Below are 72,089 nucleotides of genomic sequence, written 5' to 3' on the forward strand. Positions count from 1 at the left end.
ATATTACCTATTAAAAGCCCTCTTAACTTCCAAAGAGACAAAAAAAAAAAAAAATTACTAGTCATTAAATGAATGTTATATGTATGACTAATGTCTATTTTACCCAATGTATTAGTTTAGAACCAAACTTGGTGTAGTTGTAACTTTTATGTGCTACATGTATAATTCAGCATAGGCCAATGCCCTTTTTATAATCAATAGGATCATTTATGGAATTGTTACAAGATAAGCAGAGTGGAACAGTGGGAAAATATTTGATTAGGGATCCCAAGTCTCAATTTTTGAGTTGTCTATCAGCAATGGCTCAGTCATAAATATGGAGCTCTACAGTGTTCTGCTTCCTTAGTTAAGAAGATAGGAAATAAGTCATACATTTTTTAGAGGGAATCCATTCAGCTCTAGGAGATTTCATAACCAGATGACCTCTAAGGTTTCTTCTAGCTCAGAAAATACATGTACTTGGAAAATAATTTTTCCATTTTAAATTGTTAGATAGGTTACTAGTATATTTTTGCTGGTGATGTCTATTATTTTTGCTGGTGATATCTATTATTTGCCTGATGTCAAGTCTTTGGTCAGAAATGTAACCTAACTACCATGCTGTTCTGAGAACACATTTCACTTTATAAGCAGTACACTGCAATAAAAAGCAGAGGCCATCCAGACATTCAAATATAGTGGTCCTATTAGAAGTAACATTACCAACTAAACTCTGGTGTTATTCACCAGAGTGAATTTAGAGTTACACTTTAGGATAGCTGATGCTATTTTAATTCTCAAATCCAACAACAACAACAAAATCCAAAAGTACATTTTTATTTGCAGCAAACTTATAAGACGGTTGGTACTTTTAAAGTAGGCATTTCAACTCAACATCTAAAAAACCGAAATGTGATATTTAATTACATCCAAAGTTTAAAAAATGTATTTAAAAATCAAATATGGCATTGTAATTACCTTAAGCTACTTCTTTTATTTCAAATTGTCAAAAAAAGAGATGTTCTTGTACACACACATACACTATGTGTCAAAGAATTCAGAACTATACAAATAATTTTTCAGTATGACTAAAAATGAAATATTTACACACTTTAATGTAGTGCTCAATACTTATTTTTGAAACCTATTGCTGATGCTTCTTCTAAAGAACAATGACTCAGCCAGAAAAATAGTAAAGGCTGCCTCTTCTTTTTTAAAGTGCTTATTAGCAAACATATCCAAAAGCAATGGTTTTTAGAAATACATAATATTCAAAAGTGCTCAGAGTCACTACTTACAGAATCAAATATGCCATTCTGTACCTTTGCACATGTAAACTGGTTTTATCTGCATTAATTAAAGATTGCTTTCAATGGCCCTCAACTATATGCTTCAAATCAAGATAGTGCTATTAGTATCAGACACAGGAACAGTATTAACAAAAGAAATCCCAGCACATTTTCTTAAGAGATCAAAGCAAACTAGGAAAACTAACCACTTATGGCTATGTTTATATCCAAGAATAAGCCTTCTCTTTCACTCTGCCTATATATATGGTAAACATTTAAAAAATAATAATACTTTCTTGTCTCTCTATAGAGCATTTCATATTATACAAAGGTATTCAAATTCTTGTACCATTCAACCAAACTCTTATTTCTATATAGAGTAGCCTTCATATTCTCATCAGTTAAAACAAAGCCTATTTCCACCAAGAAAGCAAGAAGGAATGAAATACCTACCAATAAAATCCTGAGGGAAAAAAAACTGTAAACGATTCTGAAATGAAGCTGTTTTTAAAGAGTGATACAAATATTCCAAAGTAGAATGTTTTCTGAAAGTGAAATATTTGACTTCATATCAATCATATCCCTTTTATCTGATATAATTAATTTAGAAAAAATAAGCTTCATCTTAACCTAATTGCTTTCTGTATCAGGCTCTCATTCTGACTCATGCCCCTAATAAGAACCATTTAACAGTCATATTGTCAGTATTCCCTCAGGTCCCTGTCTATTTTCTGAACCTTCTATTTTTACTCCTTTCTCTTCCCTCCAAAAATCTCCATATAACTCAAGAGAAAATTTCCATTTAAAAAAATCTCAATTTAAATAATGTGATAATGCTACATCTGATTTAAAGTAGTAATAAATTATAAATCGCCAAATAACTTAATGTAATTTGCAATGCAAATCCCTGGTATAAAAAGAATCCATCTTGCCCTGAATATAATAAAGCAGTCCAGTGATTTCAAATTACTTATGAAATAAAGGCAAAAATAAGGTGTAAAATACTATTTATAAAAGTCAAGTAAGAAACCAGTTACCATAAATCTTTTTACAAAGATAAATGTAATGTGCCATCCCACTTCTAAAAAAGGTTTATAATTAGTGGTTTCAAAAATGACTTTAAGGAAACTAGAGACTGAATTACATATTATTTATGCCATATGACATATTAAATATATACGTAACAATAATACTGCAATGGTAATTTAAATTAATCTTTGGACCTGCTACTTTTCGGGAAGTACATTTCTTTTTCAAAGACTTTGTTATAAGTGATTAAATTTTAAATGTTAGTTTTCAAAAACTTTGCTACTTGAGATTCTAAGTTAATGAGATACCAGAAGTCTCAAGTAGTAATAATATGCCATTGAAATAAAACATTGTTCTTGTATCTTTTGTTATTGTAACAAATAACTTGAAAATAGACAACACTGCTATGCCTATAAACTAAAAATACCCAAATTCTTAAAAAGGGGATGAAAAGGAAAGAAAAATTAAAAATTCTTATTTAAAAATAAATCTGAAGTCCTTGCATTTCTTAAGAACTCTCTCTTCTTTTGGACCAAGCTGTGTCTTCCACCATCCAACCATGTGATGTGATGTTAATTTTCCACTTTGCAGGTTTCAGTTTGAATTTTCTTGAATGTTTGCAAAGCTGGTACTGGACTTGAGACGTTTGGCTATATAAATCGAAAGATCAATTTTTAACTTAAATTTAATTCTCTAAGCATGATTATTCATTATTTTAATTTAAACTATAGTATTCATCTAGTAATTCTATGTTTAAATCAGAATAGAAGACTCAATCTTCTAAAAATTAAAACTTACGTCTATTTTTTCCTACCATCCTCAAAAGAGCAACTTTGCTAGAAGCTGCACATTACTTTGTTAGATGCAGTACCAAATAAAACAGACATAATTTACATCATATTGAACATAACAATCTTAAATATGTAATATAGGTAGAAGTATTAAAAAAAAATGGAAGTACTCTAAGGTATAGTAATAAAATTACATATTCAAAAGTGTAAGTTAGAAATCCTAAATTTCTCTTAAAAGAATTTAGTAAAAGAACTCTTTAATGTTAAATATATATACATTTAAATGGATTACAAAGAAAAGTGAGTTGTATATTACATGCACACATACAAATACGTACACGAACATAATATGGCTGCTAATAAAATATGTACAATCAATTTTGAGTAAGATGCTAATGGGACTGACTCAGTAGGGTTAATAAAAAACATAGAGCTATTTGGCTTGGTAATGTTTTATACTTACAGTTAAAGATGAATGTTTCTCATATTCCTCATATTCCAGAAATGAAAAACAATCGTGCCATGAGGAAAGTACTCTACATGGATAAGTAGGAATCTCCCTACTTTAGAGGCTCTCAACAGTAAAATAGAGGTTATGATTTAGAAGGTCTGCATTGGGACCCATACATCTGAGTTTTTGTTTGTTTATGTTTGTTTTTGTTTTAAATCTGCAGACAACTCTGTGGTCCAACCACACGGGATATACCTCTACTACATTTGTTGTCAGTGTGTTCTTTGAGGGCACATACACTAAGTCCTCACTTAACATCATCCACAGGTTCTGTGACTTTAAGAGAAACAACATATAACAAAACCAATTTTACCATAGATTAACCAACATAAACAAAAGTTGACCTCCAATAGCATCTCGTTAACAGCATCTCATTGATGTTATAATGAAATGGTAATGTTATTCGAGGACTTTCTGTACTGTGCCTTGTTTCTTTAATCCCTAAGTCCTACCTTAGGACTTGATGAATGGAGGCATATAAAATGGTAGCATAAAGAAAATAAAAATGTCCATGAGGTAACAACACAAGAAGTGTTTGCTTACATTAGCATTTCTTTAAATTCATAATTTAATTCAGAAACAACCCTTCTATTGAAACATTAATAGGTATCATGCAAAAGTTCTACTGTTAAATTTTGGGAATATAATCTCAGTCTTTAATTTATACTCAGCTACATTATGAAGCTCATAAGAATAATTAATAGGACTAGTATTTTGAGAAACATACTCTAGGAAATGCTAACAATATGTTTTTGTCAACAAATATTTTTGAGTACATCCTATGGGCCAGATACTTTCTAGATGTTTGATAGAGTGGTGAACAAGACAAAATCCTTGTTCTAATGGAGCTTACAGTTGAGTCAGGGAGACAAATAAGGTAGAAAATAAATGAAAAAGTTAATTTAAATAGTGATTAAATACCATTATAAAAAGATGTTACAGAAGAATTAAAAGAAGGGTATATTCTTGGCAGGGGTGGGGGGAGAGGGTTGACATAAAAAGTCTCTGAGTAACCTTTGACCTAAGACCTGAATGACAAGGTGCTAGTCAAGGAAAGTGGGGAAGGCAAGTACAAGAGCTCTGGAAAAGGGAAGTGTAAATGAGTTTGGTATTTGAGAGGCACAGAAAGGCCAGACTGTCTACATACGGCCTCATAAACAAGGAGAGGAGTAAAGGCAATAGTTTAGAAAGGTCGAATGGGGGCCAGGTCACATACAGCTTAGAGAGCAAAACCTAGAACTAGGTTTGGATTTTATTCCAGGTGCAACAAGGACACATGAAGGGTCAAGTAGGAGAGGAGCATAGTAAAATTTGTGTTTGAAAAAGTACTCTAGGCACTATGTGGAGAATGGATTGTGATGGGTCAAGAAATGAAAGCAGAGATACCCGTTAAGAGACTCTTGCATTAGTGCAGATAAGAGACGATGATGGCCTGGGCTAGGGTATTACGGTTGCAGGGAGAAAAAAGACAATTTAGTACTTGTGGATGAACTGAAAAGGGGTGGGGAAGGGAATGTGGGAATGGGGAAATAAAAAAAATAATTAAGAAATTAAAAGAGAATAAGGTCTGTGGCTTCACAAGTAGACAGATGGTGATAATTTTTACTGTGAAAACAAACAAAAACCCTGACCAGAAGCAGGAAATGTCTTTGTGGAGTTAAATCAATGTGCAAGGCAAATAAGATGCTAAACTTTAAAAGTGCAACGAGCTCTGAAACATAAAGTTTCTTGACAGTGAGGTCCCTGCAATATTTGTTATTATTCAAAATAAGTGCTTTTAGGACTGAGCTATTACATATTTACAAAATGCTGGCAATCTTTAAAAAGCTTTACTAAATACACCTAAGATAAAAGCTCTCCTCTCCAGTAACTAGTTTTTTAAGGTGATAAAACATTACGAATTTTGCTTAAACTGATCTACAAGTAACCTTTTTTGTTGTTAGATATAGCAGAAACAAAGTTAGATAAACCATGAAGAAGTGCTAGAAAGAAATATATAAGTGGAAGAGTTTTTATATCACAGGTTTCTAGACTAGGAATAAGATTTAAGCCAAAACAAACAAACAACGACAACAACAATAAGCTTAACATTTTTCCCAAAAGACATTTTCTTTTTTAAAGACTTAACTTCCTAAAAGGTAGGCCCATACTTTCGTTTTGAAAATAAACGAGAAACCCTTAAGACTTAGAAGCCACTCTTCCTTAGCTAGACGGAATCTTCTAATTAGTGCTTTTTCTGCTCTACCCTATGTGGTGAGGAGAAAGTAAAGCAACTAATATGTATTGAGCATGTGCTATACGTTGAGTAATGTTCTTGTAATGCAATTTCAATTTGTTCATAAACAAATTGTCTATAAGCTATGGTTTCTCCTTCCCTTCCACACTTTTTGGTGGTTCTGCCATGGCTCCAATGGGCCTTCCTAAGAGCTATCTCTATCTCCCTACTGTGGCTGCTGCAGGTCTGCAAAGTGTTGCTGTTCCTCCACTGTCGCCAACCTTATTCTAGGGAATCCATTTTAATCTTTCGATTAAAGCACCTGAAAGATGCTATATGTGGACCTTTGATTATCTGCACTTATAAACTTCTTATATGTCTTATGTAAAGTTCTTAAGCATAATTGTAATATTTGAGGCAGAGAACTGTTTTAGGCTAATATAGTTTGAGTTGTCAAAGTTTATCACAGAACTAAATTTCTAAAAGAAGACTAAAATTTTAAAAAACAGGTTTTTATCTAAATAAACAATTGTATAAAGAAACTTACGTAGAATGAGTTTGCGTTTCTTTTGCTCCGAGTGAAGAAAGCTACTAAGGTAGAAGACAACAGGCAGAAAAAGGATGAACACAGAAACAGCAATTACAGGCACAGTGTCACTACAAGGGACTGAACAGTTGAAAGTTCGACTCCAAAGTTTTCGAGTAATGTTCATCTAGAACAATAACAAATAATGTTACTTTGTTTTATATTTGTCTTCAATTTCATAATTATTTTGTTAATAACTTAACAAGCATACAACATTTAGGCTAAATATATATCCCTAAAAAAAAAAAAAAAAAACCTATTGACAGTTGAGAAAAATTACTTCTGCCAGAGAAATAAGCTGGTTCACAATTACTCATTGTTTAAATTTATATCCATACAGAAATTTCATATTATAAATTCTTAATATTGTCCAAAAAACATCAACTTTTCACAGATTTCAAACAAACCTTCTATCAATAGGAATACAGTTAGACCATGCTTCATTCATTAAAAAACATTTAAAAGGAAAAAAGATTTAAAAGATTAACTATGTGAGGTGGTGGATTAATTAACTGTGGAAATCCTTTCACAATGTATATGTATATCGGATCATCACATTATACACTTTAAATAGATTACAATTTTATTTTTCAATTATATCTCAATAAACTGGAGGAAAAAGGCTCATGAAAACAAGATATTTTTTCATATGCTATATATGTAATCTCTGAGCTTGTTGCAATATTTTTAGAATAAAAATAACAATATCAACTTTATAGGGCCTCTATGAAATGCTTAATATCTGAGCTATTTTGAAAGATTCATACTCATGGCAAATAATTTTTAAGTACATAATACCTACTTAGTCATGGAAACTTTATTAGACAATATTAATAATCTTATTTATCAGATACATTTAGATACAATAAAAACATACATTTAAGGGTAGCTGTACCTTGAGTTTCTGGTTTTTGTAAAACAGGCTAAAGAATAAGGAAACTATAAAATTTAATGTAGAAAACTCTTGTTGTCTAGATTTTGTTTGCAATATGCTTTACAAATAGTGCACTGTATATTTAAGTTTTTCTTATTGTAAGAAATTTCTAAAATAGGTGGCCATGTTGATTTTCTGTGTAATCCCATTTCTGTCATAGCACCAACATTCATTTTTCTCTTTATTTTAAAAACAATGAAATAGACTATTACTTTAAAAATATGTATTTATTATTTATTGAGAGCCTACTAGAAGCCAAATACTTAGATTCTAGACATTAGGAATAAAGCAGAAAAAACAAAAATCCCACGGAGCATCTATTTTAAGTGTTTTTTGCTATCCTGAATATTATTGGTCTACTACAGTTCACTCTGAGCTGCTCTGATAATTCAAACTCATCACTCTCAAACATTAATTTTTATTAATTTTGACCTTAAGTTCTCTACTTTTACCTAATAATTTCTTCTTTTCCTCAATACTCAGGCACCATATTCCCATAAAAAGGCATGATCGCCATCTCGTGGTGCCCCATGTAAAGGCAGGCTATACAGTGGAGAAAAAAGCTTTTTTGTTGACCACGCAATTAATATACATATTAAAGGATCTGCTATATGCCAAACAGTGTTCCAAATACTGAATACTGAACAAAAAAGGACATGGCGCCCTTGTCCTTATATGACTTATATTTTAGGAGAGGCAGATTATAAATAAGTAAACAAATAAATTTCAGATAGCAATAGATTAAAGATATAAACAAAGCAATGAGATGGAAAGTAATTGAGAGATGGCTTCAGAAACACATGGCAGCAAAACCTAGAGAATTCTTGAATTAGCAACATACACATAAAAAATTGAAATGTAAACATATAATGCCCACATCTCAGGAAATGACACACATCATCAAACTTAAGAAAGCAAAATATACCAATTTATCAACTCGCTTATGAAGTATCTGATTAGTTTCCACTTTAGTTTGACACATAAGGATGTTCTAAAAACTTACTACTTTATAACTAGCTATTTCTGTTTGAACACAGCATATTCAGATTCTAATATACCTCTGAAAGGGATAATAATACTGAAGGCACATTCGACAACACTGCAAAATACGTATCATATCAAAAGCATAGTACTTACTGCATCTTCCACATCAATGCATAAATGTGTTCCAGGTTCAGCCTTATTCTCACGTTCATTCATTTTTTGCATTTCATTGTACAGACTACTCAAAGTTTTATATGCTTCACGACAGTTTTTGCATACTTCTGAATAATTTCTTAATTGTAGAAGACTGTGTATGCTCCCCTAAAACGTCAAAGGCATATGTAATACACACAATAAACATTACGTCTCTTTCATGTAAGCTATTCGCCCTCCTAGAAGACAGTAAGCAATACATCATATTAAAGTGCTGTGATACTCGGCAAGTTGCTAAATCACTCTGAGCCTCGATTTCATTATCTAGAAAATAGGGCTACCTCTACCTGTATTACAGGTCCCAAAGATTAGAATCCTGGTACATAAAGCACATTGCAAAACATTTGGCACTTTCTAGTTGCCCCTAAATTTTGAAAACCACTGTACTAGCCATCGTTAAGTGATAACACTAGCTCATATGCCAAATTACTGATATCTAAATACTGAAAATTTCCTAAATTATCTTTTCATTTATATATCTGCTCTCATTTACCCTACTTTCCCCAAATAAATAAAATATGCCCTTTCCTGTGCTAATTTCAATACTGAAGTCAACCTTATTGAGACAGAGAGGACTTTATTAAAGGGAAAGGAAAAGGCACTAAAACTGTATCCCCCACAACCCTCTTACACCAAGGCTTGTAATCCAGGCCTTTCTAGTCTGCAAAAAAGGACTAATACCAAAGAACAGTGTAACCTAAAATGAAGGTAATGAATATAATAACATAAAATATTATGTTAGCAAATCTGTCTTTTCCACTTCCAGGACTGACACTTATCTTTTCAAAAACAAGTTTTCTGAAGAGTCAGTTCACACCTTTGCTTTTTATTCACTTTATTCTTCACCTTGTAGCCTGAAGAAAATCTATTAACTGAGCATTAGAATGAAAGAGAATGGAAAAATTAAAGGAATTAAACTGATGTAGCCCCTACAATGTTACCCTCATCACCTATTTGAGAAACTAAGTGTTCCTTCAGTTTTGCCACAAGAAATAGCCCATTGCCTGTTTCTCACAGAACAATTCTGCATTCAGCTAAATATATTCAAACAAAATTGACCACAGAATTTTGATGGGGGAGTGTAATTTAGCCATTTATATTAAAGTTTGAAATGCATTTGTATTTTAACATAGCAATAAAAACCATAACAGTACTGCAAAAAAAAAAAAAAAAAAAAAGTGGGAAAAGGCCTTCTAATGTGACACAAAATCCTCAAGCTATTGAAAAACTGATAAATCTAACAACATAAAAATTAAATTTTTCTTCATAACAAAAAGAAAAGCACAATAAAGACAAACCATAAACTAGGAAAAAAATATTGGCAACTAACATCCCAAGAAAATGCTAATTTCCCTAAAATACTTTCATCAAAACATTAATCTCTTAAACCAAATAGTTTCTTGTCAAATAGGTTTGGTAAACACTGTACACAAAAATTACCATTTGGAATTTTACAACATATGGAAGTCCACTAAAATTCTGAAATCCTGTAGTAAAGCATTTCCCAACCTTGTTAACACTAAACCTTTTTTTTATGAGCCATCTATTAATATCTCACAGAATATATTTTGGGAAATATTCATCTAATAGTTTTTATTATTCTCAGAGAAATTCATAATTCTGTGCTATCACATTTAGTGGAGAGGAAATCATACATACATATATCCTGCATTATATTTACATGTTTACATCTATTTGGGGGCATTACTGACTTATTAAGCAAATTTCAAAACTATGATTTTTACCGGAGTCCCAATCTCTCCCTTCACCACCACTAGGAAAGTTGCAATGCCAACATTCAAGAATTTGAGGTGGAGAAAACAAAAATCAATAAGGTATGTCTTTTAAAGCCCCTTTTATATTATAATTCAATACTCAAAATTGTCTCAATAAACAGTGACTTTTAAAGTAGGTGAAATATATTTAAGCAAATATTGATGCAAAGAATAAGCTTCCTGTACATAGTCAGAATCATACAGCATTGCAAAATACCTTATTATATAAGCAAAATCAAGGTAAATTACTGTCAGAATAACATTGTGTTTTAATTAAATAATCACATGACTCAGTTAATGTGTTCATACTCATTATCTCATTGAATCCTCACTACAAAATACTTGAAGGTAGGCCAGGTAGATCTTACTGTCCTATCCCCACCTGAGAAAAAAAAAAAACAAGTCTTGGTGATTTACCTAAGGGCTAGTAATGGAAGAAGAACTTAGCAGAAATCCAGGTCCACTAACCTCTCTACATTGTGTGTATAAATATCAACAGTTAATGCTATAAGAGTTAGAATTACTTATTATTCATTTGTACAGGCAGCATTTTAATTTATAAGTATCATATATAAAATACCTGAAGATTATGCTCAAAGCAAGTCAAGGTGTGATTAAATAGATTGAGGAAGTATACGGTGCTATTTGATAATTCTTCACTTTGGTTCATTAAACAATCTGTCAAAAAAACAAATAAGTATATTAATATATGTCAAGCAACAAATGTATATGTCATTTCTCTCTCTAGCCATCATATTGTTTCTCACTATAGTAATTCTTTATTCAAACAAGCATAAAGTGTTCCACATAAAAGAATTTTCCAAGTACTTTGTTTCCAAAAAATTTTTCTTACATCAAACCTTTTTAATGAAAATTTAAAATAATCATATGCTCTCCTCTCTTTATAAAAACAAGATACAAAATAAAATTTAAATTGATTTTTGATGGTGCAAAGTCTTAATCATGAACAGCAGTTATCAAATGCTGCTTTAAAAGGAAAGTTCAGTGCTATTTCAGCATAAGAATGTTTATCCTGCATTAATTTTACCTAAATTCATATGCTCTCTGATCCTTTTCTGTGTCAAATTCAGTAGTTCTGTATCTCTTCTATCTTCACCAGTGGGTCATTTATTGCATCTAACAGGGTAACTTTTTGTCGCATGCTCCTTCTAATCTATTGTGAGTTGGGAGACGAGAAACAAGCTAGTGGAAATTCTGCCTAAAATAATGATAAAGAGGTTTCAAGTAAAGTCTGAAAATAAATACAACTGTTTTATGTTTTTGAAAATCTTACATAAATGATATTGCTCTGTAACTTGCTACTCTTGTTTAGCATTTGCTCAAGTTCATTCTTTTTATTTTCTATGTATGAATACAGCATAATTTATTTACTCTCCCTTCTCTGATGAACCTATTCTTTACTGTCACTTCGCTTTTACCTCTCCCTGTGTTCTCAGCTTTCTCTCTAAGACTAAGGTTCAAGATCCTGGCTTCATATCCTGGAACTCCTGGTCAGGTATTTCAATCTTACTCTCCTAGGATCTTACCTTCTTTATGTTCCACATACTCACAAACATTTCCAAAGTAAACGGACAGCCTCCATTTACTTTCTCTACCACAATTCCAGTTGTAGAACATTATTCTAGAAAATCTAAAGTTATAATGAAGGGACTCAATTCAAATTCTAATCTCAAGGCCACAAAACAATCCTTAGAGATACCCTACCGATTACTCCACAAGGAATATTCCAAATAGTTTCTACACTGTAGTGCTCAACCTCATTCTTGTCTCGCTTCATTTCAGCTGATAGCTGTATATTGTACTCGCCCAGGGTCATCTAATATGATCTCTCTCAACTGGGAGTGGAGAGAGAGGATTGGGCACTACTCCAATTATCCAGGAGAAAGGTGGTATTGCAGATAACAAGAATTCAATGGATAAAAGAGACTGACTAGGCAGTGCAGGGCACCAGAATATGCCACCTCAAAATACACTTCTTTGGCATATGGATTATTTTGAGCCAAAACCAATGAGAACCCGCAAATGCAGGACAAGCTCTAAAAATAGGGCACAAGTTTTAGTTTTGTAAATAAAATGTATATTTATAAAGGAAATTTCAGTGTGTAAAGATATCACTCTCTCCCACATGAGGAAGAGAACTCTTAATAACTTATCAATAGAGAAGGTACTGACTTAAATCTTCATAACAAACCTTACTATACGACCCTTGTTTACCATACTTTTCCTGGTTACTTTCCCATAACTTATCTCCTCTACCCAGAAGCCCCAAATCCCTTTTCCTTTGATTAGCCTAAAATGGTATATAAGCCCTAAATCCCTGTGGGTTACTCATCATTGGGTGCTCCCATGTGTACATGTACAACACATATGTTAATAAACTTGTTTGGTTTTTTTTTCTCTTGTTAATGTCTTTGGCCAGTCTAATTTATAGAGTCCTGGCCAGAAAACCTAAAACAAGCAGAGGAAAAAGATGTTTTTCCCTCTCCTACATCAGACATTAGGATATGACACACTATGAGGTATGCAGGAACTGATAAACTATCACTACAATGAAAGCAAACATTAACTGAGAACCTATGTTCCAAGCACTATGCTTGTATTTTAAGCATATTTACTCATTTAACTCTTACAACAATCCTATAAGGGAGGAACTACCATTATTTCCAGTTCCTAAATAAGAAACAGAAGCTTAGTGGAATTAAGGAAGTTCCCCAAGGTCACAAAACTGGTAAATAAAACCTTGGAGTTTCTACACAGCCTGATTCCTGAGCCTGCACTTTCACACACACAAAATAAATGACATATTCACATCTATGTTCTAAATCATTAAAGTTCAATAGTCGGAGTAAACAAATACATGCCACCGCTCCTCCCTCCACTACCCATAGATACCTGACACACAGGGATTCAAGCAGTCACTAACGGATCAGTTGTTGGCAACTGAGAAGAAACCTAAACCTGATGAACACGGAGGCAACAGCACATTAAGATTCCTTTGTGCAAATTAAAAAAAAAAAAAAAAAAAGATATCCCCTCTGGGTAGATTAATTGTAAAAAGACACTCCCCTTCTAGAAGCTGAGCTGGAATTCAGCCCCATTCACCCCTCACGCAGGCCCCTAAGTGCAGGGCTTGGTCTGCACCTGGTATACAAGGGGCCCTGCTAATGAACCTATTTCTAGAGTCTTTTCCCTCTCTGAACTCATATACTCTACATTCTCTGCAGTTTTATCTTCTCAAGAATGTAGTAAGTCCCATTCTGACTGTTCTCTTCATCATTTAAAAATCTGAGGGATCACACTTCATGAATTAGCAAACAGCCAGGATAAAGCGATATACTGAGGATTATACATCAAGTTAGTAAGGCATGGAAATACAAAATATACTTCCTAGACTCTCAATTAAGTATTTTCTTTCTTAATTATACTATTTTTTCTTTACTATTTAAAAAATGTTACTCCATGCATCAGCTTTCAAAAAATTTACATGCTAAATTTCTTTTTACAAAAATGTATCATAAGCTACTCTAAATCCTGGTTTAGCAATAACAGTCCTTTTATGCATGAGATAGAGTATATATAAATAAAAAGAAACATGATTACAAATATGCAAAATATTAGTATACTGGGCAAACAAAATTGAACAGGTGTTTAGTTTTTGTAGCTGAAATTTTGCAGGGAAGTATGGGAAATACAATTTCATCCATGACAATTTTACATCTGTTATAACAAGCCATGTCATGGCAATTGACATACATAATAGAGGGACAAAATGATATGTGTGTGTCCCTGAGTTGCCTAAAAAAGTAGTATAAAGTACATGAACAGTAGTATAAAGTACATGAGAACACAATGGCAATTTCTTCTAGACAAAGTATGTAATTAAAATCATTTCCTTTTCTAAAGAAATAATTTATAGAATTGTAAAAAACAACAAAAAAAAGTAATTTACAAAGAAAGCTTCTCTGAACACCTTAATCTCTTCTATTTTATAGACAGCCATTCCTTTTCACTTAAAATAATTTGAAAGTTAAACTAAAAGGCAGTTATATAGACTGGTCATCTTGTTATATACTGCATTAATGCAGTACCATCAAAATTTTTTCAATGATCATTAAACGGTGGTATTATAAAATATAAAGGAGTTCATTTATATAATGGGACTGAAAGTGTCTTCATTATTAAAGAGCCCTGACTTTCTGATTTAAAACAAAGGAACTTCAGTAAAGTTCTTCTTCTATCCTTTTGCAGGAATTGAGAGCATGAGGTTGGTTATAAGCAGTGAGAAGGTATATATGCTAGAAATTAGTAAGTTAAGGAATACTAGTAATAAGAAAGCTTCCTTTAAGCACTAAGTGAAGTAGTCATGAATTTTTCTCATCTCAGATAATCAATGCAGCCTCATCAAGGACAGATTAGCATATATTCTTTCTTAGTTGAGGGCTCACGCATCAGCTCAAGGGGCATTCTCAAAGGTGTTAAGGATTCGAGTCAAGACTATACATAGAAACCTACTGAATTATCATAACAGGAATTATACATCTTTAGATAAAGTATTTGGCATCTATTAGGAGTTTGTATTAACGTCTCTGCTGTTTTTCAAAACCAGTTTTATAGAAAACAACAGAGATAAACACCGACTTCTGAAAAATAGGGCAAGCTCAGAAAACATAGTATAAACTGTGAGGACTTGATACCTGAACAACATATTTAAGTTTAGTAAGTAGGAAAACTAAGACATTTTAAATTATAAGATATAAATGACTAACAGTATGTTACCTTGTAGATAAAATATGGAAAAGGGAAGTTATAGTTAATTGACCGCTGGTTAACCATTAAGTTTTATTACTGATTTTTAAAGAATCAAGATGCAAGTGAAGGGTGGCAGAACATGCCTTTCTAAAATACGCCTCTTTGCCATAAGGATTATTTTGAGCTGAAGGCACTTGAAAAAAAACCAGATGCAGAAAGAAGCTTTCTGTGAATTCCCCTTATCTGCCTAAAGACAAATCCTCCAAAATAAATTCATCAACTAGGGAAGACTGACTCATCACAGGAAAGGAGACCAATGGAACAGAATCAAGAGTTCAGAAATAAACCTTCACATATATAGCCAACTGTGAATTCACAGAAACAGAAGAATGGTGATTGCCAGGGACTGCAGGGTGAGGAAAATGGGGAGGTACTGGTTAAAGGATACAAACCTTCAGTTATAAGATGAGTAAGTTCTGGGGATCTAATGTATGGCATGGTGATCATAGTTAGTAATACTGTATTATGTACTTGAAAGTTGCTAAGAAAGTAAAACTTAAATGTTCTCACCACAAAAAAGAAATGGTAATCACATGATGTGATGGAGGTGATACCTACCACTACAGTGGTAATCATTTTACAATATGTAAGTGTATCAAATCAACACATTATACACCTTAAATTTATACAATATTATATGTCAATTATATCTCGATAAAGTTGAAAAAGAAAAAACAAAGAACCCAAAACACTTTACCATAAAACAATCCAGTCTCATCAAATCTGGTCACTCAGCTAGTTATTCAACTGTCATATGCATGAGATAACCAAGAAGCATCTCAATAACAAGGTTATCCTTATGTCCACGATACACTTCTGATAGCAGCTTTAAAATTCTGAACAGGAGAAATCCCTAATATAGTTTCTTTACTTCTTAGCAGTCATTCTCCACAAGAACTAGGTTTCATGTTATTTGTAATGTGAATTAGAAGAGTTAAGCTCTTAGCACTTCTTTTGAGTCTCCGTAAGTTTCCAAAAACTCATTTCCAACCAAGACTAATATCATTCGAAGATACAGGAATTCTAAAGGTAAGAGATGAGAGTGATACATGGATGACACTCTCTCCTTATTTAGTTTCTAGCCTTCCTTTCACCAACTTCCTTTCAACAACAGCAGAGGTCAGATGCCAACCTACACCTAGATCAAGTAGGAAGGAAAGGTGGTTTTGGCAGGGTATTACTTTTTAATAATAATGTTCTTTTAAATGATATTTAGCTTGTATGTTTTTTTACATTTTTGTATTTTTAATAATATTCTTTTTTCAAATTCTAATAGCCCCTTAAATTTATTTTAAAAGAGTTTTACCTATAAAATTATAGTTTTTCATTTGCTAGCATAGAGGATGAAAAAGGAATAGTCATTTTATATCGAAAGATATAGCCTACAAAATGGGTCACATATTAATACGTCTCAGCTTAAAACCAATTTTTAAAATACATCAGTAGTTTTTGGTCTTCTTTTATAATTTTTTCCCTTCAAACTTTAGCTTTTAGGTGCCAGATTGAATGTATTCCATATTATTTACTATTAAAGATTCTTATTGCTGGCATCACTTAGCAGCTATGTATTTGCAAATTTAACAACTTGATCATCACAAGAAGGTAACTCAGACAAATGGATTAGTGGAATGTGTTTAAGTTCCAAGACAACTGATTAGTCTTTTTTGTGATTAAATAAAAAGGCAAATAATCCAGAAATTTTTCATTTAATATTTATATTCTGATTTTCATGTATATACTGTAGGGGAGGCAAAAAATAATTTACCCTCTACCCTTCTCTAAGTTCTCAGCTGTGGCTCTTAAAAGACAGAATAAGAAAAAAAAAGTTTATTAACTTGTGTATCTTCTATATACATGGAAGATATATAGGAAAATGAGTAACTCAAAGAGGTGGCTTAGAATTCGGGCTTAAATCTTCAGCTAAAAACAAAGAAAGAAGGGTGTGGGGAAAACCAATTATGGAGAAGTGACAAGGTAAACAGGTGCAAGGTTTGTTATACAGATTTACATCCTTACCTTCTCCATTTATAAGATTCTCTTGCGATTTAGAGGCATCCTCTTTCTGATACAGAGAGGAAGACACTCTTACAAATGAAGATCTCCTTTATAAATATAAAGTTCCCTTACAAAATGTTACTTCTATCATTTTCAGAGCTTCTCATGTGTCTCCTATTTCTCCAAACAATTAGCTCAAAATAATTCTTATACCAAAAAGGCATGTTTTGGGGTGGCATATTCTGGTCTCCTATAGTCATATTTTGAGGTACATTCTGCTCTCCTACAATATGAAATGACAACATCCTAGACAAACTTCTGATGAGGTACAATTTGTTTGAAATTATAGTGTGATATAATTGTCTTCCATTTTATAAAAAAGCAAATATCCCTTGTATTCTTTTACATATTTCTATAGGCCAACGATTTAATAAACGGTGACTGGTTAGGTGAGAAATTTATTTTCTTTTAAGTGCAAAGGTAAGGAGGAGACTTTAGCATCATTCATTAATAAAATAAAAGAATGAGGACCCTATGAAATTAGTGGTTTAAGAGATCTGGTCGCAAGAGATATAACTGCATCAGAACCTAATCATTGCGGAGGGTTACCATTAGAAAATGTGCAACTCTACTAAAAATGTGTTTTCACATTATCTAGTTTTAATTTTATGTAGTACTAATTGGTTTTTAGGGAAAAAAAGTTTTCCATTTATATTTTTAGTAAAAGATTAGGTGTTCCATAATATCAAACATGTATCTAGCATAAATATTAAACTTCTGTAGGGTTAATTTAAGTGAATTTATATTTCTTAAAATGAATTTGTCAAACAGAACTTAAAAAAAAAAATTAGGCGTTAACTCATGAACACTGTCCATTAGATGAACAATCTTAAACCTTTTTGAATTTAGTTCTAGACTCCTGATCTGTAGTTCATTTATATTCTCTGAGCACTCATTCTACCCTACAGGGTTTATTCTGAAACGCAAGTAAGACAAGGGCTATGAAACATTATTCAATTTAATTAATAACTTGTTACCTTCCTTCTTCATTTTTCCCTTCCTACAAATTTCTTTGCTCTCTACTTTGTAAGAGAAGAACATGTTGCTGAAGAGAAAGAAATCATTAAAATTTTAAATTATTAAATTATTAAATTATTAAATTTTGGCAAAAATTTTAAAGTATCTGAACAATTCTTTAAATTTTTTTAAATGTTCACATTATACCTTTATTAAATAGATTTGCAGAGAACATAATTAGAAGTGTTTCCAGATAATTTGGTAAAGATTATTCAAATGTAGTTAAGAGGACTATTTTAGAATGCCCAAGAGAAAACAACTAAAAAGTACAAATTTATAGAACAATTTTATTTCCCTTTAAAATACAGAATATAAATTATGATAAAATTTTTAAATGTGAATGAACCAACATAAGGAAGATAATTTTTTAATGCATAATTTTGGAAAAGAAAATAGCTCAGCTCTCTTACTACATCTACTATATAAATACTAACCCTAGATTTGGATATTCTGATAATTTTTAAATTTTACATATTTTTGAATAGATATTAAATGCATATGGCATAAAATTTAAGGGGACAAAGGTAAGTAGAATGATAACTAAATCTTTTCTTTCCTGCTCACTTGCCTGTCTATTTCCCTAAAAAAGTGTCATAATTTCTCTGCACCTTGCTTCTTTCACTTGACCATGTCTTGGACAAATTAATTTTAATTAGGAAGTAAGCATTTCATTTGTTCAGAAGAAATTCAAACAAGGAATATTTTCAAGATGGAATATCTCACACAAAAAAAACAAGGTACCCTAAGAAATTATTCTAAAGAGTATTGAGTAAATATGTAGCAAAATGTTTTTTTAATAACTGAAGAAAGCTACTTTGAATTAATGAAGTCCTCATTACAAAATATCTTTTAAAAATACTCTACCACTCAAATATAAGGTCACATTAGTTAAAAGAAGTAAACTCTAATACATATTCCACTTACTCTAATTAACTGATTTTAAGTTATTTATAATTAACATGTATTTTTTGTTATTGGTAGATTTTTCAAAAGGGTTTAAGAATACTTAAAAACAGCTCTCCTAGATAGGTTAAACAAACTATTCAATCATATTTATAAATTACTATGTTATACATTTATATGGAAATTTTTACTCCAAAAAAAACCCACAAAGGTTTTGCTTTTTAAAAAAGTTAACTGTCCACCAAGTTTCTATTCAAATTAATAGAAAATCTGAATTAATAGAGACAAAATTTAGGGAATCACTATTCAATATATCATGGTATATTGCAACAGAAAAGAAACTTCACAGGGGGGTATTTTTCCCATTTACAGTTTTTCTTTACATGAACTAAATAAAAATGCGAATCCTTAGAAAAGTTAAACTCTCAGAAAGTTAAACGCCTTAGTGACGTGATTTAGAGATTTCTTAATCCATCCTGCCCTTTCTATTTCCACAGCCCATGCCTCACTTCATATTTTCTTTGCTTCTTGCATAAACTATTGTAATAACTTCCTCACAGGTCTCTCTTCCTCTTCCAATGGGGTTCCATGAGAAAAAAAAAGGGGGAGATCTTTGTAGTTAAAAAAGAAAACTTGAAAAGAGCTAAGTTAAACGATGCTAAAAAAAAAAAAAAAAAGCTTTTTTTTTAACCTGCAGTACTTTTCATTGCCTTTAATATTCCATGTATATTATAAACCACCAAGATACTATAGTACATAAACAATTTTAATAACATGCTGGTGTTCTAAGCAGCATGAAAGATGTTGGGACAAGAGATAAATTACTATATCAGTCAAGATCCTACTTTCCCTTTCCAAATTTATCTCCCATTGTGCTTCCAGGACCCTGGAACATCTATTACTCTTTTATACCTCTGTGCCTCTGTCCATGATGCCTCTCCATCTGTAATGTCCTTCCTTTCATCTCTACTTATTGAAATCATGCCCAGTCATATAGGTGTACAATGAAAAGGTACTTCCTTCAGGAAGTCATTTCAAATTCTCCCCAATTTATTTTCTACTTCCCCCAAGGACCTTATAACTTTATTAAAGCATTTATTTGTCTGCCTTAAGTTGTGTTGTAAATTATAAGGCACAGAAAACAAGAACTGCCTATACATAGTTGGTACTCAAAACACTTCTGAATTGAAATAATGACTTCAATTTTTTCAAAGAATGCCTAAAAATAGATCTCATTTTACTATGTAAATACATACAAACCTGCAAAGCTGATAGATGTTATTACCTCTCCTACCACCATTTGACAGATTATAAATGTCAGAATTATTAGAACATTTAACTATGTGCTAGGTACTGAGTAAAGTACCTTTACACAATTTATTCAGTTTCCTTAAAACAATTGCATAAGGCAGGTTCCGTTATTACTACTAATTTACAAAGGAGGACACTGAAGTTCCAAGAGGCAAAGTTACTTACCCAAGGTCTTACAGCCAGTAAGTTAGGACTATTAAATGACAAACCTTATAATTAAATCCAGATCTCTCTGACTGCAAAGCTCATGTTGTTAACTGCTGCACTTCTCTGCCTTTCAAAACTTGCCCAAGTAGTTCCCACTAATAAACCATGATGCTAATCACGGTTCATTTAAACATAGTAATATACAGTATTATATTGATTCAAATACTTCAAAATTCATTAAAATAAAATCTGACATCTATACTATCAAGCCATAACTGCAACATGAAAATGAAAAAATTACTTACTTGCACAATTTGCCTTCTGCCATGTGGAATTAAAAAACTCAGACAGAATCACAACTATTTGCATTCTATCTGCCATTAAGAGACTTCTGGCACAACTGTGATTCTCTGACATATTCTGCAACCAAAAAAAAAAAACATTAAAAAAAAATACAATCTGAGTATAAAAAGTTCCCAAACAACTTGAGGCAAAAAAAAAAAAAAAACTTAAAAATAATTAAAATATTGATGCCAAGCATTTTAACATTTCATTTGATATAATCAAATAATGATGCCAATAACAATAAAACAAAAGCTAATATTTATTGATCAGGTTTACTTGCAAGGGAAGAAAATCTTTGATTCTTAAGTACTTGCTCCTACAGTAGAATCTCAACAACTTATGCCCAATTGCATGTCATTATTTATTACTTTTTATGTATAGGAAAAAATCCTAAAAAGCTAATCGCCAAAATGCAGTGGTTATATCTGAATAATGAAAATATGGTGATTTTCCTTTTCTTTTTTTTGCCTCTTTTACATAACTTTAAATTTTTCTGCAATGAACATATGCTATTTACCTAATTTTTAAAATCTGGTGGGTAAATGATCACAAAACATTTAATTTCATCTTCTAAGCAATTTTTGGTTCAAAGTCTTATAATCCTTAAGAAAATGCGATACATCCAGTTTGTACCCAAATAGTTTGTACACAAATAGAATATGCTTTCCACAGATCATTTTAATAATGAAACTCATGCTATGCAAATAATAAATCCAAGTTCCTACATTATTTGATCCTTGTTGATTTCCTTTCCCTTTTGCCCCAATCAAGGAACTAAGTTCTGCTGACACTTTATTCTTTTGAAGTTAATTAACGCCTACTACTTACCAGGCACTATAAGAATCCTGGGGTTTAGAGGATACAAAAACTATAAGGTAAGGCCATCAACACTGAGGCTTCAAGAATCTCCCCAGACACATGAAGATAAGGAATTAAATAGTGTGATGAGCAATAAAAGAGAACATGATAACTCTAGAACAGAAGTGATTGGCCATGTGGGGTGAGAAAAGGAAGGAAGGAAGACTTAATGGCAGAATTCTTGCTTTAAAATTTCTAATGTTCATAGGATGGTTACCTTCTCAGTGGTTTAGTTTTGTCATCTCATTAAAAGATACATCCAAATGAATGCTTGCTCTTAAAATAGTGAACTGAACAAAACATTCTAAAAGTCCCTTTCTTGGAATTGCTTTCAGAGCAATATCAGTCATAGACGAAATTTTCTATTATCACTTCTTAAATATCAAAGCATGGCCTAAGAGTCAGCCAAGTCTCGGTCACTAGCTGGTAATCTTGGGCAGCTGAGGTAACTTCTCTGATGTTCAATTTCATAATCATGAGTCCTACCGGTACATATTAAAAGAAAGTAACATATGTTAATCACTTAGCACAACTTCTGGTACCTAGTAACTGATATATGCCATTTCACCCAGCTACCTTGCAGCCAATCTCAAGTACCCTAAAATGAGTGTACTTGGCTAAGTGTAATCAGTTACTTAAGTTGAATCTTCATAAGCTTATGACTGGCTATTTAAAAAATCAATATACACTCATAGCCTATATGAGAGGTCAATATGTGAAACAGTTCAGTTGAAGAAGTCATCAGTATAGTTGAGGGAAATTGTGAAGAGTTCAGACAGAAGTAGCAAGATTTAAACTAAGCCCTATACTGAGAAAGGGAAGAGGATTCTAAAATGGGAGAAGAAAATTATCAATGGGTAAAAGTAGGAATGATTACGTGGTATTCAACGGGTGTTTATCAGGCCAGTACAGCTAGAATGGAGGGTACCTCTGTGAAAGTAGAGACACTACAGAGGGAGAAATTAGGCAAAGTTATGAAGAGTCTTGAGGCCATGAGAGTCAGACAGTGGAAAATATTTTAAAATTTTTGAGGAGAATGACATAAAAAGCGGAGTTTGGGGAACTTAAATCTAGGTCACAATATGTAGCGTGAGGAGGTAGAAACTAACTAGACCATTTCCATAGTTCGGATATGCTGAGAAGATGGTGAAAATAGAAAGGGAGTGATGAATAACTCCAGCAATGATGATGTACGCATGGAGTACCTAACAGTTCCAAATGCTCCAAACGCATAGCTCATTTAATCCTTATAACAACTATATGAAATAGGTCGTAGTATCCTTCTGGATTCAAATCTAGCCTTTTCCACTACATGGCCTTGGATAAGTTCCTTAATCACTCTAAGGCCCAGTTTCTTAATTCATAATATCCACCTATATATGTATGCCTGGGTTCCTCATCTGGACAGAAGTTCCAGATGAAAACTGTCTTCTATGCTTATATTCCCTACATCTAGCATGTAACCAAAAAGTACTGGCCCTTGGTTTATATTTAGAATTCTTAATACCTGAATCTATCATAACCACTTAGAAGAACCCTAACTACAATGGACCCAACTTTCATCATGCCTGTTTGGCAAAAAGTGAACAAACAAGCAGAGCATTTCCACAATAAATCCATAATCCCAAACTGCACTCCTCACCTTCCTGTCAGCTCATTCTCCTGTCTTTAGAAACACTATTCCAATCTTCTCAACTCTCCCTGAAACTCTGATATCCCTTTCACCCTTTACTCTCAAGAAAAGGTAAAGCTTCCTAATAGACAGTGAAAACAGAAGCCAAGTGAAACTCTGACCTGCCTACCTCTATACCTACTCTCTCCCTCTACCTCCCTGTTAAAGTGCATAAAGTCAAAGGCTCCTCTCTCTATAGATGCTCTAGATCCCATCTACTTTGCTTTCTCAGGAAAACTGACCTTGTTTGCACTTTCCACTATCTCCTGTATTTGCAGGGCCAAAGCATCCTGACAACAACTCTGATGATGCTGAATGGCTCAATGAAACCATATCCCTATCAGTTTAAACTAAAAGAAGAAAGTATGATTCTAAGGAAAGGGGAATCCACTAGGTCTACATTCAGGTTCCACAAATCACTGTATTCTTTACCCCAAGATAATAAAACTATACGTGATCCTTGTCCCAGTAAGTCCAAGACGAAGTAATAAGAAAATAGAATACTCAGATAATTCTATTACAGTTAAATGAATTAGTTTGCTGTACCACAGAAATAGCTTGCTAATTTCTACTCTTGATTCTTTTTCTCCTTGTTATATTCCCTTCCTCTCTCAATCAATGGACATGAATTCATCCTAAAGAGGTGAGAAAGTATGTTTTGTTCAAAATTCAGCTTGTAGGCTTTCTCTGATTAACCCCACCTTGCCCTGTGCCCTCTTTCAATTCTGCATCTCCTTCACCCTCTTGCTCTACATTGCTACTGTACAATTCACATTCACACTGACACTGATCATTTTTTTCCTATTTCCCTTTTCTCAATATAGGTTTATTCTATTTCCCCAACTACATTGAAAGTTTGAAGCCTGGACTTTAACCTCCTTTTCCTTCTGCATCTTTTTACCAGCCAATATTTAAGAACAACATGTGCTTTCTGATTAAACTGATTTAAATGAAAGAGTAAATCTAAGTGAGTCAAAGAAATATAATACTCTCAAAAAATAACTCCAAACCCACATCAAAAATGACAACTGCTTCCTTCAAATTCACTAAGAAACTCAGAACACACTTTTCCATGTGTTCATTATTACACATGATAGTTCAACTCCCAAACCAATAAAAAAAAAAAAAAGCCTATTAAATCCATGAAGTACCTTAGAACTATGGAAATCATGCCTTTAAACTAATATACCCATGCAGCTCTGAGAAAAGGAGGGAAAAGAAACCAAAGTCTAAGGATGTGTTGAAGAGGAAATGCAGATTGAGGAAAGGGTTTTTCTGCCTCTTTCTCTCTCTTTACCCTCTTCCTCTCACACAAGGGTGAGGCAATCCACGGCCCAGACCACTGGTAGAATCTGAGAGACACAAAGGAGAAGGAAGTTTCTGCCATCCCAACACTGAGAAGTGAAATTCATGTGGAAATTCATACACAGATTGGGCGATGCCCAAAACGCTATACCATTAGAGTTTGTGGCATTTTTTAACCTCTTCCTAATTCTAGTATCTATACAAATGAGGAAAGCATTTGCTCCCTCAAAATGTACAAGTTTTGCATGATGATTTAGTCATTCTGTCTACCAAACAATTCACCTTTGTGCAAAACAGAATATGATGTCATATCATACCCTGCTATATTTGACGGGGTCAAGTCTTGGGGGCTTTATTTTAAATTCACAGTGAGATATGTACACATTTCCCCTTGTTATACCCAATAGAAGTATGCCTGGAAAATATTGCCTGTAAGCCTAAATTTATTTAAACTACCTTGAAAACTAGCTCTTTACAGAAAGACTGACCACAGGATTTATTTAACACAAATTAAAAAAGAGATTTATACTATGTCCTAACAGACTTAAAGCAGGATGCAACTACATCCAAGTCTATATTTTATCAAATCAACTATAATTTATGAAATAATTCCAACCACATTTTTATGAGACTACTTGTGCTCTCAACACAAGAGGAACTCTCCCACTCCTCAATCCCAAAGTCATTCCTCATGTTTTTCCTTTATAAGGAATATTGGCCCACACCTCATGACTCCCACCAGCCCTAAGACGCTTAATCCCTTCCTACTCTAGACCCTATAAGGCTCTTTCGAGCAGGGACATATCTTCTGTTTTTTTTGTTTTTTAAGTCCCTCATAGCACCTATCACATGACCAGAAAAACTCTGAGGATATCAAGAATGAAGGACAGATTCACCATTTCCTAAAATTTAGCTCCTAGTTACTGAGAACTATTACAATATGCTAGTGTTTTTTAAGAGCTCCTTTTATCTCCATCTTATAGATGAGAAAATAAACAGAGAATGTAACTTGTCCAGAGTATCCTGCTAACGAGAAGAGAAAGCTAAGACTAAAAATCCAAGGTCAAGCGGCTACAAAGTGGTGGATCTTAACATTTCTGGCTACAAAGCTCAAGCTACTAATCACTAACACACTACAGTTTCCCCACTCCACTTGGGTGGGGTTTCAGTTAAGGATCCTTCCTGGAAACTCCAGGTGGAAATGGGAAGAAGCTATGGTGAAGTTTGGGGGAGGGGATAAATGAGGGGAAGAAAATACAGGATTTGGGGTGGAAGAGCCCCAAGAAAACTAGTCATATCTATCTGCAAATATTATCAAGAGGACGCCGAACAGCAGCCATGAAGGCAAAAATTCAAACCCCGAGCCCTATAATGCTTGGGGCACTTTTCTGATGCCCCAAATTCTACAGTCCTAGTCAAATCCTTTTTTCTTACAGATGGGGAAACTGAGGCCCCCACAGTTAACCATCATTACATACACCTCCTTTCCCAACCCGCCACGCCAGAGGTGTGCTCCTCTACCCACCCCCACGGCTCGACTGATGTTGTCCATCTTGCTGGCGACCTGTTGGAAGAGTGGGTAGCAGGTCTGACAGAGGCGCACCGGCCGGGCGCCGCGCACCAGACACCCGGTCAGCTCTGCGCTGCTATTGGCGAAGTCCAGCAACAGCTCCCGGCACTCGGGATCCAGATCCGGCAGGTCCGGGGGTAGCGAGAGTAGCCCCAGCCTTCCCCGCTGCAGCAGAGTCAGAGACAAGTCCTCCACCTCCAGTAACTGCTGCTCTGACAGGAAGTCGTAGAGGACCCTGTGGGGGCTGCTGCCCAAGGGAAGCCTGCCCTGAGCCAGCCCCGACAACAGCAGCGGCACCAGCAGCAGCCGCGGCAATAGCAACGGCCTCCGCCGCGCGACTGTCACGTCGGGATCCATCGCGGGGTTCACAAACCCCAAAGCACTCACGGCCGCCTCTCCAAGCCCAGCCTGTACCGGCGACCGCCGCGGCTTCCGGCTTCTTCGGACGCAGGCCGAGAGCGGGATCACGAGGCGCGCGCGTCATGGCCCCGCCCCCCGCGCGCGCGGCACCCAGCCCCATTGGCCGCCGAGAGCGGCTCGCAGCCGGCGGGCGGGCGCGCGTGCTGGAGCGCGCACACAGGGGCGGATTCGCGCTCCCGGCCTGCGAGGAGCGCGAGCGGCTGAGGGACGCGCGAGCCCCTCGGTGGCGTCCGCCTGTGGGCCACCGCACCGAGGCTCGCCCGCCCTGTGTGCACAGGCGTCCACCACTTGGACTATGAAATCTCGAGGGTCTTGGTCCTCGATCGCCCGCCGCTTTGGGACTTCCCTGCGTTCTAAAAGTCTCCGCGGAAAGACAAGCGCGTGGGAACTACGAGTGAGTTCCCTGAAAAAGGTGCCTTTGCAGATTTTTTTTACTTGGTGTTTCTTAACATAATTTTCCCCCGTCATCTTACTTGAAAAGTGTAATAACGTCTGTTTATTATTTTTGGTAGTGGCGCTGGATTCCAACCTTTTTTTTTGTTTGTTTATACTGTGAACTGGCTACATCTGCTGTCCAGTAGACTTTGTGCGATGATGGAAAGATTCTATATCTGTGCTGTGTGATACAGTAACCACTAGCCACTTGTGTTTGTAAAGCACTTGTAATGTGACTACTGCGACAGACGAACTGAATATTTAATTTCATTTCATTTAAATATAAATAGCCCCCACCTGGCCAGCGATGCTGTGTGTTGGACAGTGCAGACCTTTCTACAGGTTGGTTCCAAGTGGCTAATGTCCAGGTTTGCTCGGAACTGAAAGGGTTCCCAGGGTGCTGCAAAAACCAGAATCCAGTGCAGAAACCGGGAAAATCCGCTCAACTTCACACTCTCATCGGTTTTCTGTCGTGCCCAAGGCAATCGTAATGGACACTCTAACCAGCCCCTTGATACCACCACTGCTGGGCTATGAAAAGCATTTAAGCTAGTGACCTGGAAAACGATTTTCTGACAAGTATCTATCTAACAAGTTTGCTAGAAAATTATTTCTTGGCTGTTTTTTTGTCGTCCTGCTCCCGTTTTGCCTTGTAAATTGTAAAGCAACTGTACTAACTCCTTTTCAGTTTATGGTGCTAATCTGTGTTTCTGAGGATTTTTAGAGTTATTTTTTACCCAATCTATTTGATTATTGTTTTGTCTTCCTATATTTGCTTGTGCTGGATAAATTTTATTTCATTTTTGTTACCAAGAAATTAATAGGAAATTTTATTTGTGTAACAATTAATATTGCTCAAATTGTCCCAGATTTGGCCAGTGGAAGCCTATTCAAACTGGTTTCTGTATGTTCTTGACATGTCCCCATCATTCTTTGAGCACATCCTTACTTTCTGGCATAAGATGACCCAGGCTAAACTTGTGCTTTTCCTGCCCTAGTGGTGGAATCAGCTATTTCTCCAATTATTCTTGGTTCCTTTTAGTGGAGAATGGTATTTAGAAGCCACAATCTGGATCATGAGTGGCCTCTACTCCTAGGCCTTCTCAGTGGACAGAGCCAGTGAAAACACACACACACACACATTCAAATACACAAACGTGTATGTATGTACATATACATATATAAACACATACACATTTATGTTTATCTTTATACCTACATGTATTTCCAGCTTCTAATATTGCTAGCTAATAATCTAACCAATAATCTAACACTACAGAGTTCATTCGACTTTTGTCCCTTTTCATATTTGCAACTCCTTTCTCTGACAGTGAAAAACCAGATGGCCAGTATCCTTAAGGTAGTTACTTATTTGATCCATCCCTCTAAATATAAGCAAACTCTCAGTCATTTCTGCCCCTCCCCAGAGTGGAAACCTTTACCTCATTCATGTTCCAATACCTTGCCTCAGGCTGATGCTCCCCACCCCACCATGTCCTCCTCTTGTTTTATAGATGCTACATCTTCTTTTTACAGTTTTCTTCTCCTTTTTTTTCCTTCTCCTCCTCCTCTTCCTTCTCCTCCTCCTTCTCTCACAGCCTGTTTCCTCCAAGCAGCCCTTTTCTTGATTTATCTCTGAATGTCTGAGAACTTTGGCTATCTGCTTATATTAAGAGAAAGGCACTACAAAGCTGAATGGAACCTCATGGATAGGGATTTTTGACTGTGGGCATCACTATAAGCCAGTGTTTCTCATCTGGTAGCAATGTCTGTGACACCACCCCCCAGGGACATTGGCAATATCTGGAGACAATGGGGAGAGGGATGTTACTGGTAGCTACTGGTGGGTAGGGACCAGGAATGCTGCTAAACATCTTACAGTGAACAGAATAATCACCCAAAACAAAGACTTGAAGACATTAATATTTTAATTCTTTCCTCTTGCCAGGTCATATTCTCCAGAGGAGACTCTGCCAATATGCTATTTGCCTCTCAGCACTTTGAGATCCTAGTGGTGGAAAAAGACTGTCAGTCTCCACATTCAGTTAGTAAACTTTTATTTAATCTCATTTTCACTAAAACTCTCCTGCCATCAAATTTGTTTGTGCATCTTGGTCTAGAATCCCTCTGCTTTACTCTCTCCAGAGATCAGAACTTCAGGGGTATTGTGCTGGAATTGGAGTGGAAAAAAAATTGTAGGGACAGTATTGTAAACAGACTTTCAAACGATCATCCTGTTTTAGCTCTTTCTTCATCTACATTTTCAGAGATACCTGAGGTCCCCCACTTCCTTGGTTGTTTGAGTATTCTATAACGTAATTCACTGCTTTTTTTCCACTGCAGGCTTACGATTCAGCATTGCTGGTTCTCCTAAGTCAGTTGCCATTAGTCATCTGCTTTCCAGCTTCCAATATTCTTATTTCATTTTCACCCTTCCTGTTCTCTATGTCTTTGTGTCTTTTTAAAAAATCCTTTTGCCATTTTGGTGGAAGGAACAGATCTAAGCATGCATTCAACTTGCTTAAATGGCAGTGTCCTCTGTTTTACCTCACTGTTTATTAAAGTAATTAGAATGTGTCTCTTATGCCCCACTCACCACACAGTAACCTCATGAAGAATGTGAACTGTGTTTTGTTTATATTTATATCCTCAGAAGTACCTGGCCTGATGTCTTACACATAGTAGGTGCTCAGTACATTTATTACATTGAATATTGTAATGCAAATGCACATCTGCTTTAAATGCTTTTACCATTGATACATCAGTGGAATCTTATACTTTTATTTTCCTCATTTTTAATATGCAAAAAACGAAATAAATTAACTTTAATGACCATGAACTCTGCATGACTGACTAGAATGACCTGAATACATGTGTTCATTTATGACACTTTGCACAGAGTCTCATGTATTCACCCTGTGGTCAATCTTATTTCCAAATTTCCCATCCCCAAATAGAATATATTATAGCCTCTGCATTAGGAGATATTTTTAAAGCAATGATGTTTAATCACATTTACCTGAGAGACTATCTGATTGTAAATGTATATTTCTAATAGATAAATCTTATTAGAACTTCAAGTCTGTATCAATATATTTGTAAGTAAATATTTGCTCAATAAATGAATAGAAATATACATAAATACATATGCTTCAGTGTTTGTATATTATCAATAACCAAATTCTGATCACTGAATACACTTCCTAATATAAGGAAAATCTGTTAATTAGGTAACTAATATATGGTACTGTTCCTCCCATAGCCAGAATTCCCAGGTCCAGGAATCTAGGAGTGGAAATGGGAGTGGCATTGGTTACTATTACCCCTAGTGACCCAGTAGCAAAATTTTTGCCCCCATTTCTGTGACCTTATTATATTCTGCTGGCCTAGAGGTCTTAGTTCCAAAGGGAGGACTTCCACCAGGAGATACAACGATTCTATTGAACTGGAAGTTAAAACTGCTGCCTAGACACTCCTCCTGTGTCTGAATCAACAGGCAAAGAAGGGGGTAGCTATGCTGGCTGGGGTGATTGATCCTGACTACCAATGGGAAAATGGACTGCTACTTCACAGTGCAGGTAAGGAAGAGGATGTCCTTAAGGAGATCCCTTAGTATTACCATGTCCTGTGATTAAGACCAATGAAAAACTACGACAACCCAATCCAGGCAGGACTATTAAAGGCCTAAACCCCTCAGGAATGAAGATTTGGGTCACCTAACCAGGTAAAGAACCATGACCAGCTGAAGTGTTTGCTAAAGGCAAAGGGAGTACAGAATGACTAGGGGAAGAAAGTAGTTATAAATACCAGCTATGATCACATGACTAGTTATAGAAATAAGGACTATAATCATCATGATTATCCTTTTTATTTTGTTATGAATGTGTATGTGTGTGTGTGTATGTATATATAAAATCTTTGTTTTTTCCCTTACTCCCTTATTGTGTAAGGTATATTTACTTTATGTCATAGTATTTAAGTATTGTTAATTTTACATCATAGAATTTAAGTTATGGTGGGATATCAAGGAGGAGAGTAAACATCATTCAAGGACATTACTACCTTTACTGGGGAAGGGGTTAGTCTGTTTTTGGTTGCTTGCAGTACAGTTGTACTAAGCTATGTAGAATTATAATTTTGTTATTGTCTTTACTCAGAGATTAAGTTTGATTTAAGGAAATGCATATGGGTGCCAAGTTGACAAGGGATAGACTTATGATGGTAATTTTATATATCAACTTGACTGGACCATGGAATGCCAAGACATTTGGTCAAACCTTATTCAAGGCACGTCTGTAAGGGTGTTTCTGGATAAGCTAACATTTGAATGACCGTACTGAGTAAAGCAGATTGCCCTCCCTAATGCAGGTGAGCCTCATCTAATCAATTAAAGACCTAAATTAAACAAAAAATCTGAGTAAAAGGGATTCCTTCTGCCTGATTTCTTTGAGCTGGGACATTGATTTTTTTTCCTGTCTTCAGACTTGAACTTAAACATCAGTCGTTCTTGGGTCTTGAGCCTGCCAGCTTTCAAACTGGAATTTACACCATTGGCTGTCCTGGTTCTCAGGCCTTTTGACTCAGACTGTAATTACACATAGCTCTCGTAAGTCTCAAGCTTGCCAACTGCAGATCTTGGGGCTTCTTAGCCTTCAAAGTCACATGAGGCAATTCCTTATAATAAATCTATCTCTCTATCTCTAGCTCTCTCCCTCTCCCTCTCTCTCTCTCTACACACACACACACACACACACACACACACACACACACACGTCCTGTTGGTTCTTTTTCTCTGGAGAACCCTGACTAACACAGATACTATAATTAATTGTTCAGCACTTATTAATAACCACATGTGGATTTTATGTATCTCTTGACAGTTTCAGAGTACATTTTATTATTTATTGTTGGTTACCCATTTAATTTCCTGAGATATAAATATATTACTAGAGAAATCAATAAGATGCAATTTCTATACAGCATGCCTTTTTTAATATGCAATTTTAAATATTCTTTGTACATCATATTCACTGTGTACATGACAACAGAAGCAGAAAATAATTGTTACACAGTAAAGTATATGAATGTCCATGTCTCAGAGGAGTGGATGTTCTTCAATTCACCTATGGCAACATTTGGAACAGCTAGCACTTGTTATCCTTCCACTGTGCTTACTTGAATAAGCGGGTCAATATTAAATTGTTTGCTTTGCTTCTTTTGTAAACTATTTTATTTTCATTCCAATTCTAATTTTTCCCAATTGCTCTATTCAAGTAAAGTCATTTAATCTCCCCTGTTCTGATTGATACCGTAATTATCCAGTTCTTTCCAGCTGCGTCCACCCTAGCTTTATATGAAGAATAGAGAGCTATGCTTTCTGTATTTGAATGCTAAAACTATGGACAGGCTCATTTTTTTTTTCTTCCCAAAAATTAGAGATAAAAATTACACACACACACACACACACACACACACACACACACACACACACAAACTATTCTGCTTCTCTGAGAACCATAGGAAAGATACTTGCCTTTCTATTTCTTCTTATTAGCCTGCTAACATTTTAAAGATTATGACAACTAATTAATTATTACTCGGTTTTACAGCAGAGAAATACAGTCACATGTACATGCACACATATATTTATTTATACAAACACATATAAATCTTGGACCTGTCAGATATAAACCAAGATTTCATTTTGACTCTCCTAGAATACCTTGATTGTATTCCTAGAACTTCAGACTGGTTTCTCTGTGTATTTGAGAATAACTACCGGCTGATCTAATAGGAGCAATAATGTGACTGTAGGACTTGCCAATAGGTTTCCATCAAGACAGTCTATCTGTTGGATCTCTTGGTTTCAAGAAACAGAAACCAACTCAAATTAACTTAAGCAAAAAGAGGAAAATACAAGGATGAAACTAAGACCATGTCTCAGGATAGGACTAGAACTAAGCACCAGACATTCTCTCTGTCTTTGTTTCACTCAGTATAGCTCTTGAATTCCCCAGTATTCATGGTAGAAAATATGATTGCATAAACTCCATTTTTGTATTTCCTGCATTAAAGATTTCAACCTTCACAAAGATCAGATGCTTGTACTCCCGATTCCAAATTTTCCAAGACTGAGTCTCTGTTCAGCCCAAACTGTAGCCAGAATGAGAGTTAGGCGGCCATAATTTATAAACATGTCTGCTGGGAGGCTATCCTATGACCATGTGGGTGAGAGAGAAAGGGAGAAGTTTACAGAGAAGAAAGGCTGGGTGGCAAACAATAGGGTAAAAGTTCCTTCTCTTTCTTCCTAGTGGAAAATCTAGCTTAAACCGTAGCCTACTTGAGCCCATGCTGGGGAAAAGGAAGAGGATGGTGTTAAGATGGGTTAGGTAAGAATTTTAAGACAATTGGGCCTTTGGGGGCTCCCTTCAATTCATACCATGAGTGTATTATTTTTAATATAGCTCATTATTTCTGCCATTCTTACACAAAGAGAATTTAATTGCCTGTGACAAATATATGCCTGGATTTTAAGCCATCCTCATATTCAAACATATGTTAATTATCCACATTGGCTTTACAAAGATTCGACTCAGTTTTTATAGTGTCCAAAATTATCATAATGGGCAAGCAGTAACTCAGTTGTTTCTGTCCTTTACACCAGTAGTTTCCAGCCTGTAGTCCCTGGACATCTATGAATCCATAAGTGAAGAACTGAAGATCCATAAGCTATCTCCAATATTTTATAAAGTCTAAAGAGAATCATAAGTTTACCTGACACAAAGCTATCTTAAACATCAAATGTCTTTGTTTTAGAATGCAATTACATCAAGTCAAGGCAGCAAGCCTATTATTCCAGGCTAATCTTATGCTCAGGTTACACACATACACATATACACACATATATAGTGATTGGTTAAATTCTGGGTAAATGAATCCCATCCTGGGAGAAATGTGATTTTAATAAATTATACATGGCTGTTATTATTTCTTTTATATTCTAAAGACTGTAGAAAGAGAAATTTAAGGCTCAAGGTTATTAAAATCACCTTTCCTGGACATATATAAACATGAGATAATTAGCCATCTCTCTAAAATAATGACCTCTGGAAAAATCCTTCTACTTTCCTTTTAAAATATATTAAAATATCATCCACCCCATTATTAGAAGATATAGTTATTAGGATAATACATTGCCTTAATGATAGAGACACATGGGTGATAAATTGTTTCCAGGAATGCACTGCCTTTGGAATGAATTCCGGATCACCCTGCAAATGTCAAGACCTTGGATATTTAGGATTTCCTTCCAGCCCTCATTTCTATAATGATTACAAGCACTAGGTTATTTCTCTGCTTCATCCCATGATTAGGCCCTCTGGACCCAGATGTAAAGAACTAGATGGGCAGAAAAGGTTTCAATACATTAATTCTCTTTCAGTCCAAGCTGTCTGAAACCTTCCAAGCTCTAGGCATTTGTACACATAATTGCCTGAAATCTAGTTTGAAGCAAAGCCACTCCTCTTCCTATAGCCAAGACATATCAGTAGGTCATTTCCAGCAGCCTCAAACTCTTCTCTCTTTACTTCACTAAGGCTCAAAACTCTAAGTCGCTGTTATTCCATTCTACCTTTCAGAAAAGTAATTAATCCCAGCTCATAATTGCAATATCATTTTTAAATGTACCCTCTACTTTAGTCTTGAAAATGATACACCTAAATTTGAAAACAAAAAAAAAAAGTTAATGGGATTAAAAGCAATAATGAAGATACAAATTCTAATAGAAAGTATTAGTTTCTTAAAGCATTGTTTTAAGTATAAAGCTACATATTTATTCAAAGTTGATTCATATATGATGGATAAATTACCTCCTCCCAAATGTGCTTCTTTGTGAGGCTTGAAAAGAGGGGAAAAGCAGGCAGGACATGCATTAATGAGAGTAAGGTATTCTCACCCTTAAATACTTGTACAGGATGTTCTTTGTAAAGCAAATGTAGTGAAAACTCCCCTTTTCTTCCTTGAAGCATCTGTGAGTCTTTCTTTTTTAGATAAAATGAGTTTCGGTAGGCACATGACAAGGAAGAGGTCCAATGTAACAAGCAATCATGTTATTTTTAAAAGCTTCATCTCAAATTAAGTTTATATGTGGTAGCTTTTTAGAGAGGGTGGGTTGCAACATGTGAGCAATTTAAAACTATAACATTTCATTTACAGGTTCAGAGTAGCTTTCAATTCCTCACTAATGTGCTTCTAATTAAATCTTAATTGTACCATTCATTATGAAATGAAAGAAACACTGTTATGCTGGATTTTCCATAAGAGGAACTCAAGACAGCCTTCATAAAATGGCTAATCCAAAGAAAAGGAATAAAATATGGGAATGAGCCTTAAAATTAAAGCCTAACATTTGAAGTTGCATAATTATTAAATTATCACAGGTAATATCTTTTTTGAAAGACCCAAATGATTTAAATATATATGATTAGTTATAGTAAATCACCAGAATGCAGGAGGAACAGTGCATAGGTGGCAAAATATAATAAAATGATATATCCAATAATTTGCTACTTGATCATATACCAACTTTTCGAATTTAATTCTTGTGAAATAAACATTTTTAAAGTTGGTTTATCTTAAAGACAAAAGAAGAAAGGACCAAAATGTAACTTGAACTGTAGGATAATTGTGACACTTGTCTCATTACACCTCTTTGGCATGTGTTTGGGTAATTTATAATTTCAATTTAGCATAAAATAATTTTCAAAAGTAAATCAATTCCCCTTCCATTTTTAATTCCTCCCATTTATAGAGTCACCATTCCTGAAATCTGGTCATTTTGAATTTAGAATTTAAATGAGTTCACTCTATTTTCCATTATCTCCTCTAACTAGTACTATAGAGAATAAATGAAATAACAAGTTAAAGAATATACCTAGAAAGACTCCAATAATTTTGTGAAACTGAAGTTGAAAACAAAAAGTGTATTTCTCATATCCAAAACTAGAAGATAACTTCTCAGCCCTAGGTTTTTCTCATAGTCTGGGACTGGGAATTAATTCTTTTTTTGAGACATTAAAAAAATACAGAAGAGCACATGTAATAATGTACCAAACACCTGTGCACTCACAACCCAGATTTTAACAATTATTAACATTTTGTCACATTTGTTTCAAATCATTTTTATAAAAGTAATTTTTAAAATTCCCCTTTATCTTTCCTCTAATCCCATTCCCTCCTACTACTTCCCTAATCCGGACTATAATCTTCATCATGAGATGTAATAGTATCTATTGCTGCATAACAAATTACCCCAAAACTTAGTGGCTTAACACAACAGCGTTTCTTATCACAGTTTCTGTAAATCAGAAATTTGTGTGGTTTAGCCAGACACTCTGTCTTAGGACCTTTCACAAGGGCACAGTCAAGGTATTAGCTGGGTCCTCAGTCATCTCCAGGTTCAACTGGGGCAGAATCTGCTTCCAAGCTCATTCAGTGTTTGTTGTCAGGATTCAGTTTCTTCAAGATTGTCAGTGTAAGCGCTTCAGTTCCTTCCTGGCTCTTGGCTACAGGCTGCCCTCAGTTCCTGGCCACATAGGCCTTTCCATAGAGCTGCTCACAACATGCGACTTGCTTCATCAGTGCTAGAAAAGCCAGAACCAACAAGAAGAAAGTCTGTTTTTTATACCTAATCTTGGAAGTGACATTTTATCACTACTTTTTATTACAAGGAAGTCACTAAGTTCAAGCCAAACTCAAGGGGAAGAGATTATACAAGGGCATGAAGACTAGGAGGCAGGGATCATTGTGAGCCATCTTAAGGGCTGACCGCCAAAGTGTATATCTTTCCAGTTAATTATTTTATAATTTTATATAAATGTCTATAAATGAACATTATATATATGTGTGTATATGTGTGTGTATATATAAATATATATGTATATATATATATATGTGTATATATATATATATATAAACGTAAAATGTTCCATGTTTTCAGTTTACGAGAATAGCTTCATAATGTGTGAATTATGCATCTTGCTTTTTTCTCTCAATATTACATTTTTGACATCTATTTGTGTTGATCTATTTAGATCTAGTTAGTTCCTTTTAACCACTTCTATGGATTACCACATTTTACTTAAAATTCTACTCACTCATTTTGCTATTAGTGAACTTTTTCTTGTTGTTCTTGCTTGTTGCTAATGAATTGACAATGAGCATCTTTGTACATGTCTCTTTGAGTACATATACAAGAGTTTCTATAAACCCGGAAGTTCTTTAAATATAACAACATTCTTCCAATTATTCTCCTAAGTGATTACACCCATTTATACTTATGCCAGTAGTTTTAGAGTTTTACCTTTCCCCAACTTTTATGCCAATCCTAAATTCGTGATGTGCGATATCTCACTATTTTATGGTTTTTTTTCCTAATTACCTATAATGTTGAGCGTCTTTTCACATGTTGACAAATCATTTGGGTATCCTAGACCCTTCAGTTTCTGCTCACATTCTGTGTCCATCTATTGAGTTGTTTGTACTTTTCAGTACACTTTGAATATGTCTTTCATCGTACAAAAATTTTCATGTAGTCAAGTATCAGTTCTTTGCCCTTATGATTTGTACTTTTTGTGTCTAGTTTAAGAAATGTTCTGTGACCCAAGATCCTAAAGATATTTCCTATATTTTCTTCAATTTTAAAGCTTCGTTTTTTTTACACTTCAAGCTTTAACCTATCTGAAATTTGCTTTTTTGTTTTGAGTGGAACAGAGGTCTTAATTTTATTTTTTCATATAGTAAGTAAATTGTCCCAACATTATTTATCAATTCATCCATCCTTTCACCCCTGATTTAAGTATCACCTCTTTTATAGCTCAAGATCCCCTAAGTGCATGAGTCTGTTTCTGGGCTTTCTATTCCGCTCAGCCGATCTCTTTGAACATTCTTGAACTGGTACCAAACTATTTTTAATTGCTAAAGTTTTATAATGACTTGATATTTTAAAGAGCAAGTCTCACCTCCTTGTTCATTTTTTTTTTTTCAGAATTGTTTGGGATGTTTTTAGAAATTTATACTTTTCATGTGCATTTTAATCAGTTTCTCAGGTTGAATTAAAAAATCCAGGTGGGAATTTTATTGGAATTAATGTTAAATTTATATATCAAATTAGGAGAAATTGATGTGTCCTGAAATCAAGTCTTCACAAACAAGAACATAGTATATATCTTCATTTTAAAAAAGCCTTCTTTTTATCCTTCATAATATGTTATAGTTTTCTCCTTTTAAAAATGTATACATCTTTTGTTAGATTTATTCCCAGGTGCCTTATAGTATGTTTACTATGGCGAGTGGCGTTCTTTTTTCTGTCGGGATTTTAATTGTTTATTGCTGATTTGTAGAAATGCCACTGGATTTATGTTAGCATCGTGTCAAGGAAATTAAATGTCTTCATTAATTTTACAAGTTTGCCTGTAATATACCGTAGATTATCCAAGTAGATTATTGTAGTATCTGCAAATAATAATTTCTACTTTTTCTTTTTGAGTGAACATTTATAATATGTATTGACAACCCAGCATCTGAATTCTTTTCTGTGTTTGAGAGATTATCCACTTTATGACTCTGGTTGAGGACAAAGACCACTCTCTGTATAGGGGGTTAAATATTCCAAACCTTTTTCCCAGCCTTCCTTGCAGCTGAGCAACAGGCATTTACTAGTATTGTAGTGGTGACAGAAGTAACAGTAACACAGCAGTAATGGAGCAGAGCTCATCAGTGTTAGTGGGGCTAGCAGTTACAGTCAAATTGCAAGAGCAGAAATGACAATGCCCTCACAGTAATGTCTAGGACTCAATGGTGGCCTCAAAGGAATCCTTGTCAGATCATTTCTGCAGCATGTTGTGGCACTTCTAGAAATTTAGCCTTAATCTGGATTATTCCACTCTCCCAATGATTCTGTGAACTGTCAAATATTCTCATAATAAACTCTTTTTCAGGTAAATCAGCCATATTCAATATCTATTGCTCATTTCGAGAATTTTAAGAGATATATATATATGTATGTATGTATATGTATGTATGTATATATATATATATATATGTATATATATAGTGGATTTTAGAACAAAAAGGCCCTGTTGCCATTAGATCTTGTAGGAAATACAGGCCTCTCACTCTCTCACTGTTGTATCTGACCTCATTGTTGTGGTCCTTTTATACACATTTCAGATGGAAAACTCAGCGTCAGAGAGGTGATCGCACAGGTAACAAGTGACATAATCAGAATTTAGACCCACAGCTCTCTGAAGTCTGCCAAAAATGACCCACTTCCACCATGTCGAGGCTGCCACCTTGCCTTTTCCTCGACAACAATGGATGAGTGTTCGGATGATGCAAGCGTGGCCCGAGCATCATCTGGGCACGCTCTCTGAGGCTGGCCTTGAACCCACCAGAGGATACAGAGAGCAATGGGACATACTTGGGACCCCAAGGAGCCCAATGTGTCGGCGAGGGCTTCTCAAAGTTCTGTACCAACCGACCACAGATGACCGAACATTCCCTACATGTCCCCCAGGCCATGGGGAAGCCTGTGCTTATCCCGCAAGTGAGACAATTCTCAGAAATCTCCAATTGGAGCTTGAAATTGACGTCAATAAAGTGTGTTTTGCCAAAGCTACCATATAGATAGGTGCATATATATGAATATATATGAATATATGCACCTATCTATATGGTGCATTTTAGAAGAAAAAGGTCTGGTGCCCACAGATTTTGGAGGAAATACAGGCCTCTCACTGTCTCACCGTTGTGTCTGACTTTGTCGTTGTGGTCCTTTTATATGCATTTCGGATGGGAAACTCAGTGTCAGAGAGGTGATCATACAGGTAATTAGTGACAGAATCAGAATTCAGACATACAGCTGTCTGAACTCTGCCGAAAATAACCTATTTCCACCATGTTGAGGCTGCCACTTTGCCTTTTCCTCAACAACGATGCATGAGTGCTGGGACAATGCAACGGTGGGCCAGAGCATGCCTGGGCACGCCCTCAGTGGCTGCCCTTGAATCCACCGTGACAATACAGAGAGCAATGGGACATACAGTGGACACCAAGGAGCTACATGTGTCGGCGAAAGCTTCTCAAAGTTCTGTAGCCACCGACTGCAGATGACTGAACATTCCCTACGTGTCCCCCAGGCCATGGGGAAGCCTGTGCATTTGCCACAAGTGAGACAATTCTCAGAAATCTCCAATTGGAGCTTGAAATTGATGTCAATAAAGTGTGTTTTGGCCGAGCTACCATATATATATTTGCATATATATGAATATATTAAGGGATGTATTTTGGCTTTTTAAACTTCATTTGCTTTTTCCCCTAATGGCTTGTCAAGGATCTCCAATATGTTGTTGAATAATAGGGTGATCGTATTTAGTATTTTCTTGTTTCTAACTTTAAGAGGAATGCTTTGAATTTTCACCACTCAGCATGCTGTTTTGTGTATGTTTTTACTAGATATCAAATATTCATGTTAGGGAAATCCTCTGTTATTATTTCACTAAGAAGATTTTAAATCATCAATGAGGATTGCATTTTATCAAATGCTTTAAATGTATACTTTTGAGATAATATGATATTTCTTTAATGTTAATAGGCAGAATTAAATTAATAGTTTCCTAATGTTATTTTTATGTCCTTATTATAAATCCCATTTGATCTTTTTTACACAGGGCTAGAGTCAATTTTCTAGGGTTTTACTTAATATTTTACATTTGTATTTATGAGTGAGTTTACCTCAAATTTTATTTTCCTCTACTCTTCTTTGAGTGTCAGAGTTATTCTAGCCTCATAAAATGAAGTTTGTAGCTTTCCCTCTTCCCTATTCTCTAGGACAGTTTGTAAAGATAGACTTTCTTTCTTTAAGGATTAGCAAAACTCACTTGGGCCTGTGTATTAATCTTTTTTTTTTATTATATATGTTTTATGGTACTTTAAAATCTTGATGCTTTATGGAAGGGATTGCCCCTTCCAGGATTAGCTAAATCCTAGAGGTAACAAACAATTTGCCTTTGAGCACACCTTTTTATATGCAAACCAATTGATCCAGAGTCCATACCCTCCACCTTTTATCAGGTTCCTGCAATAAGGGACTTTATACCCCTGCCTTAAATCACCCTAGGGCCAGCTACTAGACAACTAGACAACTTTATAGCCCAGAGCCTGGCAGAATTCAAACTATGTAATCCTAAATTTGCTCACTTTGCCTACTGTGCCTCGTCCATTCCTTCCCACTGAAACCACAACGAAGGATCCAGCTGGTGCTTTCTCCCTTGCTCCTTCTGGTTTTTCGTCAGTCCCCGGTGCTCCCCGGTGCTCCCCTCACCCATTCCACCCCCACCACTACCATATAGCATGCAATGCTCCTACTTCTATGCATCAGTAAGTATAAAAACTTCTTCATAATTTTTGTGTTTTTATGTCTTAACCATACCTGATTAAAACAAATCCTGGGTACATTTTTAAACAGCCTGGTAACTTTTAGGGGAATAAGAGGTTTTTGTAATGCCAAAAAGATTTTTTTCTTAACAGTTAGTATTCTATTTAGTTTTTCTGTTTCTTCCTGAATGAGTGTTGGCAATTTTTATTTTTCTAGAAAATTGACTATTATTTTGGTTTTCAAACATACTGGCAAAATTAATAAAATGTTCCTGACTTTTAAAATATTTACAACTTCTGTAGTTATCACCTTTTTAAATTTCTAATATTGATCTCTTAATGCCATGCTCTTATTTTCTTGATTCCTTTGTGAAAGATGTATCTGTTTTTATTGGTCTTTTCAAACAAATGGTATTTGGTTTTATCGATCATCTCTTTTTTTTGTTTATTTTCATTTTAATTCCTGATTTTTTTTATCTTATTTTTTCTTTTACTCTACTTTCTATGGATTTTTTGTACCTTCTGGAACTTAATGCTTAGTCCATTTATTTTCAGTTTTTCTTATTTTTAAATATGTTCTCCAATCCCAAAATTTCCTTCCCCTTTATTTACTCCACTGCAGGGCAAGTGAAAAAACATCTGATTGGTAAATTTTAGAAGATACTAAATTCTCCTAAGAACTAAGATCGTTTGGCTTAACTCTTCTTCACTTTCTTTGGAGAGCAAATAACCGGCAAGAAAGAGCATGAATTCCAGCCAAGCTGACACATAAAATTAACCATCACACACAGGTAAAGAGATGAAACTCTAGGGATGTGCATTTCCTCCCCTGTGCCACCCCAAGAAAGTCAGAAATCCCTCTCACTTAGTTTTATTTAAGGAGCAGCCACAGCAACATCATCATTTTAACCTACCTAGGTAATATCATGGATATAAGAATAAAGAATTAGTGATAAAAGTATATTCTTGCAGAAAAAGAATGCTACCTTAGAAATAATGTTTGTGACTATCGTAGATGCTATGGAATAAATATTTGTGTACCACACCCCAAAATTCACATGTTGGGATTCTGAAACCCAAGGTGCTGGTGTTAGGAGGTAGAGCCTTTGGGATATAATTAGGTCATAAGGGTGGAGCCTTTGTGAATGGAATTAGTGCTCTTAGAAAAAGGATCCTACATAGCTCCCTAGTCCCTTCCACTATATGAGGATATAAGAAGTCTGGGACCCAGAAAAAGGTCCTCACCCAACCATGCTGGCACCCTGATCTGGGACTTACAGCCTCCAAAACTGTGAGAATTAAATTTCTATTGTTTATAAACCACACAGTCTGTGGTATTTTGTTACAGCAGCCCTAATGGACTAAGACAGTAAAACAGCTTGTTTCTGAACAATCCCTGAACTATACCAACAATGTATGAAAATAAAGCCAAATAATCTTTAGGCCTACAGGTTATCAGCTCTTCAAATAAACCCCAGGGGAAATAATCTATTCTATCCTCTTTGTTTATAGGCAAGGAACCTGAGATGGAAAAATTAAGCAACTTGTCTGTGATCTCACCACAAATTAGTAGCAGACCCAAAAAAATCCAGGTGTCCTCAGCCCTAGAGCTCTCTATTCACAACATCAAGCCACTTTTGTGGACCATAAAGATGAATATCAGAATGGATTTTTTCCACTAACTACTCATTATCATTTACCTGTGAAATGGGAATGCCAAGTTTATTTTATAAAGTAGATATTAGATAATATTAGAAAATACTTGCTACTTTTGTTAGATATGATAAAGGCGTTGAGGTTATCTAGATAAATGGTTCTTAATTTTTAGGAATGTACACTGCATATATTTTCTTCAAAATACTTCAAAAAATATGAAGTAAACATGGTAAATATTGTTATCTATAAATGATAAATATATAGGTATTCATTATATAATTCTCCTTACCTTTTGTTATGTTTTAAATTTTTCATAATAAAAACTAAAAAAGAAAGAAGTTCACTTTCTTTTCCTAAGCCTGTAGTCCAGTATTAATCTTTTCATATAGCCAGCGTTCACTCTCCTTGCTTTCATTGTCACTGAGTTCAGTAAACCCACAAACCGTATCCCCACACCTGTGCACATTCTCTACTCTAAACTAGGAAATCCAAGAGATCTCAAACTGACCTATGTGGGCATATGTCTATTCCCTGTTTATACTCATTCTAATATTTTCAAACAGAAAAATTATCACATGTTTCTGTCTTCTGAAAAAGGCAAGCAAACAAACAAAACCTTCCTATCCTTCTCTTTATAAATCAAATAGCTTAATGTATCAGGTTGTTTTTTAACCAAAAAAGACCTAAAATAAATTGATGGTTGAAATAGAGATATAATACTTATAGTGGTTTCATAACATTTTTATTCAGGTTGGGATTAAACAACATATAGTGAAGCTTTTATCATTATTAGTATTTTATGTGTGAAAAACCTGATGACGTGTGCACCATTCTTTTTAAATGTTAGTTGTCACCCACCCTCATCACTGGGCATTAATTAAAAATTCACTATGTACCTATGCCAAGAACTAGAGAAATTAACATGAGACAATCCAGGCTTTGGGCTCTGAGTTACCCTGATAAACTATCTAATGGTTTGAATGACCCAAATAATTGCAAGTCTCTGCTTCATTGATTATTATTTGGCTGTAACCATATCTGTGTTCCAAGGTCTTACATCCAGCACTCATATTCCAGAGACATCTGATAAACTGTGTAAATTTATATATAAACCGTATAATTTAATGAACTGAAATTGCGTTGTTCACTAGAGTAAGATTAGAAGTACTCCATTTCTTTGTGATCATCATTTACTTGACCTTTAAAGAATATTTTTTTCTTTAAATATTCTTTAAATGCTAATTTGTTAAGAGTAATTCAGTTGTTTGTTACTGATAGTTAACAACTAAAACGCAAGATGACTAACAAGCATTCTTCACCTCTTCAAAGTAGAAAATGGAAACTGATGCTATAAATATAGATATGCAAATTCCTATATATATTTTACTTTGTAACCAGTTTTACTTAATTTAGCCCTTTCACTAATCAACTGTATGACTTTATTTATTTAGTCTCACTGAGCCTCTGTTATTTATCCAAATAAGAGGATCAAGTGATTTTAAGGCAATTTCAAAACATAATGTTCTATTGGTTCTATAATTTTTTAATTCAGTGATTTTTTTAAAACATTTTAAATGAAATGTTTTTTCTTATACACAGTTTTGATGAGTGTTTTCATACCATCTCACCTATTGACTTTTCTTTCATTTTTATATATATTTTTACATATACAGCGCTATATTTTTCGGGCTTAGTATTAACTTTTCCTGGGTACCATCCTGGTAGGAGAAAAATAAAAAAGTAGTGAGGCAGACAAAGTATACATAGCAGAGGTCCAATATATGCCCAATAGATGTGCACTCTGGGATTCATACATCTGAGAATGTTGGAAGTAGGGGAGAGGAGGCAGCCTACTACAGGGAAGCTTGAGAGCTTGAGAAATCCAGGTCTTGCAAGGAAATAATAGATTCCCTGATGCAGAGACCTGGCAGTTGGTTCAAGGACAAAAGGCTGAGTAGAGAGGGATAATGTGAGCATATGAAGAAGTCTGGTGTGGACTCGCTTACCATGGCCAGCCCCTTAGACAGCGCCTCTTCCTAGCAAAATGGCTGCGAGAACTAAACTAGCAAGAACTGAAAGATGAAGTTTCGTTTGTAAAATTATGCTATCTGTGAGAAAAGCATGAGTCCATGAAGGCATCAATGTCAGTGACTCTGGAGGCAGCATCAGGGACTTGTCAGTGAGAGGAGAAGGGCCATGAGTGTATCCTAATAATGGCATCAGAGGACTTGTATAGCCAGGCTGGTGCAGAGGATAGTGGTGCCCAGTATAGGACTTTGACAAGAAGTCATGAGACACACTGCCAGAGTGCATTAGAGAAAAAGGGTCAATGCTCCAGGATGGCCACAGGACTTGTTCTAGGGACAACATGCAAAATATTCCCTGGGGGCTTTCAGAAGTAGGTGCCCTGGAGTTCCCACAAAGAAATGCTGGCTGTGACTTATTGTGATGCCCTTCTTACAACCTGTTTAGAAAACATGAGTTATATTTTTCTGACCCATAGTTACCCTTCTCCTCATTTCCACATTTTGTAGTTCCCCCTCACTTCTCCTTCAGACAATCCTTCTCTGCTCAGAGGACCTATTATTGGCCTTTGTATAGAAATCACATTTCCACTGTACTCCGCCCTCCCCAGCCTTGATCCTCTTTCCCAGTTGTGTATGAATGTTGGGGCTGTGGGGCTGATGTCTTATATATTGATATGAATATCTTGCTGGGGCCTGCAAGGGTCAGAGCCAAATCCCAATCTTTTGAAAAACACCCATCACTGGAAGAGAGAAGTCATTTTGGGGATCTATCATTTAAGTGAGTAGTGAGAGTTCAGACATGAAAACTCGAATACTGGTCAGAATCCGAGGAGGGAGTCTCAGCCTCTCCCTCTCTCAATTTAGATTCCTGGGGCTTTAAACATCAATAAGTGCACACTGGCTGATGAAGATACAGGTCAAAATGGCATCTTCCATGTGGAGGGTGGATAACCTTCAAAACATTTCCCGGGGTCTCTGCAAGCTGTATATCAGAAACTATTTATTTCCCTTTTATCATTTCTTTTGCTATTTAGCCTTGAGTGAAGTCTTTTTTTAATGTTCTTACCAGACCTCTGCTTTGCTGTTGGGAAACAAGAGGACTGATTTCCCACTTTTGGCTCCTGGAGGCGAAGAATCTGAACTTTATTTAAATTCCATGAGAATAACATGTTTTTTCTTGAGGCCCTTTATATTTTGAAAAAATGTAAGTTAATGTTACTTTTCAAGAACTATTTAAGTTTTAACATTATCACTAACTGTGATACAGGTTTGTCCACTATTAAAGGAATATTCAAGTGTTCAAAAATCATATGCAGCAGACACTTTTAGATGGGGTAACTATCTACAGTGGTAATCTCCTTATATTAGGGCTGCTTTCTGATTCACAGTACCCTAGCTTACATTTCATGTTCTATAGATCTTTCCCTACCTCTCAGTCTCACTCCAATCCTAGTCTAACATCCTTAAAATCCTCTAATATCCTTAAACCAACCATGGAATCCACTAGGAGCAAATCGAATACAGCAACATATTAAAAAGATTATACACCACGATCAAGTGGGCTTCATCTCAGGGGCACAGGGATGGTTCAACATATGCAAATCAATTAATGTGATACACCAAATAAACATATTAAAAAATAAGAATAATATGATCATATCAATAAATGCAGAAAAAGCCTTCGACAAGATACAGTATCCATTTATGATCAAAACACTCAACAAAATCAGTATAAAAGGAAAGTACCTTAAAGTTATAAAGGCCATCTATGACAAACCCTCAGCAAACATTATACTTAATGGTGAAAAACTAAAAACCTTCTAAGATTAGGAACAAGGCAAGGCTGGCTGTTCACTATTGCCACTGCTACTCAATATAATGTTGGAGGTCCTAGCGAGTGCAATTAGGCAAGTGAAAGATAGAAAAAGCATCCAAATAAAAAATGAAGAAGTCAAACTGTCACCATCTGCAGATGGCATGATTCTCTATATAGAAAACCCTAAAGACTCCACAAGAACACTACTAGAAACAATAAGCAAATACAGTAAAGTCTCTGGAGACAAAATCAACGTTCAAAAATCCATAGCATTCCTATATGCTAATAATGAAGCATCAGAAAAAGAAGTGGAAAAAATAATTCCTTTTGCAATTGCAACAAAATAAAATAAAATACCTAGGAATAAATCTAACAAAACATGTGAAGGACCTATATAACAAAAACTATAGGACTCTATTAAAAGAAATCAAAGAACATACAAAGAAATGGAAAGATATTTTGTCTTCTTGGATTGGAAGAATCAACATAATTAAAATGACCATATTACCTAAAGCATTATACAGATTTAATGCAATCCTCATCAAAATCCCACTGGCATTTTTTTTAAAGAAATAGAACAAAAAAAAATTATCAGATTCATATAGAAGCACAAAAGACCCCAAATTGCCAAAGCCATCCTGAGAAAAAAGAACAAGGCTGGAGGCATCACTCTGCCCAACTTCAAATTACATTACAAAGCAATAGTAATCAAAACAGCATGATATTGGCAGAAAAACAGACACACGGACCAGTGGAACAGAATTGAGAATTCAGAAGTAAACCTACATTTATATGGGTAAATAACTTTCAACAAAAAAGTGAAAAACATACAGTGGAGAAAGCCTCTTCGATAAATGGTGCTGGGAAAACTGGAAAGCCACATGCAAAAGAAAGAAACTAGACTGTTGTCTATCACCACACACCAAAATTAACTCAAAATGGATTAAGGACCTGAATATAAGACCTGAAACTATAAAATGCATAGAAGAAAACATAGGAATTAAACTCAGGGTCTTTAGACTTAAAGCGGATTTTATGAATTTGACCACAAGGCAAGGGAAGTAAGAGCAAAAACAAATAAATGGTACTACATCAAACTAAAAAGCTTCTGTTCAGCAACAGAAACCGACAACAAGGTAAAGAGACAACCATCCAAATTGAAAAATATATTTGCAAGCAACGCCTCCGATAAGGGCCTAATATCCAAAATATACAAAGAAGTCGTGCGATTCAATAACAACAAAAACAAACAATCCAATCAAAAAATGGGACATACAAATGAAAACATATGAAAAGATGCTCAACATCACTAGCTATTAGGGAAATGCAAATCAAAACCACAATGAGTTACCATCTCACATCTGTTAGAATGGCTGTAATCAACAGGACAAGTAATAACAAATGCTGGAGAGTATGTGGAGAAAAAGGAACCCTCATACACTGCAAATAGGTACAGCCACTATGGGAAACTAATAATTGACCTACCATATGATCCAGCAATCCCACTACTGGGTATTTACCCCAAAGACTTAAAAAATCATGTTCATAAAGATACCTGCACACCAATATTCATAGCAGCATTATTCACAGTGGCCAGGACATGGAAGCAACCGAAGTGTCCTATGATAGATGATTGGCTAAAGAAGCTTTGGTACATATATACAATGGAACATTACTCGGCCATAAGAAGAGATGAAATACAGCCATTTGTGACAACATAGATGGACCTCGAGATAATCATGCTAAACGAAATAAGCAGACAGAAAAGGCTGAAAATCACATGATATCACTTATATGTGGGCTATAAACCTAAAAGCAATAAAGGAACAGGACAAACATATGGAGACTCATGGACATGGACTATAGACCAGGGGTTACCAGAAGGTAGGAGGTGAGGAAGGAGGTGGGAGGTAGACAGGGTAAAAAGGGTTAAATATATGGAGATAGAGGGAGGGTGAAGTGGGTAAAGGGGATCAAATATATGGTAGCTAAAGGAAACTGGACTTTGGGTGGTAAACACACAATAGAATATACAGGTATTAAATTATAATATACACCCGAAAATTATATAATCATATTAACCAATGTTACCCCAATAAACTTAATTAAAAAAAAAAAAAGATACTAGGAAGCACTATTGTCTGTGATATTTCCTGGCATAGAAAATAATTTGGGGTCAAGAATCAGCAAATTTAAATTTTGGCTTTGCGTGGTCCCTGAAGTTGCTGTGGCCCCCAAAATGACTTCTCTGTCGTTCCTCTCTACACTAAGGGAAATGGCGCTTATCACTGGTAAAAAGAAATAATTTACAGGAAGATGTGCTTTGAAAAGGATGACATGCTATCTCTTTATGAAATATCTGGTTCAAACTACAGCCAGGGAGCGATGGGAGCTTTACAATGAGGGCCTGGACTGACATTACCTGAACCCACTGATCAGTCCGAGCTTCACTAAAAACAGAAGACACTGTGGGCCTCCTGATTTCATGCAAAGTAAAATTCAGCTCTGATGTATTCTTGCCCCAGAGGATGAAAAAAAGAAGTTGAATTTATTCATATCTTTAGGTCTTACTTCTAGTCTTCAGGAAATGCAGGAGAAAGAAAAACTATTTAAATCTCTGCACCACTGACATATGAAATCTCTGCTAAATAATGCCATGAGGAAACAAGCAGGCAAATCCAGAATGTGGAACATTTCCTCAGAAAAACTGACCTGATCTCTGGAAAAAAAAAGTCAATGTCATGTGAAGAGAAAGTGGGGGGTTGGGGAGAAAGGAAAGACTATAATAAAAGCTTTTAAAAGACTTGAAAGCCATAACAGCAACAACCAAAAATTTTTTCTTTAAGATTTAAGAAAAATTTGAGTGTACCTTGTTTGAATCCTGATTCAAACAAACCAAAACACACACACACACACACACACACACACACACACACACACACACAGTTTTTTCGACAATTAGAGAAATTTTAATATGGGCTGGATACTATACAATATTAGAGAATTATTATTTTTTGTTAGTGTGATATTGCCATGTGACTATGAAATGTCATTTTTTTTTTGAGATGTGTAATGAAATATTTAGGAGCGAAATGACATTTAAGGTCTGGAATTCACTTTAAAATGCCCTACCCAAACTAACAGAGAGATGGGAAACAAGAAGGCAAAATGTGATCCTTATTAGAATTGGGTGATGAATCTGTTGGGGATTATTATACTCTATTTTTACATGTGGTGGGAAATTTTCACAGTAAAAGCTATAAAAAAGAAAAGTATGACAAAAATATGACATATTATTCAGGTTTAGTATTTTCACTGAATACCAACTGGTGTTCATTTTTCTATTTAGATATAGTATAAATACATTTTCGGTTTTTCACCAAAGGGATGATGGAGTCCTAACAAACCATTCAAAGTACTGAGAAATTCCTCACATACCCTGAGAATGCCCAAGAAGCTTCTTCTAAAGAGCAAGCTTATTTCTGTGGAGCACTAGGCAAAATCAAGCTTCTGGTAACAGAGAGTAGGGTATACAATTCAGATAAGTCTGTCTTCAGTGTACATTCTGACCTGAGTTGTGCAGTTTGGCTGTCTCAAACCTTAAAGTACTTTGATAATTTTACATTCTTCTCTTTGCTTTATACTGTTTTGACTCAGTCCAAATTGTAAAAAAAAAAAAAAAAAAAAAAAGAGAGAGCACCTTTGATATTAGCCAGAGCAGCCAGGAGACATTCAGCTGTTTTGGGGACGATACTAGGATAAGCTGAGTGTACCATGATGCTCTGATGGACAGGAAAGACTGAAGAAGATTCAGCTGGCAAGAGTTCATGAGCACTTTAAAGATGAGATGGAATAGTCTGAGGAGAGGGCCCTGTGCCAAAGTGGGGTCGCCACAGCCCAACCTCTCTCTAGTTTTGAGGGTGGCCACAATAGTTATGATTCATTCACCAGGGCTCCCTTTATAACTTGATATCTCCTATCTCAAGCCTAAGTCATCGTTTGGGGCAGATATGGGTCAAGGTTCTACTGGAGCCAATGATGGCTCTACCAGGGAGGCAAAGAGAAAAAACTCTAAAAAAGGCACATACAGTCACTGACAAAACTCTGTGGGACATAATGCTGTCTACTCTCACCGGAACATGTACCCACTTCTTATTAATACAACCTGTATCTTTGGCAAATATGTATGATAACTATTTCATTAATGTCTATCAAAAGAGGCAATTTCCTCTATCCAGGACACCAAACTGATCCTCCTGACCTGCTTCTCTCAAAGCAGGTTGCAGAACACCTGTGCTCTCTTCATGTCTGCCTTCCCCTCCATATTTGGCACTGTATTAGAGAGTCACAAGCACAGCCTATGGGTTTTCCTTCCTATCATTCACTCAAACACAGCCTCCTATGACAGCAAGAGTTGTTCTTAGTGGGCTGTGGTTCATACCAGATTCCAGAAAGACCAGCCCAGAATCACCTGGCTTGTAGTCCTGGTTCATAAACCCAAGCCCTGAATCTCAGAAACAGTCAACAAGTCAAGAAATATTTCCTGAGAACTGACCCAGGGCAAAGTTCTAAATAAATGGATGATGAAGGAGGGGGTGTTTCTGAGATGCAGGAGAGACAGGGTATGTGAAAGAAATCCCCGGACACATAGAAGAGTTTGGAAAATAAAGTAGAAAGATGGGGAGGGAGCAACAACTAGGCACATCTTGACAGTGAATTCAAGAAAGGCTTTACAAAGAGCTCAAGGACATAAATACCACCCTTTGCACTTCCTTGATTAACCTAAAGTGCTCACTGAGTAAACAGTGACTTACTCATCAGTAAGATCTTTATCTTTGATTCACCTTTTCTCTCTTCTTTTATTTTTAACTGCTTGGTCCTGGACATCAACAGAGGCTTCAGTATAGTGGTTCTCTATCGCTCCTTTGCTCTAATGCCTGAAATACCACCATCCCTTGTGCAAAAACCTGGTGCCCTAGATGTTTCCCATTAAAATTCAACTGTAAATAAATACCAGAGAGGAATGGGGCTTGCATTCTAAACCATTCTCCCCCTGGGTAAGTTGGATTTTTGCCTTAGTTACCATCACCTAGCTAAGACCAAGAGATCAGGATGTTGGGAGGCAGAAGTTTGTTCAGAGGAAAGAGAAGGAAGATTCCCGAACCTGGATACTCTCTGGGTCAGACAGGCAGTGGCTTCCAGTGTCCAACAAAAACCTCCATCTGCCCTCTGTAATCATAGAACTTCCAAACCCCCATTTGAGAAAAAGAGAAGAAATCAGACGTCCCTGCCTGACCCTTGACACTGGCCAAATCACAAGCACTGATCCATATACTTGACCCAAGAGCCCAACAGGACAGGACAGGCTCTCTGAGTTCAATTCTTCCCAGCTCTCTGCACCTGAATTCCACCTGCTGCTGTGTGATCTCTCCTGTTTTATGCCACTTCTAATTATCCTTTTCCTTATGTATCCTTTCCCGCCCTCGCCCCCTTTCTTCTCCCCATCCCTCTCCCGTGTACCGACGTTTGGGCACGCGGCTCCCCAAAACCTTCTTTATATTCTTAAACTTTCATTTTCTTCCACCAGGGGTCGGCTTTGTTTCTTTTTTCTGAGCTGATGCGGTTCCCACACGGCGAGAGATCTTAGTTCAGAAACTGCTTTTTTTTTTTTCACTGTGGTCAGGACACCAGGAGAGATTCGCCCCTGGGTCGGAGTTACCCGAGTAAAGAAGCAGCTCTCAAGAAGGAGGGCTGGAGCCTTCTCTGCCACCAAATATGTCTGTTCTTCACTCTGTTTGAGATACATGAGTTGGATCAAGTTTCCCGGATCCGGGATACTATAAAGTGTTGGGGGACGGGCGGGGTCAAGACCCGAGACTGCAATGCAAATGTCTGGGCACTGCGTATAGCGGATGCGGAGGTTGTTCAGGGTACCATGCTATTTCCCTTTGGGCCAGGGGAGCAGGGAGACCTAGCACCTGGTGCATCAGAGCCCAGAAGGGTGGGGGGAGAGGGAGCAGGTGCTAAACGCGTTGGCTCTGACAGCCTCCGCCAGGACCGTATGCGGGGACCGAGACTCGGCGACCGAGGGCAGGCACGTCCTGCTGCCAAGTCCTGTGCCTTCGAAGTCCCACGACCGGCCCGGGTTGCAGGCATGGACAGCCAAAGCCCAATTCTTTTCGAACCCAAGATAGAATATTTGTCTCCAAAAGCCTTTTCTTCTTTTCTTTTCCCTCCTGTTTCTTTCTTCCCACTTGTATCCCTCTGGCTGCAAACCAAGAGAGGCGCCCAAATAAAAAAGTCAAGTCGAATTAAAAGCGTGTGGCTTGTGCGCTCCCAGCCCTCTCCCCCCCCTTAAATTATGTTTTAAAACAACATGGTGACTTTTAGACAAGATTTCTCTATTTCACCCACACCACAATAGAGATGCGATGAATGCGGCTGGTGAAATGTTTGGCTGTGTCAAATTCCGTCCCGCAGGCTGGCTTGGGCCAGCACTAGGGCTCTGCTTTGTGTTATGTTCACGGAGAAGATATTAATTAAAAGAAATACATGATTAAAAAGTAATGAGTTGAATAAAAATTATCTCAGCTCATTTTCTGATTATGTTAATTGTTAAAAACCCTTCAATCACGTCGTTGCAGTCAATGGGCTTTAATGTGAAATTAGTGGGCTCTTGATAACTTACAGTCCAGAATAATCCTGGCGGTTTAGTCATCATTTCTAATAACAAGGATGTTGCTAAGAACAGAAATTTTACATGATTTTGATACATTCAGCCCTTCCCCCCAAGTGTCATTTAAAAAAAAAAAAAAAAAAAAGGCTTCGCCTGCCCGCAATTTCCAACTTCGCCTTCCGTGGATCCGCCACGGCCTTGGAGGACTTGGGTTTATGTTCCGGCCGCCTTCGCTCCCGCAGGCACAGCCCCTTGCCCCTGCGTCCTCCGGTTGCCGATTTCTGATTCCCGCTCAGCGGCGGGGTGCGCCCTTGTGAGACTGAGCACGAAGCTTCCTTCCCCCTGCAGGGTCCTAAGCACATCTCTGGGAAAGGGAGAGGGCGGTGGAGTTCGCAGTTACGATCCCTGGAGGGGCAGCGCGGCTGCTTGGGGATCCGCCGCCAAGCGGGAGAATAGGGCTGCGCATAAACGCGTCTAGACAGCGCAGTGCCCTCGCAGGGTTGCTGGGCAGGGCACGCCGAGTTGTGGCGCGTGTGTGTTTGTGTGCGCCACCCGCTAACGCGCTTTCAGAGCTTCGGATGCCACGATCTCCAGAACCCATCCAAAATGCGGCGGTAGCGGAAGTCAAGCAAGATAGGAAAAGGTTCCCCGCATTCAGAGCCTGGGCCGTACTCCTGAGTGGTACAGAGTAGACTATCAATAGGTTTTATTGGTTCTACCGAAAGGTAATAAATGCGTACATGTTTCTGATGAATGATGATGGCCGGCTTTCTTAGCAGCCCTTGGGGCCCCTGGAGCGCCCACCCTGCGGGTAACTAAACTCACAGCGGAGTTTGGGCTGAGGGTAGGGTTAATAAGCTGGTCGAAGGTGTGGAGGGATGTTCCTTTTACACACACCATACATATTTCATTCTCAAGGAGCCAAGGAAAGAAAAAATGTTCTGCACCTTCTTTCTGGCTTCTTGAGAAACAGGCTGTACTGCGCAAACTGGGCCTGTGAGGGAGGTGCGACCGGAGAGTCTTGAGGTCACGAACCTTGGACGGATGTGGATGATGGATTGCTCGCAGCGGGAGGGATGGACTCCCGGTCTCAACGCACCTGGTGCTGGACGTCTAGGAACCCCAAATCTTCTCATCCCGAGCGCTTTGACGCCTTGGTAAATCGCCACTCAATATCCAACTAGAGTTGAAGGTATCATCTGCACACTGGAAGGGATTCCATCCCCATTTGTCTCCCGAGAGATCTCAGTGGAGGAAACTGCTTTTCTTGAGTTTGAACCGTCTGAAATTACCACATACACAAATGTCTATAGATATTGATATGCAAAAGTATGTGAGCTGGGTGTGGGGTCAGTGAGGTGGAGGGTGCGTGTGTGTCTTACAGATTTGATTCATTCTCAAGGCAATGAGGAGGCTCTGTGTCTCTCAAAGTGCCTGTTTCAAAGCTTTTGCCTTTAAGACTATCTGGATGGGGTGGGAAATCTGGTGTTTCTGTGTGTGTGTGTGTGTGTGTGTGTGTGTGTGTGTGTTTTGTGCCTCCAAAAGAACAATTTCTTTTAAAATACGTGTGTTTTCACCCTCTCAAGCCCAAACACTGATGAATCTTCCCTGGGAAGTGGGAGGCAAAGGTGTCAGAGACTGACTGGGACGAATCCCATGGCTAATTCTTGTTGGCCTCTTATTTGCATCTGCTTTTAGGCTGAGGATCATTTCAATAAATAACAATGAACAGGAATGGCATCTTGAGGGCTTGTCGGCAACATTTAAAAGCCAATAGAGTTTATAATTCTACTCTATCATTTCTTATTGATTAGAGTAATCAAGATAAAAAGCTAGCCGGGCTCGGAGAACTTCAGCGGCATATCATTAAAGATAAGAGTCAGTTAATTCTGGAGCCGGGGTAATGTGGCTGAAATGAAGAGTTCATTTGCATGAGATGCTGAGCCCAGTAACAAGGGGACAAAAATCACTAATTAGGATTGCAGAGTGTCGCCCTCTCTGCAAGCACCCTTTCCAGATTGCGGACGAAGAGGAGATCCGCATTTATGTAAATCTGGGGCCAGCAGAACGCTCTCGCTCGCTTTATAAACGGCGATTACCGCCCCAGTTCTCTAAACCATCCTCGCAGGCCCGGCTGCCCGACTTGGGTGGGGATGCGGGTCAGTAAGGTCGGATCCTCTCCTTTCATATCCATCACCTCCTCACTCCCGCGGCCACAAAAGGGCGGCTTGCCCATTCCCTTTAGGGTGCTCGTAGGAGTGTGTCTGGTGCTGCAGTGAGTCCCACTGTTCAGTCTTCGGCGCAGGCTCTGGCCTAGTCTGCATGGCCGTATGGGGAGGCCCTAGCTCTGGTGTAGCGCCCGTGGGTTGAAGTGTCCGAGTGCAGCACGGGCCCAGCGCACAGATCCTGAGGGAAGCTCAGGGCGTGCGTCCTAATCTCAGGACGAGGCCCAGATATCAGGGCCAAAATCCGTGCCCCCCCCATCTGATGGCTCCCTCTAGACCCCCTACATGACCTGCCATTCCAGAAGAAGCCAGTGCGTGAGCACCCAGGGGCGCGTGCGTGTTCGCTGTGAGCGCGAGCAGGAGTGCGTGCACGTGCGGTGTGTGCCTGGGTGTCCAGGAATGTGTGCCTGTCCTTGTGACTGTGTGGATGTGGATGAGTCTGGTCTAGTGTAAACGTAAATATGTTACGTAAGCTTGTCGCGTGAACTTTTTTCTGCATGTGCATACACAAGTGTGAGAACGTCGTGTACATGGGGTGCAGTGTTTGTAACGTATACACTGGTGACATGGTGTATGTAGTGTGCGATGTGTGTGTGACGTGAATGGGGGAACTGACAGCCTGAAGAGGTTCCCAGAGGTTATGATAAGCGCTCCAGGCTTCACGGGTTTAAGTGCACACGGCTGAGGTGGGAGCTGAGCGCTGCCCCCGGAGGCCTGATGGCCGCGCTGGAGACTAGGACCCCAGGCCGAGGCGAGAGAAGCAGCGTGGGCGGCACCTGAGGCCAGGCGGGGGCTGGGAACGCCTTCGCGCTGCACGTGCTTCTTCCTCCACGTCCCGCGAGCGATCAGGAAAAGCAGCCTCACCTTTCTGCCGTGGGAGGCTCCCTCTACCTACCCGGGAAAAATGGAAGTAGCCAAAAAGGCATCCCAAGATCGGCTTTGAAACAATGAGAGAAAAAGGACGCGCGGAGAGGCCGCCGGATGAGCGAAGACCTCGTGTTCACACCCAGGCCCCGGCCTGTTCTCCGCTGGAGGTAGCTTGGAATTCATTTTCTCCGCGGCCCTCCCAAATCCAGTGCTGGGGAGGCTCAGGCTGCCAACCCCACGTCTGCTGGCGCCATGGCAGTCCCAGACCTCGAAGTTCCCACCGGGGAGGGAGGGAAAGAGGGGCGCACGGCCTGCTGGGGCAACCCCTCCCGGAGACGCGGCGACCGCGCCTGCAATCCGGCCCCGCGTACCGTTTTACATCGGCCTCTTTAGAACTAACTTTACCCCTCACTTGGCTGCGGCATAAAGGAATCAGGGCCTGAGTCTGATAATTGTAGGTGTCAGCGTGGAAAGTGGCAATGTTTGCACACTCTCATAGGTCTCGCCGCGTCTGCTCCAGAGGCACCAGGAACCTCTCACACCCCAACCGCACAGAGTGGTGCTTTCACTGCGGGAGACCCGTGGCTGCTGTGAGCCTGTGGCCCACGACCCCGTACGCGCGGGCATCGCGCACCTGCGCCCACGCGAAGACCGAGCCGCCCAGGCCGCGCGCCTGAAAGGCTGCGGGGGCTGAGAGCAAAGGGGGCGCCGGGTGTCGAGGCGGCACTCAGGAGGGCGCGGCGGAGCAGACAGCGGGGCCAGGAGCTGGAGGTGCCCGCGAGGGGCACGTCGCTTTGGTGTCGACACCCCGCCCCCATCCCTCTCTCTCGGGATATTTTTTTGTGTCCATGCACAGCTGGGGGCTCCCTCACCACCCAACCCTGAGCCTCCCCATACAGAATAAAGTCAGTGTGTATTTAATGGTTATGGCGGATGCGAGGGGGATTTGGCAGAGGCAGAAGAGAAGCCTTTCGCTCTCGAATATCGCTCCTTACGTCGTGTGAGTCTACCAACCCACCACGACCCCATATTCTTGTGTGGGTGTCTGACTCGAATGACAAGCGAGCTGATTTTTTCAGTACATCGCTGGGAAATGTAGTGAGTGATAATAGAGATTTCTCTTTCATTTTTTACGCTTGACTTGGTTATTGTTGCTTTTCTTTTCCCGTGATTCCTTCTGAGGATTAGCTCTGACTTCCCCACTATTGGCGGTCAAAGTGGCCCCGACTCGGGATGACAATTGACGGGGATCAAGGGATTGCCCATTCTGTGCCTGTAAGAACGGATTCGTGCCAGAGAAACTCATCAAGTGGAGGCGGAGAATAAAGACCGTTCGGGGGTAAATGTATTCATTGAGAAGGGTTCTCCCAAATTGCTTCTAAGTTTTTTTAATGAAAAGTAACGATTGCAGCAATCAGCGGCTTTTTGGCGGATTACAAATCTGGAGGGAGCTGCGGCGCTGCATTGAAAAGCGCCCGCGCCTTCGCACGGGGCAGCCGGTTCACAGGAGCAGCGCAAGGGGCGGGGGTCTGGTCTCCAGACGAAGGTGGGATGGGGCCAGGAGGGGGCCTTCGGGCCCTCAAGCGTGCACCCAAGAATAGGACAAGGCGTTGTATGCACTCGGGCGCAGGTGTGGCGGGGAGCCCCCACACCAAGGAAGGAGAGGGGAAGGGTGCAGGGGAGGGTGCGGAGAGGTTGACCCCACGACCAGCACTGGGTAAATTTCGGGCATCTGGAGCGCAGAAGGTGCCGCGCGACCAAGCAGGTGACCGTGGAGGGTGGAGGAATGGAAGATGAGACCCGGTGCCCATCTCCACCTGGGACCTGCACTCTCTACTTTCTAATTTTCTAAAAGCCTTATTTTGCAAAGTGAAACCAAAGCACGGGAACCCGCTCGGCCTAGATAGGGTCATCCCCAGGTGTGACAGCGTGGGTCCCCTCCCCTGGGCGGAGAAGGACAATCGCAAGCTGGACCGGACTGGAGCAGATCCCTGTTCCCACGTATTTTGTTTGGTACGGCTTGCGCCAGTCCCCTCTGCCATCATGGAGCCCGAACACACTCCCGCCACCTCAGCCCTCACAGAATCCGGGTGCAAAGCCTCCAGGGCCGCGTTGCGCCCCGGCCTAGGCTGCAGCCCCTGGATCCAAGGAGTTGTCTTAGAAAATAGGGACAGGAGGACAAGAGGGCGGATACACAGCCCTACTCCCACAGAGGTTCAAATCAGCCGCAGTGGCCTAAGGCACTGGAATTCGGCTGACTTTTTATACATTTATTTTTTTAAATAGTTTATCTTAGCAGGGGGGTGGGAGGTATGTGTTTTCACGCCGACTTCTTTAAGGCTCTCTGAAGTAAATAAGGGGAGCAGAGAGACAGGGTGGGGAAGAGAAAGAAAGACTCTCCCCTCTCCTGCCCCCACCCCTCCTCAAGTTTAAAAAGAATAAATCCAGCAGGCAAGTCCGCAGCCCTGAAGGTTTAACTTTTTTTCTTTGCTGCTTGTCAATGCGACCATTGCTTTGATGGGAGGCTCCTCAAGGTGACACATTTCTGAACTTCACCCCCTTTTCAAACTAACTCCCTACCTCCTTGTTAGTGGCCAGCTCTGAACTTCTGCAGAGTGTTTTTGTGTGAGTCAAGGCTCATTCACAGGCGCTTTTGTGGGCTTCTCCTCCTTTCAGGCCTCAGCGTGTTACACCAATTAAAGGGCGACGTGCTGTAAATGTAATGGGCCGGGCAGCGATTGTTTCTGACAAGCAACAAAACACATAGATCCACCCCTTAGATTAGGCCGTTGAAGGGGAGGTTGAGGCTGGTCAGTTAACTGAATAGTTTGTGAACTGTAATTCTGAGGACTCATGTGAAAAAAAAAGTCTCTTCCCACCTCCCTCTCCTTGCTCCTCCTTCCCAAAAGCTCAAAAAAAAAAAAAAAAAAAAAAAAAAAAGAGAGAGAGAGAGAAACAAGTGACATCCATGAGGCAGAATGGGGTCATAGAGAAAAAAACCTGGGTTAGGGGCCTGTCCTGTCACTCCAACTGTCCAAAAAGCCCCTCAGTTCTTTCCCTTCCTTCGTTACTCTTTGAAACTGACCCTCAGTTTCACTGGCCACAGCAGCCTTCTCTCCTGATGGTGGGTCTGGTCCCCCACGTTAGACTGAGATCAAGGTAGGAGTGAGGAAAAGTCAGATTGTCTTAGAAAATTCCATTGAAATTCAAGCTCATCCTGGAGGGACACAAATGATTCATAGGCTGCAGCCTCTCCCACCCATCCTTGCCCTGGAGGGCACTCAGGCCTGGCTTCCCCTGCAGCCTCTAGTTCTTCTACACAGCCCTGTAATACTGCACAGGCTTCTAATGCCAGCACTCTGCCTGGGATCTCTCTATACTTCTGGGAGTTCCTCCCTTTTTCCAGTGTCTTGCATCTATGCTCCTGCAATTCTCTCATCACCTGAACATTAGAGAGCATACTTCACCTAGAAAGGAGAGATTCAGAGGTCTAGAGACTCCATTTTCCTCACAAGTTCTGATGCCCAGATAAGAGAAGTGACTTGTCCAAGGTCACAAAGCAAGTAGCTCAGCTGCAACTGGAGTTCAGCTCTCCCATCCCATCTCATAAAGCACCCACTTTCCCACAAATCACTGGCCCACCTCCCCACCTTCCCACAAATCACTGGCCCACCTTCCCCGCCACCCCCCCCCGCCACCCCCACCCCGCTCTCCCTGCAGCCTGCCTCTTAGGGGGCTTCTCTGCCCCTCATCATGTTCAGCTGAGGCTTTGCTTATGTGATCCTGCTCTTACTCCCTACTCTCTCATCCTGCCACACTGTACCCTCCCCCAGCCTTCCCAGCCCAGCTCTGTTCAAGAGATAGTTATTGAATATCGGTTACATACAAAGAACATTTTATCTTTTCTATGAAACTTCCCAGCCACTCTTATTCACTAAGTCCCCCTCCTCATTCAAACTCCTTCCTCTCTGGACTCAACACCTTCCTCTATCACTTTCTGCCTGGAAATCTATGCATTCTTCAAGACCCTGCTCAAATGACACTACTGTGAAGCTATTGCAGGGTGTGAAGACCTCAAGGAAGAAAAGGAGGTTTAGTCTGACCAAGGAACTCAACAAAGCCCAGTGTGGGTGGAGCAGAGTAAAGCTGGAGAGAGGCGTGCAAGTGAGATCTCCTATAGCCTTGTGGGCCATGTCAAGGTTTTGGATTTTACCCTAGAAGAAATGGGAAGCCATCTAACAGTTTTAGCAGTGAAAGTCTCTTGCCTAGACTGAACTTCCTGAGAAGAGAGACTGTGTCCTTTTCCTCTCTGTGTACATCTACTCCTCTCCCAGCGTCTGGCACCTAATGCTCAAGAACTGTTTGCTGAGTGCACACACAAACCAATAACTCATTAAACGCATACCATCCAGCCCTTCCTTATCTCTTAATTCTGGCTAACCAGGGTGTAAGTGCCAGGATGGCAGGAGCCAGTCACAGTGTCTTTGAATTCACAACAGAACCTAATTGATACTAGGTCCATGTGAGGGATACAGTACACGCTTGTCCACTGACTAAAAGTGTGTAAGGGAAAGAAAATCAGAAGGCCTGAGACTTCTTGTATTTGCCAATACTAATAGCCTTCCTTGCCTTGGGGAACACATTACACACACCACTCTGAAGCCTTGGTTTCTTCATCAATAAAATGGGACATTGCCACTTAATTCAGGGGTTCTGAAGACTAAACCATACCATTTGTATGAGAATGATGAGATTTCCAAGGAATACATTAATGAATGAAAATTAGTGCATGCCCTGGGGCCAGGCCAAGAGCAGTGGTGAAGGCACCACTTTAAAATGACAAAAGATGGTCCTGGAGCATGCAGGATCCTGGAAGAACTCTGACTCTCAGCAGCCTTTCTCTCTCCTGCAGTTGGCTCTGAGCCCAGCTGGTCCCACATCTTACCCCAGGGCGTGTCACTGCTGCTGACACTCTTCACACTTGGCTCCCTAAGCTCCTGCTCTGAGAAGCTTTTTCAAAGAAGTCAGGCATTCTCTTGTTGCAGATGGAAGGCTGCATTTGGAGACAGGACAACCTAGATTCTGGGACATCATGGCAGAAAACACACAGACTGATTCCTGCTAAACCAGGCTAAAGACGCCTTCATGGCAAGATGAGGGGGGCCCACCAGCCACCCTGGCTGCTCACCAAACTCTACTGCCCAGTGACTGTAGGGTTCTTATCCTGGAGGCCCACACTTCCTTGGGGATGAAAAGTGAGTACCAGAACAGAGAATGCCAACTTGCTAGGGGGTATGTGTATGCTTGAGTGTGTGTGTGTGTGTGTGTGTGTGTGTGTGTGTGTGTGTGTATGTGTGCGCATGCGCATGTCTTCCAAATCACTTTAGCCTCTGACAGTGGGAAAAGAATATGCCAAGAGGAAAGGGGAAGTCTTTTTATTTAAGTTTCTACATTCAAATCAAATTCCTTTTTAAAAACTACCTTTTAACTTCCATTCAAGAACAGAAAGGAGAGAGACATGGGCTTCTTACTTTCCATGCCCTGCCTTCGTCTGAACATTTTTTAATCTCAAAGAGCAAGAGTAGAAGCTAATATTTGTAAAACTTTGAAGCCAAGTCAGCCAGCCAACCTGCCAAGGAGAACTCGAGGAGCATGAAGGGGCGTCCAGGCGGGAGGTGGGAATCTTTTGGCAAGTCACGTCCTCCCCGTGGAGATGGCTTTCTTGTGTGTGCGCTAAGTAGATGCCAAACCAGGGGCTTGCCAGTTGTGGAGGCTAACGTGGGAACGAATGCTGATGTGTGTACTGCTAAATCCTCTCCCCAGGTTCCAAACAACAATAACAACAACAACAACAAGCTATCTTTCCTTGTTCTGCCAAGACATGAATCCTCAGCCTCAAGGAATGCACATTGTGTCAGCTCACGTCAGCTTGTGCAATCTTAAGTGACGTGAGGCAAGGATTCTAGACCTTTCTTCATATTTTCTCACACTGATTCCTCTCAGAGGATATTTTTCAGATGATCTTCTACTCAGCTGCTGGAGTTGTTCATTTTCATAGAAGGGTAATTTGGGGGGCTGGGAGTGCAGAGCAGGGGAGGGGAGTGGCACTGGCGGAGGGAAGGGTCTGGAGAAATTTCTCAGGTGGAGAGAGTAGCTGAGGAAGGACTAAGACCCTCTGACCCTTGGAGAAGAGACATGCAGACTCGGTCTACAGACTGTGTCAGTGACGCATTAGAGCTGAGCAGCGCTCCTGTGCCACTGGATGGAAGGTGGGGGAGGCAGAAACCTAAACAAGTGAATTCAATTACATCTGAAAAAGAATAGGCTAAATTAGGATTCCATCCTTGGGCCCGTTCCAGGAAATATTTGTGAAAAGTTGGTTGAAAGAATACCACCATCCAAACCCTAATTTCGCTATTATATAAAAGCCCCGATTTCTTTGCAGTTTCTGATTAGAAAATGTTTTTCTGACTGTCTTTGCTACTGGCGTGTGACCTCTTAATTTAATTTTGGGTTTTACTTATACAAACCAAGTGCTGTGGAAACTTTTTGCTGTGGTGCAGCAAAGACAGGGAGGGGGAAAGTAGAACATTAGTAATGACATATTGGGCACCAAATTAATTTAATTAGTAGTTATCAAGCATCCTTAATGGTTCGAAGCCACAAACGAAGTTTATATCTGAGGACATCAACCTGCTTCAGAGATCACTCATGTGTGTCTCCGTGATACAGAAAGAGGCAGAGTCTTCTAGTAGACTGAAATTAGAATCCTGGAGACAGAAGACAATTTCCTGGTGTCCTCTGCCTCTGCCTTGCTTCTAGCTGAGCCTCTGAGGTCGATATCCAGTCAGTGATTCTACTGCCCAATTTACCCAAATAACCACTCAGTGGGAGCAAAGATCCAAAACCTAAAGTTTTTTAAAATTAATTTTTGACTTTTCAGTCACTTGCCTGAGCTAGTAAAGAAAATGTTTCTAGGTTTCTTCAATTTCTCTTATCAAGGACTGCTGTTAACTCATTAAGAGAACTCTCATATCTATGGGAAATGTTATATATTTGGAACAGAAACTAAATTAGGCAGATTTAGAATATACAGTGCATTTTTTAGTCATGTGCCATTTCTTGGTGAATGGGATTCAGAGCTGTTGTATACTGTTATATAGGTGGAACACTACACAATGTTAGAGGGAAGCATTCCACTATGGATGGAACTGGGTCTCCTGCTTAAGGTGGGAGGTGAGGACAGAGGGGTCCCCTCCCATGCTAGTAATCATTATTTCACCAACTTGAGATGTCTTCAATAGTGTATTTCTTTTGGATGAAAACTCCATGTCTGTCATATAATAGCTGAGTCACCTCGAATAAATTCTTTAACCTCTCTGTGTCGCAATTCCTCACCTATAAAATAATAGATAATATTAAATAATGAGCAATTACTTCATAGATCTGCAAAGATTAAATGACTTAATACTTGTAAAGAGCTTAGAATTGTTGATTAATATTAGCTATTGTTATCATTATCCTTTAATATGTTAAAAAACATGTGTACCTTTTCGCCATTGTGGCAAGGGATAGAAACAGAAGGTCCCCATTGTTCTGTTTAGAAAGAGTAAAGGGCCTGCATGGCTTAGCAGGAAGAAGAAAAGCACTCAAGTAGGAGAAAACAGATTTAGTTCTCTTGTAACCACCTATTGTGAATTTGGCCATACCTTCTATAGCTGCAGCTCCCTCACAAGCAAATTGAGGGTGATAATAGTAGCTACCTTGCAAGGTTGTTATGAGAATTAAAGACAAAACACAGAAAGTGTCCATCACAGCGCCTGACCCTTAACAGGCTCTCAAAAAGTATTAGCTATTGTCAGATTGAAGTTAAGTCAAGACATGGCATTTGGGTGCTGTTATATACAGAGTCAGTGAGGGTGAAAAAAACTTCTCCCCTCCTCCCAACCAAGGTTATAATCTAAAACTCTGTATGTGGGATTTAGGTTCAGGCCCCAGCCCTCTTCTGGACTGCTGGACCTTGGTGTTTGTCCTGCTTCCCCCATCTCTCCCTAGGCTCTGGTCAAAAGTGGCATTTACAGGGACTAAGAAAACTGGTCAGGGAAAATGAAGCACCTCCCCAGTGCCTTTTTGATGTGTGAGGGTATTTTGAGGACCATATTGTCAGTTCCATGAGGGTAGGATAGTGTCTGTTTCTGTTCAACAACATATCTCCAGTGTCTTTGATAAATAACTTGTTGAATAAGTTAAAAAAAATGAATATGATACTAATAACTTTCCTATATAGTAGCAGCTCAGGTAAACCTGAACTCAATGAATGGAACCGTCAATTTACCTAATTTTTTCCTCCTACACCGCATTTGTGAAAGAAGAATTGTCTCCTATGACAAATTTAGCATTTAAAAAAAAAACTAAATTTAATATGTAGTTGATACGATCTGGGATTTGCACAGATTCAGCCCAATTTCCTACACCTTGTACATGGAGATCACTATCACCACAGAAATCATTCAATAAACATTTATAGATCAAGTCCTTTATGCCGAAGACTGAAATAATTACTTATGCTTTCAATTTACTGATTTACTTTACATATAAATTTAAAGTAATTATCCCTGAGATAAAAAGAAAAGACAAGTATCGCCACCTCCATTTCCTCTTTCTCACATGAGGAAAGTAGGGGCTCAGAGAGGTTCCGTGACCTGCTTGAGATTCCTCTAATAGACAGAGCCAGCATGAACCTAAACTAATATGTGGGGTTTATGCCAGAAATGTTTCGAGGGCTCATGAAAGGTGCCTGCTAGGTCAGGAACTCACTGCTGGACAATAAGCTGAGTACATGCCAAACCAGGGGCCTGCCAATTGTGGAAGCCCCACCTGTAACCCACTCTGGCCTGCCCTGTGAGCCACATGCTCTTATGGCTCACAGGGCAGGCCAGAGTGGGTTACGGGTGGGGCCATCGATTGGTATTTCCTTTAAATGGTTCTTGTATTCATCTGCTCAGGCTCCTATAACAAAATGTCATAGACTACGTGGCTTAAACAACAGAAATTTATTTTCTCATAGTTCTGGAAGCTGGGAAGCTCAAGATCAACGTGCCGGTCAATTCGGTTTCTGATGAGAACTGTCTTCCTGGCTTATCAATGGCTGCATTCTCTCTGTGTTCTCACATGAGGCAGAGAGCTCATGTCTCTTCCTCTTCTTAAAAGGGCACCAGCCCTATTGGATTAGTACCCCCGCTCTTGTGACCTCATTTAATCTTTATCACCTCACAGGCTCTATCTCCAAATACAGTAACTTAAGAGGTTATAGCTTCAACATATGAATTTGGGGCTGAGGAGCACAAACATTCAGTCCATGACATTCTACTCCTGGCCCCCCCAAATTTACATCCTTCTCACATGCAAATACACATACTCCATACCAACAACCCCAAAAGTCTTAATTTATTCTAGCATCAAACTAAAGTCTAAAGTCCAAAGTGTCATCTAAATAGCATCTAAATCAGATATGGCTAAGACTCATACCATTCATCCTGGGGCAAAATTCCTCTCCTGCTGTAAACCTATGAAACCAGACTAGTTATGTGCTTCCAAAATACAATGGTGGGACAGACATAGAACAGACATTGAATGAAAAAACAGGAAAGAGTGATGGGTTCCAAGCAAGTCTAAAACCTAGCAAGGAATTCTCTTAGACTTTAAAACTTGAGAATAATCTTTGGTTTGATGCACTGCTCTCTTTAGGGTCACTGTGGTAAAGTGTCACCCTCAAGGCTCTTATGGGCAGCCCACCCCTTCAACTCTCTGCTCAGGGCCCCCACCATAGCTCTATTCAAGGGCTCTGTCCCCTGAAACCAAGGAGAAAACAGCCCTGCCCCGTGGGCCTGTGGTGGAAGTGGCAGCTCTAGATCTCTGAATCACATTCTTCCCTTTTCTTGAAGGATAGCCCATGTTAGTAGCCTTCCTTCATTCCATCCCCCTCCCTTTTTTTTTTTTTTTTTTTGAAGCTGACAGTATTTCTGATGGTATAATCTCACCTCTATTTCTGGCTTCTGCTGAGATGGCTGATTAGATCCATAGTTCACACCCACGTTAATCTCCTTATCAGAACAGCTTCATCATTTTTTTGCAAAATGGATAGGCTGAGAATTTTCCAAATATTTTAAGTTCTGGTTCCTTTTGCTTAAGGATTCCTTCTTCAACTCATCTGTCTCCTTTTGAATATTACTATAAGCAGTAAGGAAGACTAAAGCCATACTTTCAATACTTTGCTTAGAAATCTCCTCTGTTAAATATACAATTTCATTGCGCACAAATTCAACCTTCCACAAAATACTAGAACACAATTCGGCCAAGTTCTTGGCCACTTTATAACAAGGATCGGCTTTCCCCCAGTTTTCAATAACCTGTTCCTTATGTCTACTTGAGATCTCACCAGAATGGCCTTTAACATCCATAATTCTACTGACATTCTCTCTGTGGTTATTTATGTATTCTCTAAGAAGATGGGGGCTTTCTCTCCAGCTCTCTTCTGAGCCCTTACCAGAATAATCTTTTACATTTATTTTTCTACCAACAGTCCCTTTATGGCAATATTGACTTTTTCTAAAATACACCTCAAAACTCCTCCAGCCTTTACCCATTTCCCAGTTTCAAAGCTGCTTCCACGTTTTTACATAGTTGTTACAGCAGCACCCCACTTCTGGGTCACAGACACATCCAGAATAATGTTTGACCAAATGTCTGGACACCTTATGAATAGTCAAGTTGACATATAAAATAAATCATCATGGTTCTTAACCTAATAAATCATCTTAGATTTATAAGTGCACATTGGAATCCCCTGGGGAGCTTAAAAAAAAAAACCTCTCTGGTTTCATTATCAGAAATTTTCACACAATTTTCAGAGGTAAGCTCATCTTAGGAGTTTTAAAAGCTCCTGGAGTGACCCTAATATGCAGACATGGTGTTCAGATCAGGCACCTCAACAAGCAAATATAATGAATGGGGCAAAGAGGTACTTTATGTGACTCAGTCCAGAGCCACCATCAGCAAACCACTAAGAATCTCTTAATTCAATTAGTTGAGGGCCCTTTATACACTGCTAGCTATAACAGCAAAGGAGAATCAAGAAATTTAACAACATAAGCACTAAGTACACATATGGAAATGGTGAGATTTTATTTAAAACTTCGGTGTTGGTGGCAAATAGAGCTAATGGCGTTATGTTTCATAATTTATGTACTTTTAATTCAATACACTTTTAATCAGTTAGCTGATTTTCAACAGTTACTACTTTTTCTTCTGGGAAGTTGGGGGTACGTCGCCCTCCCTCATTTTCCCCAGCACTGTGGGCACACCAGGAAAGGAAGAATGATGATTCCGCTAAGTGGGTTGCAGGCAGGGCCTCTGTACCTGTGCTCTGATCTGGGCCATGGAGTTTGGCCTCCTGCGGGGTGGGCAGGAGGGAGAGCCTGGAGGATGACTGGGAAGAAAAACTCCTCTCCGCCCTAGCTGAGGAAGAGACTAGAGCCTGGGTGTGAGTGAGGCCACCAGATGTGACTTTGTGTATTTAGAATAGTAGTTCTGGTCCTTTCATCAGTGATGCTAGGAGCTGTCCCTCTTCTCTGAGGGACAGCAACTCTTACTCGCCTGCCCTGGGGCAAATAAGGGAAATTAAAATGGCAATTTACTTCTGGGTGAAGTTGTGTACAATATTTGCTCAATATCAATCCAGCAAGAGGCAAAAGTATATATAATAATGTCTGGCATGGTAATCAAGGGCCACATTATATTGGTTCAGGATTTGCCACGAAGGAAAACTGTGCAAAAACTCCTTGAAAGATGCTAATTTCTTAACAAGAATTTACTGATAACTTGAAAAAATAAAATAAAATAAAACCAACTCAGCAATATAGTTCAAAAATAACTCAGTTTCAGTTTGCGAAAATGGACGGTAATGATTGTTGCACAATAACGTGCGTGTACTTAACGCCACTGAACTGTACACTTAAAAATGGTTCAAATGGTGTAAAAAAAAGTTCCGCATTAAAAAATAAAGACATCTCATATTCAGAATTAACGCTATCTTTATATAATACCAAAACTGAAACCCCGAAGCTTTAGTAATTGTCTACTTCAGAAATTCTAGATTCAAATACACGAGGAGGCAAGAAACGGGGGATGGCAGGGGGGTCGTGCCTGTACAACCATCCACAAGTACCCAGACCTCCAAATTAGCGGTGTGGTTCTCAAGATGGTCAAGAGCTAGTCACTCTGAAGTTTTTCCTTAGTTGAGCTGGTGTTTGGGTGGCAGAAAATCAACAGGAAGGGAGAAAGACAGGAGAAATCGTCCACATCAAAGAAAAGGGAAAAGGCCAGGCTGCCCACCAGGGCCGGACAGCCACCCCCACCCGGAGCTGCCCACCCAGCGTCCGCACGGCCCTTGCCCTCAGGGCGGCAGGAGCTGCTGAGGCGGCCACAGACCCGGCGCTGCGGGCCGAGCGTCTCTCCCGCGCGGCCCACCCCGGGGGCCGAGCTCCGAACTCCCAGGGCCTCCCGTGGCTGCGAGGCGGGAGCAGCAGCTTCGCCCGCCTCCCTCCCGCTCCCTCGGCCTGCAGGTTCAATAAGGATTACATCATGGAGCAAGTATGCGGGGCAGCCTGAGAATCAAAGCCGTCACAATCAGCGGCTGGTTAACTGTAATGTTGCTGAAACACATCCTTCCCACCCCCTCCTCTCTCCCCACTCCCCACCCCAGCCCTCTGCTTCTCGTACTATTAAGGATAGCATTATTGGGGAGAGGAAAATCTGATCAAAACTGTCGCCCGCCAAGGACAGATTTTCTATGGATTCTATAAAGGCCACCTTAACGATTTCCCTAATTAATGGATGACATCTTTGGCTGAAGGAGAGGCGATGGATTCGACTCTGTCTTCGTCTTTGTTAACCTTCTAATTAACTTTCGTAGGTCACCCAGGTCTCCCAAACCCAAAAAGTGAAGAGGCCCATTGTGCGAGGAGCAGTAAACTTACTTTTTCTGTTGGGGTACTTAAAAGGGAGAACGATTTTAGACCGAGAAAAATAACTCCATTTAAAAGCTTTGTGGCCAAAAGAGAATGCATAGGTCCCTCCCTTAGAAAATAATTGAAACACCTTTTATACCAATATTTCTATGCATAATAAAAACAAATTAGCAAAATGCATCTAAATTCAGCAGCACTTTCAAATTACCTTTTTTTTTTTTTTTTTGGAATGTAAGCCTCTGCAAGTCAACAAAAGGAGTGGGGTTTAGAGAGAAACTTGCAACTGCCACAGCCACCAGGCTTTATGCAGAGCGAGTGCAAGACAGGGCCAGAGGCTGATAGCTCCAAGTCATCTCCCCAGGAAATGCTCCAAGTATACAGCCCTTGCCCAAGCTGGGGATGAGCTGCCTGGAGGACTCAAAGCTTTTTAGCAAATGAGCAGGTATTTTTCTGAATAGTATAGTATTCACTCTATAGTATTTTAGAGTACTATATTCAGAAGTATTTAATGGTCTTAGTGAGAAACAGAAACCACGATGGTGGAAAAGCCAGAAAGTAAGATGAAACCCCACTGTGATCAGTGAAATTGGTAAATAAGTTTTTTTTTAAAGTAAGACAAAATAATAAAATAAAATAAGGCGATCCTATTAAAATTTTAGTTTTGGTAGATTTGCCAGACTGTACAGATGAGTTGTGGCTGCTGCTCCAGCCTTTTGGCACCTCCGATCACGCATAGGAGACACCTAGGGAAGAGCAGGTGCTCAGCCTACAATGGAACTGAGATGGGGGCTCCTTTCAAAAAAGGCTTTGCTGAAAGGGAGCTCCTCTGAGATATCTTGCAAGAGAAAGAGATTTCTAATCCAAGGATAACAGCAGCAGTGACTTTGGTACTGTTTTCTGATTATAAACAGAACCAGAGCTAATTGTAGAAAAGTATAAAGACTTTACTGTCAATATTTAAATCACGTCTTTCCATTCTTTTTTCTATGCACCCTCAAATTTTTACACAGTTCAGAATTGTATCCTTTTCATTCCTTTAATACCATATCATGAGCACTTTCCCATGTTATTAAAAATGGGAGCAAGTTCCTTTGGGGGTTCTGCCCACACACCCAGATTGAAGGTGCAGGGGAGCAACTTATGCCTACTTTCCCACTTATGGGAAAACAAGAGCTCTTTTGCATTGCTGTGGGAGTTTAAATTGTTACATCCTCCCTGGAATAGAGGGCAATTGGGCATTATTTATCAAAATTACAAAAACATACATCTTTTGATGCAGCAATTCATCTCCAGAAATTTTCCATAAAGATTTACTTGTACATGCACAAAGTGATATATGTATAAAGTTATTTTTTGCAGCATTTTTCATAATAGATTAAAAACACTCTAAATGTCCATGAATAGGGAACTGGTTAAAGAAATATGGTATATCCATCCAGTGGACTATTATCCAGCCATAAAAAATAGATGAAGATGTTCATACCAATTTGCAATGGTCTCTAAAATAGCCTGTTAGGTCAAAAACAAACAAACGAACAATAAGAAGGAGCAGCATAGTGTGTAAAGTATGCTGCCATTTGTAGAGAAAGGCATGTTTTGAATATTCATAAAACTTTCTTCTGGTTGTAGTTGTTTTTGAAGAAGAGAAATGAGTGGCTGAGGAACAGCTGTGGGAGGGAGACTTCACTATAACTTTTGTATCTTTTGAATTTGTGCTGTGTGAATGTATTACCTATTCAAAAAACCCCATAAATTTAAAAATTTTTAAAGAGAAAGATTGCCATTTTCCAATCTACTCTGTGCATAGCTCTGTATAAGTCAAGGGTAGCCCAGTCTTAAAAGCATCCTGTTCATTTCTATATGTTAAATAGCTTATTTTAGACTTCTCAAAGTCTGCCTACCCCTAAAATTGAAGGTACACAGTTACTCTCTCTTTGAAATCTTTAAATGTTTTTTTAATGAAAACAGAATAATGCATTATGTGACTTAATTGTTCAAAATTAAAATTCAACAAATTGTTAAGTCTGTGTAAATAAAACATTCACAGGCTTCATCAGCACGTGCATCAGGACAAATGCTTCAGGCTTTGGAATTATGGAATTATTTCCTAACACTTGAGATGTGCCAAGAAAGAGATAAAGAAATCTAATAAGATCTTGTATTATACAAATTCTTCTTGCTCACAAG

The 72,089-nt window shown here is 38.4% G+C and overlaps 1 protein-coding gene across 1 annotated transcript; it reads right to left on the reverse strand.

Moving 5' to 3' along the window:
• Nucleotides 1-800: 800 nt before the first annotated feature.
• OSTM1 (osteoclastogenesis associated transmembrane protein 1) lies at nt 801-26,768 on the reverse strand. The gene is made up of 6 exons (XM_016160217.2): nt 26,275-26,768; nt 20,875-20,989; nt 10,887-10,984; nt 8,472-8,639; nt 6,362-6,527; nt 801-2,947 (listed from the first exon to the last, which is right to left on the reverse strand). Exons 1-6 carry the CDS (start codon nt 26,674-26,676, stop codon nt 2,892-2,894), a joined length of 1,005 nt encoding a protein of 334 aa, XP_016015703.1. The 5' UTR covers nt 26,677-26,768; the 3' UTR covers nt 801-2,891.
• Nucleotides 26,769-72,089: the final 45,321 nt, after the last annotated feature.

The sequence above is a fragment of the Rousettus aegyptiacus genome, unplaced genomic scaffold (assembly GCF_014176215.1).
Source record: "Rousettus aegyptiacus isolate mRouAeg1 unplaced genomic scaffold, mRouAeg1.p scaffold_m13_p_1, whole genome shotgun sequence".
Taxonomy (NCBI): Eukaryota; Metazoa; Chordata; class Mammalia; order Chiroptera; family Pteropodidae; genus Rousettus; species Rousettus aegyptiacus.

Excerpts from the sequence above, each read along its gene's own strand:
- OSTM1 (XM_016160217.2), bottom strand. The coding sequence starts at position 26,676 with ATGGATCCCGACGTGACAGTCGCGCGGCGGAGGCCGTTGCTATTGCCG. Across the intron at positions 10,985-20,874 it reads GCAGAAGGCAAATTGTGCAA|ATTGTTTAATGAACCAAAGT; the intron begins GTAAGTAATTTT and ends TTTTTTTGACAG. Across the intron at positions 6,528-8,471 it reads GCATTGATGTGGAAGATGCA|ATGAACATTACTCGAAAACT; the intron begins GTAAGTACTATG and ends TTATTGTTCTAG.